The sequence below is a fragment of the Vicia villosa genome, linkage group LG1, assembly GCF_029867415.1.
Source record: "Vicia villosa cultivar HV-30 ecotype Madison, WI linkage group LG1, Vvil1.0, whole genome shotgun sequence".
Lineage (NCBI taxonomy): Eukaryota > Viridiplantae > Streptophyta > Magnoliopsida > Fabales > Fabaceae > Vicia > Vicia villosa.
Window position 1 is genome coordinate 87,669,123 of NC_081180.1, and position 72,089 is coordinate 87,741,211.

Here is a 72,089-nt window from a genome sequence, read left to right on the forward strand (position 1 = left end):
CGCAATCATTATTAGGGTGAGGCAACTTACACGACAATGCATGTTCTTAACCTCACTCCTACTGTTTCTTTGAACAGTGAAATTCCAAACAAAATTTGGTTTGGAAAAAATGTCATGTATAATCATTTTAGAGTCTTTGGTTGTAAGGATTTTGTGCATATTCCAAAGGATGAAAGATTCAAGTTGGATGCAAAGTAAAAATAATGTATCTTCATAGGCTATGGGTGAGATGGATGTGGTTAAAAGTTGTATGATCCTATAGAGAAAAAGCTTATCAGAAGTCGCGATGTGGTGTTCATGAAAGACTAAACTATTGAATACATTGATAAGGTGGATAAGAATACACCAAAGAAAGATATCAATTTGTCTAATATTGATCTAGTTCGATTACCTATTCATAATCTGGATACTGTTGGTGGTGATGATCATAATGGTGAGCCACATGATTATGTTGATGATCAGCAACTTGGATATGAGGTAAATACATCAACTTATGATGATGAATGAGATAATGATATGTCACATGATGATAATCTTGGTGAAGCTCCAAAATCATCTCAAGTTCTACTTATGAGGTCTAACAGGAAGAGACAACCTTCTATAAGGTATAATTTTGATGAGTATATGACCTTGACTAATGAGGGTGAACCTGAGTGTTTTCAAGAGGCCATGGAAAGTGATGGAAATCAAAAGTGGTTGGATTCAATGCATGGTGAAATAAAATTATTGTATGATAATCACACTTATGATTTAGCAAAGTTTCCTAAAAGAAAAAAAGCATTGGAAAACAGGTGGATTTATAAAGTTAAACATTATAGGAACTCTAATTCTCCAAGGTATAAATTCAGATTAGCGGTGAAAGGTTTCTGTCAAAGAAATGGTGTTGATTTTAATGAGTTTTTCTCACATGTTGTAAAGATGTTATCAATCAGAACCGCGTTGAGTTTAACTGCTACTTTTGATTTAGAGGTTGAACAAATGGATGTGAAAACGGATTTTCTTCATGGTGATTTGGAGGAAGAGATTTACATAAAACAACTCGATGATTTTCAAGTTAAAGGCCAAAAATATCACGTGTAGATTGAGAAAGAGTCTATACGGGTTGAAACAAGCTCCAAGACAGTGGTACAAGAAGTTTGAATGTGTTATATGTGATCAAGGTCATCAGAAGAAAACTTCAAATCATTGTGTATTCGTTAGAAAATTTTCAAATGATGACTTCATTATCTTGTTGTTATATGTTGAGATATGCTTATTGTTGAAAGAGTATTGTGGTGTACTTTTCGTTATTATCGTATCCACAGGGATTATTGCGATATCACCGCCGTTCTATAGCCTATTTTGTCTTGAGTTAATGTTACTTTAGTTTTAGGTTTGTAAAAGATCATTCAATTCTTTTAGTAGCAAAGAGTAAATTAATGAAAGTTCTAAGTTAAAGAAAATGTATCAAGATTCGATTTCATCGACCTAAATTTATATGTCTCCTTATAAATATAAGTATATGAACATGGTAACGATCAACATAATTACGTATCGACGCCTATATCATCCGTGTCCGCAATGATATAGTTAGATTTACCGTATTGTTTAACCGACGATTTCTCCATCCTTTAAACAATACAAATAACGTTTTAAAACCGATACTAAGTAAACATCAAACGCTAAATCCATGTCTGCAATTTATAGTTTGATAGATGATAAAGTTAGATCTAGATACAAATATTGATGTCTCAAACACTTATACCAAAGAAAAAGCTTTAATAAACATACTAAACCATCTATATTGATCATCACTTGTTCATACATAATATATTCACAAGAACACATACAAAAAGCTAGGAAGATTACATCTTATCTTGATACAAAAGAGATTTAGCTATCCATGAGAATGGTAGCTTGCTCAAGAAGTAAAGGATGAAGATCAACAAGCATCAAAGGCGATTAATCGACGATCAAAGCTTCCAATATTCAACTATTAGTTTGCTACAGTGATTAGGGTTTTTGAGCTCTTAAGGAAAATATGAATGAATCCAAAAATCAGAATTACTCTTTATATAGTAAAACCATTTTCTGTCCAGGGCGCGTCGCGCCCTCCAGCGCGCTTCGCGCTAAGAAAGTTAAACCGCCCATGCGCGTGACGCGCGCAACTCTCTGCTTTGAAGCTCCAAAATATCTTGCCCAGGGCGCGACGCGCCCACATCTCCGCGCGACGCGCGCTTACTTCTGCCAGGCACTCTCTTGCAATGCTCAAAACAAGCTCCAAACTTCCCCAAAATTGGCTAAAACCTACAAAATCATAACTAAAACACATATTAACATAAAATGAAAGCTTAATATTATAAACTATAAATAATTATCTAAAACTTCAGGGAATTGTACGAATACCCGATAAAAACGGTCGAAAGGTGCCATTAATTAAACTAAATATAAACACAATTTGGCACCTAACACTTATTGTAGCACAAAATATTTTTAACATTATTATGTTAAAGAGACAGTTGGGTGAGTCATTTTTCATGAAAGACATGATAAAAGCTAAATAAATTCTTGGCATTAGAATTATGTGTTACTGAAAGGAGAAGAAACTTTAGATGTCACAAGAATATTATATCTAAATAGTTCTACAAAGATTCTCAAGGATGTATCATCTCTCATTTTCCGCACATAACCGGGTGGGAAGCAGCGCCATAATACAATGAGGATTGGCCTCGTGAAACTGCTTTTATCCTGTACAAAGGGAATGATGTTGTTGATGTGGAGTAAATAGAAAGTATACGAATCACGTCAGAGTAATACAAAAGATTATCGTTCCCACAGAGACCAAATGTCAATCTATCGATTTCTATTGTTAAGGTGTTTATCTAAGGCGGATCAAATTAATAATTGAGAACATATAATGAAAGAAAATAAAGAGATATGTAAATTCAGATAAAAAGACAGGCTTGAATGTAATTCACATCAGTTGGATAATACTCCAATAGTTTCTAAGTAGAACTACATATGGGGTAATATTTTCTACTCTTGAAAAGAATCAACTTAACGGGAACTTGTCGCTTTCGCGTACTAAGAATCAAACTTACCCTCTAATTAATGCCTTTTATTGTCACTTATAAAAGGTGCTTATTGCGTTAAAGTAGTAAGTCTATTTTTAAGAAATTAATTTCTTAGCTTAGTATACATTTTTTTTAACTTGGAATATTTAACTTAAAAGAGGTCCATGGCTTTCACTCAGTGAACCATATTTCAAATCTACAAACGCGTCTGAAAATAGTTTCAAAATAGTTTTCTAAAAACGTTAAGATTCCTTATTAACTAGCCAAAATGCTTTCTCCCTTTTTGAACAGTTAAAAACTAACCAAGTTTAACTTTGAAGATTGGACAACTTTCGATCTTATCCAAAATAGTTTAGTACAGAAAACTTGTGTTAACAATCAAAACAGCCCCTAAAGTATTTTTAGAGATACAATGTGCAGAGTACTATCATGACTATGATCCTTACATTCTATCCTTTAAAAATTTAGCTAGACATGGAAACAAAAACGAACATGTTAGAGTAGATAATGTTAAAAATAGCAATAAAGGCAAGTAAGATAGTAAATATACTAAAACTTAGAACAAGACAAATAATAAGTAAAATTCGAACATTTTAAATATGGAACCTGCTATAAATCGGAGGCTTTAATTTGGTACAATTGAAAGTAAACTTGACTTGAACGAAAATGGCGTCAAGATTAAAAATAAAGTGCTCTAACCTAATAACACTAATTTGCAATAATCCCTCGATGTAACGAATTAATATTTTTACAGATGATAAGTATAGGCTTAGTGTTGTGAACTAAGTTGGATGATTACAAAATGAAACGAAAACTCATATTTATAGAGGAACTTCAAGGCATTGTTTTACAAGAGTGCCCTCCAACTCCTTTTGGACGGGACAAGCTTTTATACAAACGGCGCCCGCCACCCATGCTTGGCGCCCGCCACCTTTGAAAAAGAGGGGGAACGTGGCAGTTATCTCCTGGGTGAAGGCAGACACGTCATGGTGTCTCCTTGAGCGGCCGACATGCTGAACGTCATGACTCATGAGTACAATTTTGCTAAAAAAAACACGATTTTTTTGGCCTTTAAGCTTTGCTTCTTCAAGGAGAGGTCCAAATGAGTATAGCGCCTGAAAGTAAGACAAAAAAAACATAACACAAGAAAACAACACTAAAACTACAAGAAACATGTGCAATTTGAGTTGAATATGTAGTGTGTTTCAATGTTATCAATTGTCGAGCCATTCAGAGTTTCTCTTAACCGTATTGTACTTGATGACGTTGGCTTTTGCTCGTACAAGGGTCACCGCCAGATGTGGCCGTTTGACGTCATCTATTTATTCTCTGTATGACTGGCATATGGGTCATCTCTTATGCATCCATATCTTCCAAATTGAGTGATGCGCCAATTTGGCTATATGCAGATCATTCCGAGTCCTCCTTATGTGGCAGTTCCTCCCGCCATCCGCCGTAGAGACCTACAGGCGATACTAGATGATTTCTAGAGTTACCTGGTACGAAATGAATATCACCAGAAGCCATCTGATAGACACTGGGCTTCTGCTAAGGGATACTTGATATGGCTCTATAAGGTGGCGCATCCTATCATGATTTCATACGCTCCTGAAGAACCACCTAGGCCAACTAACTTGGAGGTACTTGAGGTTAGGGATGAGTATGCAGAGAATTTGACAACAGTATGTCGACATGTTACGGAGAAGGGTAGAGGAGCCATAGTAGCATGACTCTTTGAGAAAGGTTCTCTCAAGTTTCCCTAGTGCAGGCCTTGGTTGTCGAGTTACGGAATGCTGTGTAGTACAGGTGGTGAAGGAGGCAGACGGTTAGACATACTTGATAGTTTATATTTGGATGTATTGCTTTTTTAAAAATATTTTTGGATGTATTTTCAGACTCCTGTTATGTATGAATTATCTTAACTTTTTTATTTATTAATGTGTGTCTTTTTACCCTTAACTTTAATTTTACGTTAATTTAAGTTAATGTATGAATTTTGGTCTCACAAAAATTGAATATTTGAACACTAGTGTTGTTCTAATGTGAATCAAGGAGCGTTCCAGAGATTAATCTTCGAAATAGTTTTCTTTTGTATTTACCACGCTTTATGAAACAGTGACATTTCGGAGATGCATATTCGAATACACCCAAATTCCATACAAAAATGCATTTTTGAACCACATTAATTTGTTTAAAATTGTGGTGGATCCCATAACAGCGCTTTTTGGTTGTATTTTGGATGCGTCCGGAGATTCATCTCTGAACGCACGGACGATATTTTTGAATTTTCAAAATTGTTGGAGGCACAACTAAGAATGGAAAAACATTTCCTAAATAAAATATGCATGCATTAAAGTATTTAAATTATTTTTTTCTTCTTTTAATAGTTTAATGATAAAAAATTTGTCCTGCATTTATACGTTCGGATGTTTTTTTTTTTGTGTTAACGTCGGTATCCGCAGGGGAAAGGGGCCCCACGTGACTAATCCGGACCCGGGTTCGGAGGCGACGGCACCATGACCCCAGGGTGTTTTTGACTCCAGCCGGGATCGAACCCGGGTATTAACCGGTTCCGTCCCTTTTTTTGGAGAAAGCTCATTTGCCAACTGAGCCAACCCTTTGAGGTTTCGTTCGGATGTTTTAACTGAGACGCCATTTTAACATATTTAACTAGATAAAAATGGATTAAGAGACTATATTTAACTTCAAGAGGTGCCCTAATGAGTATTTTTTGTATTTTCTTTCTAACAAACTAGTAACAAACCCGTGCGTTCGCACGGGTTCAGGTACGGGACGCGCATTTGTTTTAAATATATATTTGTTTAATAAAAAATATTTGGTTATTTGTGAAAAAATAATAATTGAAGGTATAATTGATAAAAAAATATTTTAATAATCAATATTTTGATCAATAACTTCATGTCCCGTGTTTCAGATATAAATTTATTTTATTTTATTTTTAATAGTAGATGTACATTTTTTAATATAATTTTTTATAATTAAAATTAATAATTATTATTTGGGAAATAAATAATCAACATTAAGTAATTTCATGTCCCGTTAAAAAAATATTTTGATCAGTAACTTCATGTCCCGTTAATAATCAATATTTTGATCAATAATTTCATGTCGTGTTTCAAATGTACATTTTTTTCAATATAATTTTTTTTAATTAAAATTAATAATCATTATTTAAAAAATAAATAATAAATTTTTTTTTCCAATGAGGTTCCACACACTGTTGACAAAATTTTTGTTTTCTAATGAGGTCCCAAAACGGTGACTTATCGGAGAGATCTAGTTTTATAATTAAATACTTCTTAATCATCAACACTGTCATGTTTTCATTCCTTTTTTAATAAAAAAATAACAACAATTAATTAAAAAACAAAAAAGTTTTAAAAAGTAAGAGTTAGCTTTTTCTCTCATTTCATTGTGCATCGTCATTAACAAAATTGAAAAAATATGGTAAATGATGGATCCATCACCATGCATGCTAACTTGCACTACTTAGGATACTTTTAATTGATTAAGATAATAAAGGTAAACATAACATACTATAGATATATTTAGTAATTCACAACATCAAAATGTCTTTCATTAATTTGTCTGGCATGTAGAGTATTGGTAATTACAATTAGCAACTTTGCTACATAAACAGGTTCTTCTATGATCCATATGGAGCAGTGTTGAAATACACCTATAAATATCTAATCTATTAAATAACGTAAAGGATAAAACGAAATATTAGCAGAAAAGACAAAAGCTCAAAGCTCATCTATAATATAGAATAAACCTCTAGTGCGCAGCATAGCCATGATTTATAAATATCTATCTCACTATCTGGGCTTCGAAATATATAAGCTTCCACCAAATAGAAAAAATCCAGTTCCAATCAACAATATTAGCAACCAAAGTAGAAAAATATATAAAAAGGAATTTTTTTTATTTATTAGTAACCAAAGTAGAAAAATTCAGTTAATCCACAGCCACCATGTTAAGTTTCAAGGAATACATAGATGTAATAAAATTATAAACACATTCAGCCACAATGGCAGCCGAGGTGGATGTATCTGCTTCCGCAATGGCTCGATGCTCCACCGTAGCAGGCACATCAGATACAACGAGACAGTGAACTGTAGCTGGGCACTCCATTCTATAAGTATCAGCAAATCTCAGTGTCCTTGAATATTTATCAAACCACATCTCAGTTAAGCAAACTAATATGATTACATAGATTAGAGATTCATATTATCATATGATTGTAACAGATGCCTCATTTATCCTATGATTGGAACGCACACAAGAAACACACAATCAAAATGTGAAAACAACTGCTTCTCAGGTAAAATGTCACTCAGGACAAGTTTTTCTAAAAGCTAAAAACATAAATTACCATAATCATTTAAACACTAACCTTCTAAAATTAAGAATTGATAGCTAGATTATAATAGGAATAGAAACATCAAGTAAGAAAACCTTGCTTATTTCATGACAGCTCCACCAACATCTTGGATTTGTCTTTTAACCTTTTCATATTTAGCGTCTTTTAACCCTTTCGTATTCGGTGTCTTTTTAACCGTTATGTATTAAGTGTCTTCGATTTCCCGAGTTATTTCCGACTCATGGCATGTAGTAATAATGTCCTCGGTTAGATCGGAATTCCTTTTCATTGCTTCACGGACCATCAAACCGTTATCAAAGCAATATGTTTTTGTCGAAGCTCCAGCATTACACGGGTATCCATAACCTTGCAAGTATCATACTTGCTAAGAATTCTCTAACTAATACTTTGTCAAACAAAGCTATGCAACAAAAGTCTCAATCCACTGCTTAGTTAATGAAATCAAATAAAATGAGATTTTCATTCAGCAAACTAAATGATATAAACTTAGAAATGATAACCAAAATACCTTTTCCTTTTGAAACAGCCTTGTCATGTCCACAATATCCACAACTGATATAAATGGATTACACCTTCACATGTCCTTAATTGTGTCAAACCAAATTAAGCAGCCACTACTATGATAAGAACAATTTTTCAAACACACAGTCTTGCATTCCTCAATGCTCAGGCTCTTGTCAAACCAGGATGTGTTTGAATGTGTTTTCCTTACAGTCCCATAAAACCAAATTGATGACTCCCACTTTGGTTGAAATTTGGCATGAAACCTTCCAAGCATTCACATGAGCAACTTTGGCCTGTACAGAGAGGCTAACGTATGAGCCAAAAATAACAAATATAAATTGTTACTGCAGTGCATCTTAGTCCTTGTACCTTATGCATCTTAGTTCTTAGAAACAATGTTGTTTTCATAATTGAAAAGTGGCATACAATTCTAAAGAATAACTTACTCATATCTAAGAAAAAGTGACACAGTAGGAAACAGTAAAAAAACAAAAAATTAAAACCATAAGATTACAATTTGAAAGCGAAGTGCAGAAGATACTTTCAATTCAAATCTGAAAAGCCTCCAATAAGAAGGCATCACATACCATAGTCTTTCCTAACATACTCATGAGGATCTTCGTCCCAAAGCTTTTGTTCTATAATTTGACATTCCAGTAGCACTATATCATAATGGTTATTCAAAGGGCTAAAAGACGATGTATCTCTCGCAATAGGTGAGATATTCCGCACTACATCATGAGTATAATAATACAAGACGACATAACATCCTAGAAGCATCATTGTATGAAAATGGTGCAATTGTTGATTCTGCTAGGCAGAATGACAGTACTATGGTGCTATACAGAGGCGTCGACGAAACAAATTGACATTGCCGATAAAGCTACCAATCTCAAGGTAGGTGGAAGAGTTTTACAATCGCATAAAGGCTCATTCAAATTGGAAAAAGAATTGGATCACAATACCATTAATGTAGATCTCAAGATGTATATATTGATTGTGAATTAATGAATACCAACATGCATCAGATAATCCAGTTTCAATGGTTTTATCTACGTACCAATATCAACAAATCAATCGCATTTCATCGATTCCTGCAAATTCAAGACATAAGAAGAGAGTAATAAATGACATTGTTCTACATAATTTTAACCGTCTTTTACATAGCAATTTTGTATAAATCACTTCTCAGATGCCAAAAATGACAAATAAATGAACAATGATATTTACCTGGTTCACCGCCATTGAGCACATTACTTACAGATGGCTCTACTCCATATATTTAATAAGATTGAAAACATTTCAAAGGACTCATAATATTATGAGTATGTAACTTTACAACACAGTTTTGAACCAAAATAGTAACTTAAGATTGGTTCATATATGGTAGTACCTACACAAACAACCTGCATTAATTTGGCATCGAAATAGTATACATAAGTACTTATCCAAACAGACCCTGAGTTGGTCTTGAAAACCAACAATTCCATAATATGATTTTGCAAGTAGAGAAAGACCAGATTTGGCATCGAAAACATGGACGGTCCAATTTGGTGTACCTGTCGAACACGGAATCACTTCAGCTCATTGATGGAGTTGTCGAACACAGAATCACTTAACCTCTTTGATATGTAGTCTACTGATACTGCATAATCAGTTTTAAATAATGGATCAGTATTTCAGTTTTGCCATTCACCAATCTTATATCAACATGCTGCTCTATTGCAATACAGAACATAATTTGAAGGGTCCAATCTCAAACCTTTACGATCTCGGAAGGAGGAGCAGCACCACCCGTTGTTGGCCTAATAAAGAGAACAACATGTTAATAGGCACGTCCTGATGTAGAACATTAAATGTATGAAATAGAACATAAAGACATGCATGCACCAACCAATTCCACTTCTATCTCTAATCCCTATACACATTACATAAAGGAAATTATGCAGCAGCATGTACATATTGACAAACACCATATATACATGTAATAAACACAGAAAGGTAGTGAAGAAGCATACTCACAGGCTTGAAATCAAAGGTAAGGCAGAAGACACCATAGCAATCAGGCTTAACCTTGGGATCATGAGTTTGTGCAGCTGGAACCTGCAATTGAATGAAAATCAAAACCACAAAAATCATATGTTAACACCAGAAAGTGTTGTCAACGCTCCATCGGAAGTAACAAATGAACCTTTATTATACTTGATAGTCTGCTCATACTACTTTGCACCAAATCCAAACAAATTGCATTTGTAAAGAACATCTGTAAAGAACTGTGTTTAAATAACAATATCTGAGTTCAAATTGCATCTGATATGCAACATGCTTAAAACACTCCAGCAGCAGTCGTAAGCCATAATTGAGTAGTAGTGATAAGACTTAGTCCAAGACCCTGACAGCGCTGCTGATCCACAGAGAAAACATGCATATTCCCTTTAACAAATTGTGGCCTCTATAAAGCAAAAAAAATATGAAGAACCAAACCAAATATATTAGGCTAGCAAAAATCACAGTTGAAACTTGAAAGATCAAACTTGAAAAATGACAGTTGAAACTTGAAAGATCAAAAATCACCCTTTATTTGCTTAATCCTTTCTACCCTCTCAGATTGAAGCCTTTGTGTATGTTTTCGCATTAAAGTTTGTCGTGAAGAAACGATCAGCTTCTAGCCTCCTAAACACCATAATCACCACATAAAACCATAAGATTCCAAATCTTATTTTAGTTTCGTACTATATAGAGATGAAAACTTACCTTGAAGCCATGATTTCCCTTTCTGTAGATTGAGCATTTCCCGAACCAGATTTCTGAGATTCCATAACATTCACGTCTCAGCGAGTGTAAGAACCATCAGCTGCTTAAGAAAATTTTGCTTATGTCATGACAGTTCCATTAATATCTTCAATTTGTCTTTTAACCATTTCGTATTCAGTATCTTTTAACCGTTTCGTATTCAGTGTCTCTGATTTCTCGAGTTATTGTCTGTTTCGTATTCAAAACATTAAATAAAACAAAGTAACCAAAAACCCCAAATTGAAATGAGCATTATCGCATAGCAAACACACCTCAGTCATCAACCACATCAAGCGAGCAATGGACGAAGTTCTGTATGTACAATGGATTGTTCTGCAACAGTTGCTCCAACCATTCATCTCTGACCATTCCAAAAAGAACTATCAAAGTTGAGAAATATTAAATCATAAAGATCGACAAAATCAATATACCATAAAGGCCGATAATAATTTCAAATCTATAATAATAATAATTTTAGATCAATAATAATTAGTTCAGATCTTGCACTTTCTACAATAGAATGAGTTAATGACGAAACATAAGTTGAAAATGTCATAGATAAACCTTTCTGATTCCGGCCACCACCACACTCGTTGGCGGAAACCCGTTTCCACCACCACCACCACCATACTAATCGTCGGTAACCTATTGTTGCCACCACAAATCTGAATGTTAAAAGCAACTGGTGAAAACATTATTCATATTTTTGTTAGAAAGATGAAAAGAACAACATACCTCCATTTGGCCAATAATAGCATAAAAACCCTAACCACAAAATCATGATATCAACCACAATCACAAAAACCTATCCACAAAATCATCATATAAACCACAAAATCATCATATAAACCACAAAAACACTAACCACAATATCTAAACAGTAACTTTAAACAGAAATCCAAAAAAACCTGATAACTGTGTCGGTTTCGTTTTGGAAAATGAAGAAGATGATGAAGAAAAAGGGAAATGAAGAGGAAGAAAGCAGAAAGTAGAAGATGTCGCTCTGAGAGAGAAAGAAGACTCGGAGAGAGAAAGAAGAAGAAAGAGACAAAGAGGGGATGGTTGAGGGAGAGGAAGAAGACAGACAAATTGAAAGAGAAGAGAGAGAGAAAGAAAAATTGAAAGCTTGTCACATGTAGCAGGAAGTAGTAAAGGAAATGAAAAGGAAGTAAGTAAAGGGAAGCAAATAAGACAGCCACGTGGCTCATTAAAAAAGCAAAGGGACAATTCGGTCTTTTCCAGAGCATTGAACTTTCTTATATTGTAGATGACTGGTGAGTGTCATTATAAATAGCAACCACCATTCATTGTTTCCATTTGATTATCACATTGCTTTGCACGTGAGACAAGCATTAATCAAGCATACATAACTACTCACTTTATAGTTTATACAACCTCCAATCCAATCTAAAGCCACACAGTGTAGCAAAATCAGGTGGTAAGCCTTTAGCAAATAGTAGTACTATATAAATCTACGTTAAACTTTGTTTTCCTTTCAATATCAGAATAAAATAAAACAGATTGATTTTATGGGCAAATAATATAGAAAGGATGTTTAATGTGAGAGTCAGAGATAACCCAATTTTGACCGCATAATCATGCACAAACTGTTGCACTTTTTAATGGTTACGTTAAATCACAACAAAACTAAAAAAAAAAACCAGATTTGACTCCTCTATATTTTGAAGCGTCCCTTTAAAGAATTAATCAATCAATATTTAATATTACTAAAAAAGTAAAGTGTTGAAAATTCATTTTAATTTTTGAGAAAAATAATGCAATCTAATTTAGTTAATTTTGGTAAGAGATAACAGTTTAAACCTTGAAAAAACAATTTAATTTAAATATATAAACTCTGCGCTCGGTCTCCTTTGTCCTTATGAGATCGTCCTTCATGCATGAGGTGGTTTACGACCGGCGCACAACTCATTTTCTCGGCGGCGATGAGTAAAGGGATGGGGGAATTCAACTCATTTTGCATGGGATATGAGATTTTTGGAGAATTGTAACGATTAAAGAAAGATTATTGAAAATCGATAAATATATTATTAATAAATTGAAGTTGGTTTATGCTTGTATTTTGATCACTATAAAATTGGTGGGAAAATAAATGAGGTAGAGAATTTTTGGGTTGCCACGAAGACATATCCTATTAGATTTGTGGAGGATCTAGAGTTTGGGTTAAACAATGATGTAACACTCCAAAAAATTTATTTTGGATTGTGTTTAATTATTTATTTTTTAAAAAAATATTTATTAATTATTTAAAAATATTATAAATAATAGATAATTTAAATAATTACGATTATTTAGAAGTTTTGGGTGAATATCCAAATTTTAATAAAATAGAATTATATAAAATTAATTAAAAATAAAGAGATATAGTGAAAATAAAATAAATAGAATAAAATAGGATTTTTTTTTTACATAGGCATAAAGGGATTTAGAGTAAGTCCAGTTTTAAAAAAAAGAAAAAAAAGAAGTGGAGACAAACTCTAGCAGAGAAGAATTACAAGAGTAGGATCTACAATCACGAAAGAAAACTCAAGTATTTCGGCTTAATCAAGGTAAAGGATGAGATTATTCCATGATGGGTCTTAGCCCCTTTTCTCTATTATGAAGTTGTTGATTGATTTATAAGAGGTTTGTGCAAAATCTCTATGATATATTGTATTGATTGTGAATTTTGTTTCGTGTTATTGATGTTGATTTTATTATTATTGATGTGAAATTCGTGTGAATCTATACTGTATAAATTAATTGTTGATGTTCATAAACTACACAATGAGTTGATGAAGAAAACATGAATATTTGATGTGATATGTGTTGGATTGATGTTCCTTGAGGTGGAAGCTGTTGTTTATATGTGTAAATCGAATTCTAGAGCTGTTACATTAGGGAATAAGTCAAAGAAGTCAAAATAATTCAAATAATTTGCAATAATTCACAATAAGTTGAAATAAGCCAAATAAATCGCTGAAAACACAAGAGAGTATTGGTCATATTGTTTCACCCATAACTTGAGTTTTGTAAGTTTGTTTGAAGTGCGTTTGAAAGCAAAGACATAGATCTTTCTTAGGGTAATACAACATTTAATTAAATGTGTAGATGAGGTTGTGACTATGATAATTCCTCATGATGTTTATGCGTGTGAATGATGTTGGGAATATGATATATTTTTTATGAGGTTAATATCAACAACATTGTGGAAAATAGTAACTGTCTACATGACGTGAACTTAGTGTTGAAATTGAACATAAGTGTACTTAATTTGAGAAATTAGATGTCGAACCAATGATATGGGATGATTATCCATCATAATAGATGGTTAAATATTATTGTTACCATATGCCAATTAATTTCTACAACTTGCGGTTAGTATACTCGGCTAGTCATTTGCTTATAACTTTAGTTACCAAAATCTTTTAAGAATGAAACTAAGACCATTAGTAACTAGACAAGATTTCACTTCATCCTCTAGTTCATTGGCTAATAGTATGTTGTCTATCATTTATCTTCCTTCAAGGAAATCACTTTGTGGCAGGAAGATTATCTTGTGGATAACTTGTTTCATTCTATTAGCCAAAATCTTAGACAAAAACTTTATTAAGCAAACTATTAGAGAGATCGATAGAAAATCATTCATTTTAACCAAATTATCGTGTTATGGAACTAACACAATGAAAACGTTGCTGGCACCACAAACATTTTTTTTTCATTTGCATGGAATTTCGCCATAAATCTGTGAAAGTCACCTTTGATTGTTTCCCAAAATTGTTTAATGAAGCCAAAATTCACATCGTCCTGGCCTAGACTCTTCGAACTCTTGCAATCATAAAACGCTTTTTTGATCTCTTCCTCTATAAACTCTACAATAAGCCTTTTTTGTTATCTTTTTCTCCAAATGTTTGTAATGAGATATGGACAAAGGTATGGGTGTCTTTGGCTCCTCAAAGGCATCCAAGCTCAACCCTGCATCAACACTATACTGTCTTGCCATAGAAAAAACACTGCCTCAATCATTTCAACTTCTATTTGATATGTGTTATCTTTGATTTGATTCATTCTAAACTTTTTAGATTAAAGAAGGATGAATCCTAGATTAATACAACCATGGAGGAATTGTTAGACAAGATAATTTGTTAGTTGGTTTTGGTGGTGTGAGTATGTCTAATACTCTAATCATAAGGATGACCATATTGTCTTGTTTAGACCGCTGATCCAAAACCACATCTTCATTGGACTCAAGACCTTCATGAACGATTTGTTGATGTTGTCACTCTGTTTGGAGGTCCTTGTAGTGAATTCTTTATTTATTTAGCCATATTTTATGAATTTATAGTTTTTGGTTTTAAATCAGATTCTTGATGAGTCGTTTATTAGAGCTTAAATGTTTGTTGAGTTGTGAAGAAAAAGAAAGTGAAAGTGAAGATGAAGGGAAGGAGAAAAAGATTAAGGTGAAGAAAATGACATATTTTTTATTTAAATCTTTTCTAGGTTAAATGAGTTATGATGACTCACTCTGTCCAATTTTATCAACTAAATTGCCACGTAAATAAATACAAGTTAAATGTTTTTAGACAAAATTTAATATAAATATCAAATTAGCTAACGGAGTAGTTTTGAAAGATTAAAAGGTAAAGTTTATTAAATAACAGAGTAAAGTGAAATTTTAGGTTAAATTAAGTGACCCAGACTAATTAAGTCTTATTATTATATATAAAACATGTCTTATACAATTATTTGTTATTGAATTGATTCCAATTAACTCACATTACCTATAGAAGTTAAAAATTTGTGGTATTCTAAAGATGACAATGAATTTCTACTTTGAAGGAGTGATATCAAATATAATATTGGCATTTTTATGGTTGTAAAAGGTAAGAAACCCCATAGAAAATGTGTTACAAAACCAATTTAAACATAACACAATACATATCATAGGAATAAGCTTCTTTAGTCTTATGTAAACAATTCAACTCAAGAAGTGAGGAAATATAAAAACTTAGTAACATAACTTAGACAAATTACAATGTTACATATCTTTAGTGACAATACACTCTTAGAGACACAAACTTCTTTAACATAATGAGAATGATAACTTATGGCTAGCTATAATAACCAAATCTAACCACATACTTCCTTAGAGTCCAAAATATTTATTTGACAAAAACAACTTATTACCATAAATTCCTCTAAGTTTACAACTAAGGAACCATAATGCTAGGTCCATTTCCATCACTTACTTTATCATCTTCAACAAAATCAACTTCAACAAACCTCTTCCAAAACCAATGTTTCTTCCACACTCTCTGTGTCATCTCTTCAATAGGAACATTCTTCGTCTCAGGGACAAGAAAAAACACGAAAATCGACATGATCAAGATCCATCCAGAGAAGAAAAAGAAGATACCATACTTGAAATAACAAAGCATAGATAGAAAAGCTTGTGCAATAACAGAAGTGAAGAGAAAGTTGACACAAACTGTCACACTTTGTCCTGCAGAACGTGTCTCTAATGGAAATATCTCACTTGGAATAAGCCAGCCAAGTGGACCCCATGACCATGCAAACGCAGACACAAAGATACAAACCATAACTACCACAAGAGTTGCATAACCTTTTGAGAGTTCCTCAGAATTATCCTTCACCTTGATTCCTAGTACAACTGCTATCACCATTTGTGACAAAAACATTTGTACACCAGCTTCCAATAAAAGCTTTCGGCGTCCGAGTTTATCCACCGAATATATCGAGACTATAGTCGAGATAACATTTATAGCACCGGTTATCACAGCAGAATAAAGTGCAGCATCATTCTTAAACCCTAATGTATTAAACAAAACCGGAGCATAGAACATTATCGCATTGATGCCAGTGAATTGTTGAAAAACCTGTTTGTTAATTATCACCATATTTAAAAACATGAATAAAAAAACATACCAACTAAAAATCTATAATATATCTATGATATGTATAGGAATATGTGACAAATAATATCTACCATTAAGGCAATGGAAATGACGAGCTGAGGTCGATTATTGCGCTTCAGGATGTTTCTGAAAGGATGTTTCACTTGTTTAGCAACATGACTCGCCTCAACAAGCTCTAAGAACTCAGGATCGATGTTGTCTGTGCCGCGAATCTTTCTTAGGACGATTTTTCCTTGTTCTAAGTGACCACGTTCAATGAGACTATTTGGAGTGTCCACTACTAAGTAAGCTCCTAGAGTGAGGAGTAATGCTGGGATGCCTCCTAGTCCTAGAGATACCCTCCAACCCCATTCACCTTTGATTCTGTTGTTGCAAGATGGTTCACAAAAAAAATTATATATCCTTAAATTTTTTGACAATATTTTTATAAAGTTTATAAGTTTTGAATCAAATTTAAAATTTTAAAAATACGAATTAATTTATAATTGTTTTGTAATATGTGAAAGAAAATGATGCAGTGGAATTAAGAAAGTTACTTGTTGGTGAAGTAATTGACAAGGTTAGCAAATAGAATCCCAAGTGTAATATCAAGCTGAAACAGTATATTCAATGCTCCACGTATTCTTGAAGGTGCAATCTCTGAAAGGAATACTGGCACTGCCTGTGTCACCATAAAAAAATATATTAGTGACGTCCAAAAGCCAATTAGTGTTAATTAATTAACACAACAATGAACTTTCCTCCTTAATCCTCACACTATTAAATTATCATTTGTTAAATAGTTGGTTAATTGAATTAGACCAGAATCGTGCATCGTTTGTATTACATAAAGTATTGCTTAAGGAATCAAAGCTATAAAGTCCAAATAATAATGACTAAAACAAGATAGAGATAGGTACAAAAAAAAATATGAATGGAACTTGTCGACAAGATATTTTAATCATTAATTAATTAAACATATTATATTGTTTTTTGATTAATTAAATGAGATCATGCCTAAAGTGGTCACCAGCAAGTGTCATGACTCAACAATGTTAAATATAGTAAGAATATGTCACTAAAAGGTTTTATAAACTTGTTTTACATTGAAGCATCATTTCATAAATTATTATATATGTATACCATTGATTGAAATTATTTTAGGATAAAGTAATATAATTATATAAAAATAATAATAGAACTTTAATTTGTAGAGAATTACTATTTTTGCTTTTATCTTCTATTTGGTTGTTTGTTTTTTCTTCCTTATTTTAATTTGGACTCTTCTTGGAATGGTTTGAGTATCCTTCTAAAAAAAATCTTTTGATTGGTTGTTGTGTGCATATGGATGTGTTCATACAAGAACCACTCATTTACTAAAAAGTTGTGTTCTCTATTTTTCTTTTAGAGTGACTACTTTTGGTCCTACTATGCTTAAAATAAACCTTTTAAAATTTAAAATTGATTTAAAAGTGAACTTTTATTATTTTTAATAAAAAAATTTATAATAATAAAAAGAAAAACAAACATAATATTTTGTAAATTTAAAAAAATAGTTTTGTTCATTATTTAAAATATAATAGAAATAACTAAATTTATAAAAAGATACAATAAACTTAATATTATATCATTAGTTAAATGAATATAATAATTTTATTTAATTTAAAAAAAAATCTCTTGTCATTTATGAATGCTTTTAAATGCATAATTAATATAAAAGTATATAAATAGATCCTCCCAAGTGTAATGTTTACATAAAAGGATAAGTTCATCATTCAAAATGTGAGCAAAAATTTTAAGAATTTTAGATGGTACGATGCTTTTTCAATATAAACAGTGAGAAAAAATATTTAAAAATTTAGATTCTTTTTTTTCCTTCAATTTTAACAATGAGAGATTACACATTGTCTCCTCGTGTGTTTGGATGCGTTCATGTGGGTTTTATGGGGAACCATGTCATCCTAGTTAACACAATCACACTAAAAAATATAATATTCAAGAGGGGTGGCAAACCGGCATGCCTGCCCTGTTTAGGCCCGCCCCAAAAAAGACCTGCGAAAAAATAGAGTCAGACGGAGATATTTGAGAGTGCAAGTCTAAAATCTTATTCTGCACCACAGAAAAGTGAGAGCGGGGCGGAGAAAGTCCGCGAGTATTGAACTATTTTAGGTCTAAAAATAATAAAATTGTATGAAAAATCTCATGTCCGCAAAAGTCCGTAAAAAATGGGGCGGAACGGGGTGGACACATTAAAGAGAGCGGATCTAAAACCTCGCCCCATCCCGCGAAAAAGTGCGGGTAAAACGGACTTACCCCGCGGGCCGGGTCTTTTTTGCCGCCCCTAATTCAGAGGGATCATAAATAAGAGATCATCTTGCACATTTTCTATTCTTTATATTGGTAGAAGGTTTTCTACATTGCAATCTCTAGAGAGTATCTCAAGTACTAACCTGGTTTGCAAAACCAATTCCACAACCAAGTAAGATCCTACCACATATAAGCATGGCAAGGTTTTGAGCAGCTGCATTAAAACCAACTCCAGCAATGAAGAAGAAACCAGCAATCAACATTGTGAGCCTTCTCCCTAGTACTCGAGTTGTGTAAGACGCGAAGAATGTTACCATTAAACCAGCCAGATACAATGAAGAAGTGAATAGTTGCAACCCTTGGTTGTCATATTTGCAGTAGTTACTTTCTGATCCTTCTTCTGCAATTTGTCTATACACTTTTGGAAAGAATTTCTCCAAGAATGGTGGCATCGATGCCACACCACCTTAAAATATGACTTCATTGTATTACACTAGTAAGAACTAAATTCTATGAAATAAGTATTCATAGTCGTTTTTAGAACGTCCAAGACATGTTAGCGCAGAGAGTCTAAAACTTGACACGTTTTAACTGTGACTAAAAAATATTCATAAAATGATAATTGTCGCAACTCACAATTAAACCATAATTAACTTACACAGTATTTCTAAAAACTTAAGTGTAAGTGATTAATTACGTACCTGAAACTCCAACGTCGTAACCAAACATAAGACCTCCAGTGGCAGCCATCATGCATGAAATGATAATGATGGGAGTTATCTTTGCCTCAAACTCTTTAGTATTGTCTCCGGTGAAGCCTCCTCCGGTCATGGTTTCTAATTTTTCTGTCAAGATTAACTACTCTTATCTTCAACAAAGGTTTGGTACGTGATCCACACTGGCACAACTGAATCGTGAGTGATAATAGATTCAATATAGATGAATTGAGTGACTAGATTGAGAGGGATATTTTTCTTTGGTTATGGAAATGGTTCATAAGGTTGGGCTTATTTATTTAGCCTTTATTTTTGGATTTATCGATGATAATACAATAGAGTAGGAATGAAATTACATCATATACTAGTAAATCTTTGGTGCCTTGCCTTGTATGATGAGTTAATAAAATTTAAGAGTAAATTAGTTTCGAGTCCCTTAATTTAATTTTATTTTAGGTTTTAGTTTGATTTTTTAATCTAATAAACACTACTTTTTAATTTTTAAAAAATTATTTTATTATTTTAATTAGTTATTTTTGTTAAATTTTGTCAAAAGAAATTAATTTGTATTTAGGTGATCTCGTTGGACAAAGTGAAATTAAAGAGACAGCAAATGTGATATAATCAAAGTGCATTTTTGGTCGGTCTAAACTTTAATGCATGTCCTAAGCAAAGAGTGTATTGCATTTTATAGGATTCTCGATTCATCTTCTTTGTTCTTTATCATTCATCTTATTCAACTTCAACTAAAAATGTAAAAGATTTTCAATAGTGCTTCAATATCAAACGACATAAGTTTTGAGACATTTGGATCTATACAAGATGAGAGAATGTTTTTGTCAAAAGGAATGTGTTCTTTGTATAGTGAATGACATGAATAATTTGAACTTAGAAAAAAAATTGGGTTGTAGAAATTATAGAAATCACATGAATAAGGTTGTAATTTTTTCAAGTAGTTAGATAATGAAATTGTTGATGAAAGGAATCTCAAAATTGAAAGATAAAAGGAAAAAAAAAATCAAATTGAAGAATGAAAATGATGGTTGAGAAATTAATTGTTATGTTTGAGATTTTTTAGAAGATGAAATGACAAAGTATAATAAATTAATGATATTTAAATAATTTTTATAATTTTTTAACAGATACGGATATCCGCAGACACGGATACCATTAAACCCGTATATGTATCCGTTAATAAACGCGTATTTAAATATCTATTTATTTTATCTAAAGATATCTATTAAGCTAGTCACCCCGTATTTGTGACGGATTTTATCCAAAAAAACCCTACTTTTGAGTAATTTAAGAAATTCACTAGCGCCTCATTCCTCACAGATATTTCGGCCCGCCGAAATATATCAAACAAGACATCTCTAATAAAGTGATGTCGGGGAATACGAGATTCATTGTAGGTAAAGAAGTCACCCTAAGGTTCTCGAAGAAAGGACTTTCACCAACCACAATGGCTTCAACCACTCTTTGGAACTCTTTATCGAACCAAATAATTGCTTCTTCCTTATCATTAGGTTTACACGATTTTAGGGCAAAAAAGAGTTTGGAGATACCCATGCAAGATCGAAGTGGAAGAAGCTCACTTTAAATATCCCTTAGTTGTGGCAAAAGATGCATTAACCCAGTAACCTCAACCACTCTCTTTATGGACAACCTCTTGATAAAACCTCCATTTCGACTAATAGCCCCTCCAAGCAACTCCATCCCCGACATCGACCTCCCAATGTCCAAAGGGGTACTCCCCACAAAGTTTACTACCATCACACAAAAAATCAAAAGATCTCATTCTTACGAATATTTAATTCGAGATCTAATCTCGGACTCGTCTTCCAAATGAAGTCAAGGGTTTTAGTCATCTCCTTTTAATCTCATATGATGGTTTCTTCATCAAGATATTAGACATGGAGGAGAAGCTTACAATTATCTATGATCTAATGAGTAAGTGAATGTAACATAAGAGCAAAAAGAAGTGACCCTAATAGATCACCTTGCTGCACTTCAATGACTGGCATAATATGTCCATCTGCAAGACCATAAAGAAACTCAACTCGGAAGGATATACATGGCTATACCTAATTTACACAGTGCAAAATGGCATAAGCCCCACCCAATTCCCAACTCCAAACTAAAAGTACTTAAATATCATGTGTGACCTATTTCATAACAATCTTGAATACATACCACCTCAAAATAGAACCTACGACAATCTATGTAGCACCGACACCTCTGAAAAAGTGTGTCAGTGTTGGACATCAGCACAAACACTTGTGATTACGTTTAATTAATTAATTTTTTAAATTATTATTGGTGTTACTCCGTCTGTGTTAGTATCGTGTTCGGAGTGTTCGTGTTTTATAAATCTCAACTGAGCCTAGAACGGTTCTAACCTATATAGCACTGATACTTTTGAAAAGGTGTGTCAATGTACGAAACTGACACCGACACTTGTGATTAAGATTAATTGATTATTTTTTTCAAATTATTACTAGCGTCGACGTGTCAGTGTCGTATTCCAGTATTCATGTTTCATAGAAGACAATTACCTATATCCCACCAACACTTTTAAATCCCTGATGAAGTAGCCATAAGCCATCTCCAACGTTACAAATACTATAAAATAATGTCTTCTTTGCTTATTTTCCGTTCATTCTAAAAGACTATACAATTAACACTCGCATAAAACATTTTTTAAAATAAAAATTTTACATTGCTTTTTATTTTAATATTAATTTTAAGATAGAAAACAAAATGAGATCCTAATTTAAGTAATGGTAGATTGAAAACTACAATTCGTTGGGCGCCCGCCTGTCTCTGCGTCTAACAATGTCGATTTTGTATTTATTTATTTCATACTATACTTCAAAGCTCTATATATTTACCGTAAAGAATATCGATGTTACTACTTTTACTAGCACGACACTTATTTATTGTGAGAAATCGTTACATGTTCCTGAAAAATGACAGACTATATATACAATTATTAAGAAGAATTTTAGTATAGATTTCAATGTAACCATGTGTTTGGGTTTTGGTGAGGTGTCTTACTCACCAGAAAAGGGTGATTAGATAAATAGTACATTTTCTAATACCATGGGAAGGAGAAAGATTCTAATGAAACTGTGTCTGTAAATTAGGTAGCCCATGGAAAATAAATTTTTAAGACCTTAATATTTTCCTTATAAATAATAATTAGCTAGACGATGAGGCATCAGTTTATATTTGAAAATGTATTAATAGTTGGTTAGGCCTGAACTAAATTAAATCGATGAAAATGAATTGGTTTGATTTGATTTTATAAATATTTAAAAATTTAAGACGTTAATTTAAAAACTTGAAGAAATTTATTTATTTTGTCAAACACTTAAACTATAATTGAAAAATGTACATGTAAAAACAATTAAAAAGTTGAGTAATTTGACTTTCAAGATAAAAGTGATTTAGAGAGAGGGGTGTATTCATTGAATGAGAAAATACAAATTACATAGAGTGTGTCTATATTGTAGAAAAGACCATAATCAACTTACTAACTATAATAATCCGGTAGTGACATTTTACTTGTGTTGCAAGTTTGTAATGCTTCAAAACCATCACTAAGACCAAAATATAAATTTTTTATACCTTTTAGAATTCAGATTTCGTAAGCTTTTTATTCCCATTAGTCTTGAGTCGGATTTCGTAAGCTTCTTATTCCCATTAGTCTTGAGTCCTTCAAACCATGCTTGCTTTAAGGGGTTGGTTATAATTTCTACAAGTTTTAACTTAGTCTTATAATATTCAGTTTTCAACATTTTTTTGCCAATTTGATCTCTTAGAAAATAGTATTATCTCTACATGTTCTTACTCCTTCTATGATTCATCGAATGATTTGTTAAATTAATTGTTGATTTATTATCCCCTAACAACTTTCATAATGTCACTTACATTCAACTCCTCCAATAGCATTTCAAGAATTTTTTTTTGCCAACCTCCCTACCTTCTAGTCCACCTCTGGTGAAAACCCCATACTACCCCTGACTTCGAAAATGCATTTCCGAAAATGCAAGAAAAAGGTGTTTTCGGAGATGCATCTCCGAAAACGCCTTTTTTCTTGAAAAAATTGTCTTATTTCGGAAGTTCATTTCCGAAAACAGTATTTCGGAAGTTCATTTCCGAAATGCTGCGCGTTATGCAGATTTATCAAAACACTCCCCCTCCCCCATTCATTTACCCTAACTCAAATCAAAAACAAGCAAAGGCGAAAATTTGTGCAAACACACTTCCAAGGCTGCATCAAGGCTCCAATCACATTGCTATACAACATTCAAAAGCCCACAAATCACTCAATTTGTAAGTTTTAAATTTGTTAGATTCATTATTCAAATGCATGTTATTTAGGGTTTCAATTGCATAAATGATATATGGACTGGTTGTTAGTAGTATTTAGGTTGTTTAGAAGCTTTTCGAATTGGTTTTATGTTTGATTTTGGGGTCTGCCATGGAAGTTGCAGAAAACTCCATCGCAGGGATGTTTCGGAAGTTCATTTCCGAAAACACCTCCATCCCAGTTTTCGGAAATGAACTTCCGAATTGTATCAGAAGTTCAAATTTTTTAGTTTTTTATTTTGTCTCGCATATTAATCGATTTCAATTGTTTACAGGAACATGTCAGACAACCAACCAGCACGCATCAGACAGGGTAGGGAGACCCAGACTGCGTCGGCTAGAGAGGGTAGGGAGTGTCCGTTTTAATTTGCAAGTACTTTATTTTTAACGCCTTTGTTTATTGTGTCTGTTTCTTTGAAGTTTGTGTGCATGCGTTCTGACTTCTTTGACGGCGTGTCGCTGGTTTCCAACGTCTTTGTTCTTTAATGACTTGTCTGTTTCCCAAGCGTTTTTGTCCCCTTTCTTCTTTTATAATAGGAGGTCTCATGGACCTTTCTTTCTTCATTTTTACGCAGGAATGGGTGGCGCTAAGGGAAGAAAGGGTTCTTCAACCTCGTGCTCTCGCGGAGTGAAGGAGGTGAAGGAGGTGAAGGAGAAGAAGAAGGTTTTGACTGGTTCTGCTTCTCGTCCCCTGGGGGTCCATGGCTCGGACGTGCAGGCTCAGTCTTCAGGCATGAGAGTCATGATCAACGCTGATGGTTCTGAGACTGAGTGGGATGAGGATTGGTATAATTATCTTCATTCGGAGGAGTTCGCTCATCGGGCAGAATAACGTGTTTTTGTTTTGTTTGATGTGTATTTTGTAACGCTCGTCGGGCAGAATAACGTGTTATTGTTTTGTTTGACGTGTTTTGTTTTGTTTTGTTTTGATTTCGGATTGTATCTTTCGCACAGTGTTTTTGGATTGGATTTATCATCTTAGTATTTTCAGTTTATCTGTTGCTTATTTTTATTTGGCGTTTGCGTTTAATTAAAATGCGAGACAGTTTAAGAAAAAACATAAAAAAAACACAATTTCTGCATAATTCGGAAGTTCATTTCCGAATTCACCCCCATGAGGTGTTTTCGGAAGTTCATCTCCGAAGACACCCCCATGAGGTGTTTTCGGAGATGCACTTCCGAATTATGGAAATTTTTTTAAAAAAAAAGCGCTTCGGAAGTTCATTTCCGAAGCAGGGGTATTTTGGGATTTTCGCTGGGGGTCACCCCCATAGGGAGGTGGCTAAAGAAATTTTCCATTTCAATCCACAATGCTTGACATTCAACATAAGAGATTGCAACATACTCGGTCTCACATGATGATAAGGACACAATTTCTTGATTCTTTGAGCTTCATAAAATTAGAGTTGTTTCGATCATGAATTAGTACTCTGCTATACTCTTCCTATTATCTTGATCTTAACTCTAATCTGAGTTAGAATAACCATAGACTTTGGCCTCCATTTTGGTGCTCTGTTGGTGAGGCATGAACATTCCATGATTTGCAATGCCTCTAACGTACCTCGGGATTCTATTGGCTATAAGCAAATGACATGACCTTGGTTCCTCCGTCGACTTGCTTACTAGAACAACACTATTACAAATATTAGGTTTTGTAGTACAAAAATACCTTAATGAGCCAATTATTTGTTTGTATAAGGTCTCATATACAATTTCATCATATGGTTCTGTTTACGGTGATTTCCGGTAAACAACCGCTAGTCTTCCAAACTATAATAAATATGATTTGGTTACTCGCAGGATCGACTAGATTGATCCTAGGACACATAGTCAAGAAGATTGTCATCAACGTTCATTCGAACCATATTCATTATTTGTCTTCTTCAATAAGCGTTGTTCGATTAAAGAACAAATAGTCTTGACAATCACTTTGTTACATATAAATGTGACTTCAACGAAAAGATAAGTAACATAACATAGAACATTAAAAGGACTATTGAAACGTAAAGAATCTTAAACTGCAGAAATGTAAAAGACTTTGAAAGTAAATAACATGAAAGTAATTCGAAAGTAAATGACATTAAAGTAAAGATACAGAAATGTAAATGGCAAGAAGTAAACGAAATGCAGTAATTCTGGAAGATATTTAAAAACAAAGGATAATACACATGTATTAAAATGGTGGTGTCATACGTACATTTTCTCAGCGAACTCTTTCTCTTAACGCTTGATACTTGAGTAAATATGTGAGTGATTTGTACAAAATAAACACACAGAATCCTAACATTAAGACTCCTATTTATACTAGTTTCGACCTTAACGGTCCTATACTAATCTGCTGCCACGTTTCTCATAAGAACTTCTAGCGATGCCATATGTTACTTGGACAGTTACGAAACCGTCTTCGAATTTCAAATCTTCCCGCCTGAGTCTGTCTTCGACGCGTGGCAGTGTATTAAACAAACACTACGAAAAAACACGCTAAGTAGTAATACTTGAATATATTTACAAATTTGTCTAAGTCCCCGAAGACACATACTTTTCACTAGCTTTCAGTATTCATTATCTTCATAGTGAACTTAGAAATCTTTACTCTCGAAGCATGACCATCAGTAGCCATTCTTTTATTTTTAAGGGATGGCCATCAGTAACCATCTTTCCTTCGATTTTCTACTTCTTCGAAGGATAAATAATATAAAACGAAATCTTCAGCTAACAAATTGCCCCCAATAAATGCCTGTTTCGAGAGTCAACAGAAATAGGCGTTTCTTGTCATTATAAGATTTCGTTCTTTATTGATCTTTGAGAGTTCCAAGACTGCTGACTAACGTCATAATCATTGATGACCCTGTTTCCGAAACGTCTTGTCATTTTCAAAGATGTCTTCTCATAACTTACATTCCCACGTTTTAACCTTACTTCTTGATCATTACTCCTACATACTAGGAGTGGAGCTAACTTTATTCGACCGCCGTTGGATTAAATCACCAGCCGCCACGTGTTCTTTGGATTTTACCCAAAAGATTTAAAAAGGGTTTCCGTTAAACCTTTAAATACTTGGTTTTGCACTTCTACACAACCTTTCATTCCTATTTCTTCATCTTCTTCAAAAAACCAAACATCTTCAATCTCTTCAAAATCTCGTTCTCTTAATCAGAAATTTCTCTATGGCTTCATCTTCAAATGTTCTTCAACCTGCTCTGAAGCTCCAATCAACGATACGGTCTGGGGAACAAGAGCACGTTCAAAACCCTAACACCGAAGAAATACGCGCTATTTACGCTTCCCAGGTAAGCATTCCCTTTGAACTTTCTGGAAAATTTCTCGCTTTTATGGGTCCATTACCAGGTGAAAATATCCCATCTCTGAATAAATTCTTCCCTGCTTATTACAAGACTAGACCATTAGTTAGCAAAATTAAGATAGATGAAGATGGCTGTTCTCCCTCAGGAAAATCTGCTAACATGGAAGAAACTCCAACTGTAACTCCTTTAGCTTTAGCGAAAATTAGGGTAAACTATATGACCAACTCTGTAAAAGTGTTTAGGTCAATTCCTTTGGCCAAGGATCCTGATTTGTACTATGCCTGGTTAGAAAAAGTAGAGAAACAGAAAGAATCCTTCTGGAAATCGTTAGGAATATACGATTTGATTCAACTGTCAAAGACAGGTTTAGAATACAACCAACCCATGTTAGTAGCAGCGGTTCACTTTTGGGATGCTTCTCACAACACTTTCCATCTCCCCTGTGGAATGGTTACCCCTACTCTTTTTGATGTGGCTGCGATTACAGGACTTCGACCAACTGGCGAAACCTTCGATCCTAACGAAATGGATAATGATAATATTGGTTTTAATGACTCACAAGTCACTTATACTGCATTCATCCAGAAGCATCATATTACCACCGAAACGGCAGTATCCGATGAAGAACATATTGCTTTTCTGGCGCTATGGCTTTCACGATGTGCCTTCTGCTCAAGATCTATTCAAGTTGCAAAGAGATACCTTTGCATGGCTAATCAGTTGCATGCTGGAAAAAAGCTCAACCTCAGCCAACTGCTTTTAGGGTCTCTTTATGAAAACCTCAGCGAAGCTGCAACCCTCACCAAGAATTTTAAATCTGGTAGTTTACTTTATGCTGGCCCTTTCTGGCTATTACAACTGTGGCTTAATGCTACATTCGAAACTCATCTTCCCTTTCGAGGAAATGTCAATGAGGAGGATAGCAAAATCAAGAATCGAACTATAGAAGGGACCAGGTTAGCTTACCTAACTCCAAAAGAAGAAATTGGAAAGCTTCGTGAACACTTCTTGGCGTATTCAATGATGTTTGCCCGGCGTAACCAGTTCGATCCTTATATGGCCCCCTTTGTACACAGAACAATAGGTCCTGAATGGTTTACTCGAAAATTTCCATCAACATCTCAGGATCAACAAACTGAGTCTATGGAAATTTGGGAAGCCTTTCTGACCCCAAGGTTATTTTCCCATCGCCTTCGACCATCAAAAGGTCAATGTATTCTCATGTGCTACCAACCAAATTTGGTCTCGAGACAGTTTGGGTTGGTTCAAATAAAACCCAAGTGTTTATATGAGAAAAGAAACCATATGTGTTTCCATACCTTGTACTTGACTGAAGAAGAATGTAAAACAAAAATCAACAAATACGTTGGCACCACCAAACTTCCTCCTGTCTCTTTCGAACCTGCTTTTTATTCTACACCAGACTTTCATCAATGGTGGACGGATTATTATAGCTCCCAAATCTTTGATGCTGATAGCCTTGCTCAAGAACTAACTGCAGCTTTTACTGATGTGCAGGAGAATTTTCAAAAAGGTACTTCAACTCATATTAAATAAATCCAAGCTTTTCAAAAATTCTTTGAAACTATCTACAGGCCTGATGATCTTAGTCGGACCGTTCGTGAGGCTGCAGTCATTTTGCGCGAAAAGTTTTCCGCCAAACTGGATAAGTTGAAGTTGCCCTCGTATGTTCGACCAGAACTACGTTATGAAGTGGCTTTCAAACTTAATCCTCCAAAATTCCCTCCACTACCAAGTGCTGATTTTGGTGTGGCTCTAAGTCCTCCTTTCCCAGACTGGTTCGTGTGTGGGAATGCTCTCAAAATTCTTCGAGAGAGTACCAAAAAACGCGCTGAACGAGTGGTTCCGACTAAGCATACCTTGGATACTTTCAAAGGACATCTTCATATAGATCTTAAACATGTTTGTGTCCTGACCCCAATACCTGAAGGTTTGGATTAAGACCGTCTTTTCGACTGACTTTTCTTTTCTTTGCTGATATACTTATTTCAGTTTCAACTACAGCTGTTGCACGAAGGAGGAAGATCAAGGAAGCTTCTGCCCAAAAAGATTCTGGGACATCTAAGAGCAACAAACCAAGTGAAAGTGATTCCATCGTTACTGGCAAGAAGCCCACGGTACATACTCATCTCATATTCTCGATTTTGTACAATCTGTGAGTAGTATCCATCTTACTTATCGTCTATTTGCCAGAGCTCGAAACCCCCAACAGGTTCGAAGCGGAAAGCTTCCCCGACAACTGCCTCAGATGGCGAAGATAAATCCCCTCCCTAAACTAGACAAGGACACAAGAAGAGACAAAAAGTTGTTACCCCTTCAAGAAAAGGGAAAAGGATAAGCCCCTCTAAAACTGTTTCTCCTGGTGATAAGGCGTCCTCTGAAGAGTCTCCTTTGAAAACTGCTAGTAATGCTTTCGTTGTGGAAAGTCATAATTCAAGTCCAGACAATATCCCAACCAAGGTATTTGGGTTCCACCCCACATATTATCTTATGATCTTAACCAAATAATTAAACTGACATTTACCTTGTTATTGCAGGAAGACGCTGGCACTGCCACTTCAGGTTTCAAGGACCATGGCTTTACCATTAATGTTGACAAACTTTACAGTAATTGTCAAACTTTAACTTTCGTTAACTAAACCCCTCAAAGGCTTATCTTTGTGACTAACTTTGCTCTGTTTAACATAGGTACCTCTCAAAATCAAACTCATGTTCTCTCGCCAGTCTTTGAAGACGTTAGGCCAATTGCTACCATATTGCCTAATGAACCAGTCGAAGAAAGTCACTCCACTGACGAATCCCCACCTACTCATCAAGACAAAAATTTGGAAGAAGATCACCCATTCTCAGGCAGCGACAATGTGAACCCCCAAACACATGACAGTGAAGATACTGCATCGGAGCAAGAAGCTATGGAGGAAATTTCTCAACCAGAAAAACAAGATCCTCAAGGGACTTCGACTCTTGAGACGAAAACCATTCCTGAGACAACTTCGACGCTTGCCCCCGTGAAGCCCACTCCTTTGGAGCTGGAACAACTTAAGCAAACTGATCCTCTTAGTTTCTTAAAGGCCATCATGGATGCGAATACTTCTTCGTCTTCGGAACTTAATGTCTCTCCAGCTGCAACTGTAGAATCTAGTGATAAAGAGGATATTCCTAGCCTCCTCCGACAAATAAAAGAGAGATTCTTTGGAGTCAATCTTGTAGACGTCCTCAACCGGGAACCTATTAAGAGTCACAACTTAAATCAACTTCTAAAGAAGGTAGATTTGCTCCAAGTTTCCACAGAAGTTTCAGAGGTAATTGTTCTGTTAGGCTCTCTACTCGAGCAACTCCAGGCCAACATTCTTCGAAGGCAAAATGTCGAAAAAGAGCTATCTGAGACAAAGGCCTCTCATGACTCTTCATGGAATTCTGCTGTAGACGCAACGAAACAAGGTGAGGCCCTCAAGCTTAAACATTCAGAAAATCAGAAGGCCTTTGATGATTATGAGAAGAACATCAACTCCTGGAAACAAGAGATAAAGGCACTCGAGGACAAGATAAAAGAAGCTGAACGTTGTCAGGCAGCCATACAAAAATCTAACCAACAAGATTTGCTCGAAGTGGTGCAGTCGGGAATTAGACATTTCGAGACCGCTGTCATACCCCAAAATTTTCCCATGATATTTTCATACTCAAGCTCATTTGAATCTTAGAAGCTTAAGATTCGACTGAGTATACACTCTCCTAAACTACAGTCTCCAAACTAGGGTTTAGTGTCTCTTCAAGAAAAGTCAACTTATGATACCTCAAGTGGATTCCATGATCTCTCATATGCCTCACAGTACCCTCATGCCAAGTTTCAAGTCCTGATTCAAAAGATTGCTCATTCAATGGCCCGAACGATCAATAAACGTCTAGTTGACCTAAAAAGTCAAAACTATGGTCAAATCACAGTCAAAACTTATGATTGTTGGTCAACATCCTCATTATGATGTCCCATTCATCATTTGATCAAGTATTGATCATGATTCATCAAGGAAAGTTCAGGAATCAACAAAACCTAAAGTTTCTAAATTAGGGTTTTGCATAGGAAAAGTCAACTGAACTTTGACCAGCCATAACTCTCACAGGGAACATCAGAAATTTCCCATCCAAAGCTCAACTTGAAGGAAATTGAATTCTCTACAACTTTGTCTCTCACATGCCAGGTCCAAAAGTTCTTCATTTGGAATATATGAGCCAATACGTTACAAGTCCTCCGAAAAGGTCAAACGAAAACACCTTTTGGGTCTAAGCTCATAACTTAAGCATGGAATATTTAATTGAGATGAAACCAAAAGCATCATTTAGAAGACATCTTGGGCTTCCCGAAAAGTCCTAGAATATCTTTATATGACAAGTATTGAAGGAGTCATGACTTGTTAAAGTTAAGCGATTTTGAAGAAATGCACATAAAGCAAAATGAAGGATTTAGGGTTTTCAAACCAATGGGCCTAAGATATGGATTTCAAACTTGACTATGGGCCTTATAATAGCTCCTAAAATAATTATTTGATTTTTATAATATTTATTTTTATTTATTTGAATTTTATTCATTTAAGTATTGATAAATTCTATAAAATTGGAATAATTGGTTTTAAATCTATGATTTGATTGTTCAATCAGAATCAATTATCCAATATCATATATTTGACAAAAAACGTGATTGGAAAGAGATGGAGGAAGATTGAATCAATTTTGGAAAAATTGAAGATTAAATTTCAATCAATTTGCAATTTCCTGATTCAAGAAGATTCGGTACAATTTTGTTGCCCTAACATACTCTACTATAAGTATGTAATTCGTGCAGAGGCTAAGAGGACAAGGGTTGACCGTAAGAGCACTCTGTAAAAAACTCAAGAAACCGTGAATGCAAGTGCTATGGCAAACATATTTTTAGGCCAATTCAAGCTCTCTCACGTATTCAAAACGCTTCCTGGTGGCTCTCTGAAACTAACCATATCACTCCCATTGATCAAAGTGTCCAGAATCATTCACAATTGGTCACGGTTTGTCAAGAACGATTTACTTTCGGATAGGCCAAATTATATGTTATAATTGATTTTTGGTTATGTGTTTGAGTTTATATGACCATAAGGAATGTTTCTGGATCAGAAATTTAGAGTTTCGTCGCAAAACCTTCAATCCGCCATGGATAGGGTTCCGAGTTTGGAATTGGGGTTTTTCTAAATAGACAAAATTAAGCAAAACGAAGGGCACCATCGTATTCGGAGGTTCAATTCTAGTCGATCTATGGTCTTGATGTAAATTTATGTGGCCTGTTTATGACTTTGATGGTCACCGAGAGCCCCTTCGTCGCGAGGAAGAAGACCAGCTGCAACCAGTCGCGCGCGAGGTTTGAATTGCTGATGAACCTCCGTTTTGTATATTGTGTTTCACGATGCTCAGGTTAACAGTGAAAAGATCGTGGCCAAGCGGTAGCGGTGCGCTGGATAAGGCTTTGGTACGTAGGGGAGCTAGTTCGATTCCCAGCAGCGACAATGTTTTTTTTTAAAACAAATCTGAATGTTGATTCCATGCGTCTCAATTGCTCATATGCATGGTGAGTCTGTTCCCAGCGGCCGTTAGATTCAGACAAAGCCAGATTCAACGCCTAATAACACGCTAGTCCACCATACATCCCCATGTTGTGTCCACACTGGATCAAAGCTAAGTAATTTTTAATTAATTATTTATCCTTTTATTGCATATCTTTTTTTTATTTATTTTCTTTTCTTTTCCTTTATACCTTATTTATATTAATAAAATTATCTTTTAATTAAATATTTTATTTATTAAAATGACTATTTAACTTATTTAATTGAACGTTCGATTATTTTTTATGATATATATTAATTTAGTCACTTTACATGTTTAACCCATGACTTTAAACCCTGATTTTATTTTAACATGGTAACTGATCACTGTATCAACTGTTGAACCCTAAATAAGGGTTTACGAAGAAAATGCCCTACACTAAAAACCTTTTCTTTTCGCATTCCTTTTCAGGATTAATCAAAATCTTCCGACTACGCGCCATGCCGATCAAGAAGCTAAGTTTCTAAACTTTTTCTTTTATTTCTATTTATTTATGTCAATTAAATATTATTTTTGTTATTTTGCCTTGAATTAGCCATACACTCATTGCCTTCTTTTTCTGTTCTCAAATGGTCAGGGTCCATGCTTCAAGGCGAACCTCTGCCCGTCAAACTTCATCCATCGAAGCTAAAGGTTGTCAAGTTGCCAAAGCTACGAATGTTGGTAACCCTAAACCCTATTTTTATTACTTATGTCAAACCCTATTTAGGGATCCGCTGGTTTCTTATTCCCTTCCCCCACTATTATGTAACTGTTTACTGGTTGTATTGTTTGGCCTTGAAGGCACTTAATCTGTTATATTATTATAAATATATTACTGCGTGGTTAGTAATTTAGGGAGTGCAAACCATGAACTGAACATAGATCACCTAATTACAAGATAAATGTAATCGAAGTTAACCACGTGATTGTTGCACCCACACACCTTTAGGGTAACCTCTCTGTTGCCTTGTTGCCTGTTGCCTGTTGCCTTGTTGCCTTTAAGTATACTAAATAGTCAAAGTCCCTCGATCCCGAGGATACCTAAAGCAAAACAAAATGTTGCCCTAAGTTCATTATCATGAATTCTGCCCCTCGAAGCTGCCTCGGTAAAAACATGATGATTGTCCCAATTGCTAAGGTATCCTCGCATGATGCCTAAAAAGATTAATGACTATTATATCCTTCCCTTAGACTACATGCCCTCTTTATGGCAAGGGACAGTCTTATGGCGAACGATTACTCGATGACCCTTCAAAATCCAATTGAAAGACTTCCTGCCCTCACATGGTATGGACAGATCCTTTCGCCCGAAAGACTTAATGAACAAGAAAGACAACGTAGGGTAAGTAGCTATTAATTGCTTGCTCACTTCAAACAAATTCAAAATACTTTTCACACCTCCTATTTCAAAACAATTTCAAACAAGGCTACGCTTATTTACAAGCTAAAGTCCTTAACAAAATCTTTTTACTATTCGCACACTGCTTTTCAAACAATTCAAACAAATCAAATATTTTCAAAGTGAGCTAAGCAATTAAGAGCCCATGGATAACCATGGATGCAAAGGGTGCCTTACACCTTCCCTTTGTATAACTTACCCCCCGAACTCAAAATCTTTTAAAAGGTCTTTTCCTGTTCTTTTAGCCTTTCCTAATTGGATAAAATAAAAGTCGGTGGCGACTCATGCTTCACCGCAACATTTTCAATTATAAAAAGTCAGTTCACCGTATTACAGAACTGGCGACTCTGCTGGGGACGCTTTCGATTAAAAAGAGGGGTTACCTTAGAGTTTAGGATTCACTTTAATTGTTTGATTTGTTTGCTTTATATTCTAAAGGGTGTTTTGGGTATTCTGCTGTGTGAAAGATCCTACACCCGGATCTAGTGTACCTTAGGTATGTGGCATGAGACCAGGGAGGCTGTACGACATGTATCGTTATGGTTGAACTGGTGGCCACCGTTAGTGCGATGCTTTGGTTTGTCCTGATGGCCCTTGAATATGATCGAGGAGACATTTGGCTACCGCGTGGTGTCACAAACACTAATTCGCCCTTAGAACCTTAGTTGAACTTGACTTTGGCCTATAGGAAGTAGCGAGATAGCTGGCTTTGGATTCCTGACTGAAGCTGGTTGATACTCGATGCTACACTCATTGAGATTGGACTCAAGGGATGCTTTTGGCTGGCCGATTGTGCGCTATGTTGAGACAAGGCCCACGGGAAAGATCAGGGATATGAGCACCATAGAACCCGGTTACTATTCTAGGACAGGGTGAACCAACTTAACTTCAGTGGGGAGGGTACTTACCTACGAACTTCACGCAAGCCTTTAAACCTAAGGGCACTTGTGTGACTTGTTTGTGCTGGCTACTAACCCTTTGGTTTTCTTGCAGGTTTTGTTAAAGACTTGTTTGCCCTCACTATTCCATGTTGTTCCTAATAAGTTGCATAACATACTAACCTTTGTTTCCTTGCAGGATTCGCTTGTAGGACATTTCATCCTCATTACCTTATGCTCTAACCCTTTTATTTCCTTGCAGGGATTGTCTGTAGGACACCTAGTCCTTATGACCTTATGCTTTACTTAATGCATTGCATCTACATCACATCATGACATCATAACATAGCATGTTAGCTAACCCTTTCAAGGATCTTAGGGATTTAGGACACACAATTTCAAGTACTCTTATCAAGGACTAAATTCCTTTCAAGGGGCAAGAGGATTTATTTTCCTCTAGCCACATACCTTCCGATTCAAAGGTTTAGCACCTGACAAGGGGCAAGAGGATTTACTTTCCTCTGGCCATGTATCTTCAAATTCAGAAGTATCCCGAATCAGAGGCGATGACCCACTCGATATGGTGAGCTCGATTCTCAAAGAAGGATGTTCAAAAACGGAATTCAGAATTCTTCAGACGAAAATGCAACCAATCTAAATTTCCTATAGATCCTTGAAAACATTACATTTGCATTCATAACATCGCATAACAGGTCTCTCGTCCTTCCTCGCTGTTTATTTCAGCACAAATGGATCTCGAGCAATCAGTCATAAATCTTCAGGCTCAGAATAACCAGTCCCGAGGGATGATCCTTAACCCGGCCAAGGGGAAAGAAGAATTAAAGGCGCCCCTATTCTTAGGGTACGATTACAAGGCGAGATGTGCTTACTATTCGAACAATCCTGAGCATGATGTAAAGGATGGTAAACCGTTGAATTGTGCCATTAAAGACTTAACCATGACACTCAAATCAGAAAAGACCACGACAACCGAGTCACGACAACCGAGTCACGACAACCGAGTCACGACAACTGAGTCACGACAATCGAGTCACGACAACTGAGTCACGACAACTGAGCCACGATAATGGAATCACGACAATTGAGTCACGATAATGGAATCATGACAATTGAGTCACGATAATGGAATCATGACAATTGGGTCACGACAAACAATTCACTCATATGATCCATACGCTCAGGGCAATCGAGCCAACAAATTCTACTCCTACTATAAATCTCAATACAAGGTGCGCGTACCATTCCAACATTCCTGGACATTACACAAACAATTGCTGGACATTAAAGAATAAGATTTAAGATCTGATCAATAACGGAGAAATCAAGTTCAACCCTCCTGGAACTCTAGTGGTGATCACCGCTCTTATGCCTAGTCATGACAAGACTGATTGACGTCTAGACGGACGAACTTTGGATCATTAGATCTACTCTCATTTGCATGTTTCTTTTCTGTTTGTTTAAACATTCGAATTATGATAGACATTATCTGTTCTAATAATCATCATCAGTGCATTGTATATGTTTGTCTTGAATAAATTACTTCGCTATCACTCATCTAAACTGCATCTTTACTTTACATATGTTTTGTGATATTCAACTCCTGCCAAACTGTAAACCTTTTGAGGGAGGATGACGAAAGCGATACCGCAACCTCATACAGTATGCTTTTGAGCGGACTACGCTGACGATGTACAGGCATTGTTTCAATTCCCAAACAGTGGAGATATAAGGATGTTAATCCCTCGTCAACCCCCTTGAGCCAAAGAAGTAGAAGTTTCTTTTTCTTACTAAAATCCTTGATCATAACCTGGGGCAGGATAGTTCTCAGTTAATTTGGCTGTGCATTCTATTTTAAGAGAATCACTCAGTACACCTTTCAACAAAGGTTTTAATCACAAGCGTTCATCCGCACACTTCAAAGAAGTGTTGAAGATGTCAATCAAAAGCCAATGATGGTTCATCAATCATTAAGCAAGGCAGTCAATATCTTTAAAAAAAAATGAAAAACGTATATACAAAGAAAAGCCTGCTAAGTCCAAAATCAAAAGACGACTTAAGCGAAAAAAAATCAAGGCATCCCGCTGACTGTAAGCTCAAAATAGACAGTTCAGGCAAAAGTTAGGGATATCAAAAGATGAAAAAAAGAGTCAATAAATTCTTGAACAACTCAAAGTTGTGACTACCAAAAGGAAGAAGTGACTGCCATCTCAAAAGTTCTCTTTGCTTGTGAACCATCGTTATTATCAAAAGTGCAAATCCAAAAGTCTCTTGGAACCTGAATGCACAAGTTGAATTAACTGGGCCTAGGACTGAAGATCATCACGAAGAGGGGTGGGTATAAATAAACTTTGAGCCTTTATCCTTTGTTTCTTAAACCGCGAACCAAGCCACGTTACAACCCTTGAAAGTCCTAACTGAAGCATGGTTAGTTCGAAAGCATACTGTCACAACAAAGGTATCCCGACTCCTTAAGGTTTACTACAAATGTTAAGTTGATATCCTGTTTTTACAAACATCACGTTGTTACAAATATCATGTTTTTTTACGAACATCACACTTTTACATCTCTTGTCTTAATACTTTTTCAAAAACTCAAGACAGACGTATGCATTGCATCTCATGAATTCATTATTAAACATATTCTGCTACATAATTTCAAATGTTAGCATCAGAAAGAACTTGCACAGGGTATAACTAATGACTGGAAGTCATCCCGATAGACAAGATTACTCCGAGAAGCAACGTCTCCTACGTATACAAGGGGAATGGTACGTTCGCTCAATCAATCAGGGGCAATCAAGTCAAGATTCGAAGAATCTCTCAAATGCCAAAAAGCCAAAGGCATACATCCCAAACGGATTTCAAACTATTTCCCGATCAATCTGGGGCAATCAAGTCAAGATTCCGAGAATCTCTCAAGGATGCCAAAAATAATCAGGAGCATGCATCCAAGTAAATCTGAATCTATTTCCAATCAACATGGGGCATTGTCACGGGCCTATGATTACGAGGGGCATGACGCCCATAGTGCACATCTCATAAAGTCCTCGCGAGGCGAATCTTTCCAAGCTCCTACTAGCAGGGGCAAACCTATGCAAGTCCAGTTTGACACTTCGATCAGTATTTATTGGGGGTGTCCTGATCGATACAAATCCAGGAATGGTAGACACTATAATACTGGGGGCAACTTTCGCCCACATCTTCCCACAAAGCTGATTTCACAATATCATATCCCCACAGAGTAATCATTAAGAAGACATCTTCAAATACTCGTGTCCCGACAAAGACATGGCTCCCCAACAGAGTTTACATCTTCAACACAGTCGTTTCTCCAACACTCCGCTCCTCCTCAACAAAGTTTACTAATATCTTTTATTCCCAATCAAGGCACATCAAGTCACCGATCATCTCCAAGCAGAAATCACAAATCCCCAGCTGAGCATATTCAAAACAAGATTAGACATCAAAATCACAAAGGCGTAGAGATTTATTTTCTCAATCAAAGCAACATAAATCATATTCACATATCATATGGCATAAACATATTCATACATTGCATACATCGCCTCATAACGAATTCATACATAACACACAAGTTTCTCATTTATTTTGAGAAACTCATCATACATACATCATAACATTGCATAAAAATTAACCTTACCTTTTTCAGAATACAGGTACAGACAAATGAACGAAATTCCCAACTTTCTAAGATCTAATTCATTTACCACGAACGGTAATGACACGGTCATTTTCTAAGATCTAATTCATTTACCACGAACGGTAATGACACGATCATTTTCAAGATCTAATTCAGTTACTACGAACGGTACTGACACGATCAACGCTCAGAGATCTAATTCTATCATCACGAACGGTGTAGACACGATCAATGACCAACCAAGTCTAATTTAGTTACTACGAACGATACTGACACGATCAAATCTCAGAGATCTAATTCCATCATCACGAACGGTGTGGACCCGATCAATTGCTTCTACAGTCTAATTCAGTTACTACGAACGGTGCTGAAACGACAAGAGAATCTAATTCTATCATCACGAACGATGTAGACACGATTATCTCTCCAAAGATCTAATTCATTTACTACGAACAGTAATGACACGATCAACACTCAAACAATTACTTCTCAAACACTTCAGTCTCGACATCTGGATGGCATCTTCAAGCCCATCTCCAAACACCTGGATGGCATCTTCAAGCCCATCTCCGACAAAAGTCCCTGCTTCAACTGGGGCAAATTTCTTGGTATTCTAGTGTTCAATCATCTTCCACCTTCAGATACCGACTGGCATACAAACCACTCTACATCTTCAGGTTTAAGATAATTGAACAGGGGCAGCTGTCATACCCCAAAATTTGCCCATCATATTTTCATACTCAAGCTCATTTGAATCTTAGAAGCTTAAGATTCGACTGAGTATACACTCTCCTAAACTACAGTCTCCAAACTAGGGTTTAGTGTCTCTTCAAGAAAAGTCAACTTATGATACCTCAAGTGGATTCCATGATCTCTCATATGCCTCACAGTACCCTCATGCCAAGTTTCAAGTCCTGATTCAAAAGATTGCTCATTCAATGGCCCGAACGATCAATAAACGTCTAGTTGACCTAAAAAGTCAAAACTATGGTCAAATCACAGTCAAAACTTATGATTGTTGGTCAACATCCTCATTATGATGTCCCATTCATCATTTGATCAAGTATTGATCATGATTCATCAAGGAAAGTTCAGGAATCAACAAAACCTAAAGTTTCTAAATTAGGGTTTTGCATAGGAAAAGTCAACTGAACTTTGACCAGCCATAACTCTCACAGGGAACATCAGAAATTTCCCATCCAAAGCTCAACTTGAAGGAAATTGAATTCTCTACAACTTTGTCTCTCACATGCCAGGTCCAAAAGTTCTTCATTTGGAATATATGAGCCAATACGTTACAAGTCCTCCGAAAAGGTCAAACGAAAACACCTTTTGGGTCTAAGCTCATAACTTAAGCATGGAATATTTAATTGAGATGAAACCAAAAGCATCATTTAGAAGACATCTTGGGCTTCCCGAAAAGTCCTAGAATATCTTTATATGACAAGTATTGAAGGAGTCATGACTTGTTAAAGTTAAGCGATTTTGAAGAAATGCACATAAAGCAAAATGAAGGATTTAGGGTTTTCAAACCAATGGGCCTAAGATATGGATTTCAAACTTGACTATGGGCCTTATAATAGCTCCTAAAATAATTATTTGATTTTTATAATATTTATTTTTATTTATTTGAATTTTATTCATTTAAGTATTGATAAATTCTATAAAATTGGAATAATTGGTTTTAAATCTATGATTTGATTGTTCAATCAGAATCAATTATCCAATATCATATATTTGACAAAAAACGTGATTGGAAAGAGATGGAGGAAGATTGAATCAATTTTGGAAAAATTGAAGATTAAATTTCAATCAATTTGCAATTTCCTGATTCAAGAAGATTCGGTACAATTTTGTTGCCCTAACATACTCTACTATAAGTATGTAATTCGTGCAGAGGCTAAGAGGACAAGGGTTGACCGTAAGAGCACTCTGTAAAAAACTCAAGAAACCGTGAATGCAAGTGCTATGGCAAACATATTTTTAGGCCAATTCAAGCTCTCTCACGTATTCAAAACGCTTCCTGGTGGCTCTCTGAAACTAACCATATCACTCCCATTGATCAAAGTGTCCAGAATCATTCACAATTGGTCACGGTTTGTCAAGAACGATTTACTTTCGGATAGGCCAAATTATATGTTATAATTGATTTTTGGTTATGTGTTTGAGTTTATATGACCATAAGGAATGTTTCTGGATCAGAAATTTAGAGTTTCGTCGCAAAACCTTCAATCCGCCATGGATAGGGTTCCGAGTTTGGAATTGGGGTTTTTCTAAATAGACAAAATTAAGCAAAACGAAGGGCACCATCGTATTCGGAGGTTCAATTCTATTCGATCTATGGTCTTGATGTAAATTTATGTGGCCTGTTTATGACTTTGATGGTCACCGAGAGCCCCTTCGTCGCGAGGAAGAAGACCAGCTGCAACCAGTCGCGCGCGAGGTTTGAATTGCTGATGAACCTCCGTTTTGTATATTGTGTTTCACGATGCTCAGGTTAACAGTGAAAAGATCGTGGCCAAGCGGTAGCGGTGCGCTGGATAAGGCTTTGGTACGTAGGGGAGCTAGTTCGATTCCCAGCAGCGACAATGTTTTTTTTTTAAACAAATCTGAATGTTGATTCCATGCGTCTCAATTGCTCATATGCATGGTGAGTCTGTTCCCAGCGGCCGTTAGATTCAGACAAAGCCAGATTCAACGCCTAATAACACGCTAGTCCACCATACATCCCCATGTTGTGTCCACACTGGATCAAAGCTAAGTAATTTTTAATTAATTATTTATCCTTTTATTGCATATCTTTTTTTTATTTATTTTCTTTTCTTTTCCTTTATACCTTATTTATATTAATAAAATTATCTTTTAATTAAATATTTTATTTATTAAAGTGACTATTTAACTTATTTAATTGAACGTTCGATTATTTTTTATGATATATATTAATTTAGTCACTTTACATGTTTAACCCATGACTTTAAACCCTGATTTTATTTTAACATGGTAACTGATCACTGTATCAACTGTTGAACCCTAAATAAGGGTTTACGAAGAAAATGCCCTACACTAAAAACCTTTTCTTTTCGCATTCCTTTTCAGGATTAATCAAAATCTTCCGACTACGCGCCATGCCGATCAAGAAGCTAAGTTTCTAAACTTTTTCTTTTATTTCTATTTATTTATGTCAATTAAATATTATTTTTGTTATTTTGCCTTGAATTAGCCATACACTCATTGCCTTCTTTTTCTGTTCTCAAATGGTCAGGGTCCATGCTTCAAGGCGAACCTCTGCCCGTCAAACTTCATCCATCGAAGCTAAAGGTTGTCAAGTTGCCAAAGCTACGAATGTTGGTAACCCTAAACCCTATTTTTATTACTTATGTCAAACCCTATTTAGGGATCCGCTGGTTTCTTATTCCCTTCCCCCACTATTATGTAACTGTTTACTGGTTGTATTGTTTGGCCTTGAAGGCACTTAATCTGTTATATTATTATAAATATATTACTGCGTGGTTAGTAATTTAGGGAGTGCAAACCATGAACTGAACATAGATCACCTAATTACAAGATAAATGTAATCGAAGTTAACCACGTGATTGTTGCACCCACACACCTTTAGGGTAACCTCTCTGTTGCCTTGTTGCCTGTTGCCTGTTGCCTTGTTGCCTTTAAGTATACTAAATAGTCAAAGTCCCTCGATCCCGAGGATACCTAAAGCAAAACAAAATGTTGCCCTAAGTTCATTATCATCAATTCTGCCCCTCGAAGCTGCCTCGGTAAAAACATGATGATTGTCCCAATTGCTAAGGTATCCTCGCATGATGCCTAAAAAGATTAATGACTATTATATCCTTCCCTTAGACTACATGCCCTCTTTATGGCAAGGGACAGTCTTATGGCGAACGATTACTCGATGACCCTTCAAAATCCAATTGAAAGACTTCCTGCCCTCACATGGTATGGACAGATCCTTTCGCCCGAAAGACTTAATGAACAAGAAAGACAACGTAGGGTAAGTAGCTATTAATTGCTTGCTCACTTCAAACAAATTCAAAATACTTTTCACACCTCCTATTTCAAAACAATTTCAAACAAGGCTACGCTTATTTACAAGCTAAAGTCCTTAACAAAATCTTTTTACTATTCGCACACTGCTTTTCAAACAATTCAAACAAATCAAATATTTTCAAAGTGAGCTAAGCAATTAAGAGCCCATGGATAACCATGGATGCAAAGGGTGCCTAACTTACCCCCCGAACTCAAAATCTTTTAAAAGGTCTTTTCCTGTTCTTTTAGCCTTTCCTAATTGGATAAAATAAAAGTCGGTGGCGACTCATGCTTCACCGCAACATCTTCAATTATAAAAAGTCAGTTCACCGTATTACAACCGCGCAGAAATTAGTGCCAAAAATCGAAAGTTTGAAGAAACAACGGGCACTAATCGAGCTTCGTATGTCTTCATGGGAGACTCAATACTTGAAGATCAAAACGGATCTCCCTGAGGATTTTAACTAGATGTTTTCAGTCCTGTTACCTGTTGCACCTTTGTTTTGTAATCGAAACTATTGTAGACTCATAATATTTGTATGCTTGACTCCTATTTATATCTATAATGTTTGCCAGCATTACTTTTAGCGAATCTAAACATTTCTGCCAAAATATATCTTTAGATTCTCTACAGTGCTTTTTATTTAATGCAACGTGTAGAATCCTGAACATCTTTCGCAGCATCCTTGCCTCTAGACTTGACGTTTCCCCTTCTCTAGCCATAATCATTATTAAACAGTGACGTCACTTTCTCCAAAACGTCGGTTTAAGACGTGCGTGCATCAGTTTCATGATTACTTTTCAACTTCCAAGGGCGGGAAACGGCGGAAGCCATAACTTCTTTCTTTGGAAAACCAACCGCAGTCCAATCACTCATTAACAATTAAAAACCACCCTTCAGTATTCCCAGTCTATATAAAGGGTCAAATATTGTCTTCATTTCTTCATTCATGCGCTTTCTCTCCAAACCAAACACAGAAAAAGAAAACACACAACTTCTCTCTCAGAACACCTTTCTTATCTTGCAATGGCTGAACCTCTCTTCTTTAACGACATCAAAGCCCTCATCAGAGGCGAGTTCAGACTCTCTGAGGATGAACTTGTTCGTCATTTTATCAACATCGAAACCCTCTTTGTCAACCAAGAACTGGACTTCTATTTTGAAGAAGTCTTGGAGGGTGCTATTTACCCCAACATGGTGGCAGAATTCTGGATGAATGCGTCTTTACGCATAGATCCTGAAGGTAGGACCACCATTGATTCTGAAATTCGACACGCTCGTCTCAGCATCACTCCCACCACTATTGCCAACCTAATAAGATGCAATAACTCTGGTGAAACTTTTGATGACAACAGTTTCAGCATGACTACTCATCTCATGTTGAGAACTCTTATGGACAATGATCGCTTCAGTGCCAAAGTCATCAGGATCTGGCACCAGATGCTCGTGGGGAACTTCCAACCTCGGCGGATCGATGAAAACAACATCATGGTTGAAGACTTGGAGTTCATCCTCTGTGGTCTTCGAGGGAGGAAAATTAACATTCCTTTAATGATCTTTAAAGGACTTGTTAAAGCTGTCTCTATCGGTGTTGACCGTCGAGGGAGTGTGACTTGTCTTCCCTACGGGAGACTCCTCAGTTACATTTTCCTGAAGAAAGGTGTAGTGAGGCGGATGCGTGGCTCTGGAGCCAGGGATATGTTCGAAGCTGAACCTTCGCCTGTGCTGTCCTTGGAAGGCTTGGACCAAAGGATCAACTAGCTAGTTTTTTCCTTAGGTTTTTTTTTTCTTTATTTATATGCCCTTTTTTTTTTTTTTTTTTTTTGTAATCTTGGATCCTGTTCTTTGGATCCCTTGTAATGCATGTACTTCCATGCTTTTAAATGAAAAACACTTTTGGTGTCTCCTTAGACTCTTTTCCTTCCATTTAAAATTTATTCTGATCGCAAAGCCATTTTGATCAACGTAGCGTATATGTTTTGACACATGCCTGACCATTTTGGCTTTTCGTAGTACCCTGAGTATCTACGTTTTTGCAATCCTTACTTCGTACATACTTGGTTTATATCTCTTCAAATATTTCCCGTTTACTCTTAAGATCCTACGATCTTCTGCTAATTCTTCAATTTCGTAAGCATTGTTCGAGAATACTTTCAAGATTCGAAAGGGTCCTTCCCAATGTGGGGACCATTTACCAAGTGCCTGATTCTTTCGATCTATAGGTAAAATAACTTTCCAAACTAAGTCATTATTAACAAAAGTTTTACCTTTCACCTTTTTATTATATGCTCTGGACACTCTTTCCTTTTGCCTTTTTATCATTTCCAGTGCCCGAAGTCTGTCTTCGTCCAAATCTACTAACTCATTCATCATTAACTCCCAGTATACGTTGGGAGGAATGTCTGCTTGTCTTTGTATTCTTACCGATTGCAAACATATCTCAATTGGGAGTACTGCATCATGTCCAAACGTCAACTGGAAAGGAGTTGTATTTGTGGCTTCTTTTGGAGATGTCCGACAAGCCCAGAGCGCTTGATCTAAAGTCTTATGCCAATTCTTAGGTTTCTTTCCCACATGTTTCTTAATAAGGCCAATTATTATTTTGTTTGCTGCTTCAACCTGTCCATTTGCTTGGGCGTAATAAGGTGTAGAAGTAAATAACTTGAAACCTATTTCTCTGGCAAAGTCTTGCATTTTTCGTCCAGTAAAGACTGATCCCTGATCAGTTGTTATACTTTCTGGGATTCCAAACCTATATATAATGTGTTTCTGAATAAACTCAATCACAGCCTCTTGATCCACATTTGCCAGTGGTATTGCTTCGACCCATTTTGTGAAATAGTCTATTCCTACCAAAATGTACCTTTGACCTTTAGATGACTTGGGGTGAATTTCTCCAATCAAATCTAATGCCCATCCCCTGAAAGGCCATGGTTTTACTATCGTACTTAATTCGTTTGCTGGAGCGTGTTGGATACCTGCATGTTCTTGGCACTCTTGGCACCCTTTCGCAAACTCTATGCAATCCTTTAACATCGAAGGCCAATACATCCCATAACGAAACAAGAGCCATTTCATTTTGTGCCCTGCTTGATGTGCACCACATGCCCCACTATGTACGTTCGACAGAGCCAAATATGCTTCTGCTTCACCCAAGCATTTCAACAATACCCCTTCAGGAGTTTTCTTGAATAATTCATTTCCCATCAAAAAATATGACAATGCTCTATACTTGATTCTCCTGTCTGTATCCGTCGAAGGGTTTTTTAGGTAGCTAATAATTGGACTCCTCCAATCTGTGTCTGCCAACGAGTCTATATTTAGTACTTCGAATTGTTCTTTGTTGGCATAACCCAATTGTGAGTTCTCTAGATCACTTGGCGAAAGTTTAGTAAACATTGCTCTTCCTCTTACTTCAATCAATTCCTCCAACTTTTCTTTTGATACTTTATATCCTGAAGCTAATTGTGCCAAGTCGTTTGCTTCCTGGTTATTCACCCTTGATACGTGTTTTAATTCCACATATTCGAATTTCTTGAGTAGCCTATTTGCGATGACAAAATACATGATCAAATTCTCTTTGATACACTTGTACTCCTTTGTCAATTGTTTGATGACCAATTCGGAGTCTCCTTTAATTTCGACTCTGGTTGCCCCCAATTCTAACAAAGCCTCAAGTCCAGCAATTAATGCTTCGTATTCAGCTTCATTGTTGGAGCATAATGGACCTTCGATTTTAAACTTGAGCTTTGTTGGAATTCCATCAGGAGAAATTATCAATATTCCAACCCCAGTACCCTCTCTATGCGTTGAACCATCGAAGTATAACTTCCAAGGTTTTAAGTCCACATAATGCTGATGATTCTCAACCACCGCATGGTCGACAATGAAGTCTGACACAATCTGACCTTTCATTGCCTTGAGAGGCTGAAATATTAATGAATATTCAGTAAGGGCCAAAGCCCATTTGCCAATTCGACTATGTAGTATTGGCTTAGATAACATATGTTTAATAACATCACAATGAGATGAAACGTAAACATCAACTGGCTTTATATAATACTTAAGTTTGATACAGGAGAAATACAAACAAAGGCAGAGTTTTTCTATATCAGTATATCTAGTCTCTGCATCATTGAGTACTCTACTTAAGTAATAAATGGCTCTCTCGATGCCATTCTCATCCTCCTGGGCAAGCATGCTGCCTATTGTTTTATCTGATGCTGAAATGTATAGGCGCATGTGCTTCTTCCCATTTGGGGGAGACAGAATTGGTGGACAAGTCAAGTATTGCTTTATCTGATCGAAAGCTTCTTGATGTTCAGCACGCCATTCGAATTTTCCTTGCTTAAGCCGAAGTAGAGGTGAGAAAGCTTGCGTGCGTCCACTCAAGTTAGAGATAAATCTCCTTAAGAAATTTATCTTGCCCAATAATGATTGTAGTTCTTTCTTCGTGGATGGGGACTTGGTTTCCCTAATGGCTTTCGTCTTGTTCTGGTTAATTTCTATGCCTTTTTTGTGGACTACGAACCCCAAGAAATCACCTGCCTGCACAAAGAAAGCACATTTAAGGGGGTTCATCTTCAAGCCATATTTCCTCATTCTTTCGAATGATTGGCTCAGATGATCGAGATGACTCATACCCGAGGTAGATTTTACCACAATGTCATCTATATACACTTGCATGAATGTTTCTATAAAGTCATGAAATATAGAATTCATTGCTCTTTGATAAGTTGCCCCAGCGTTTTTCAAACCAAAAGGCATCACAACCCATTCGTAAGTGCCTATTGCCCCTGGGCAACGAAATGCTGTCTTGGATACATCATCTTCTGCTATAAAAATTTGATTGTATCCCGAATATCCATCCAACATGCTCAAATACTCAAAACCTGCGGCTGAGTCTACTAGCATTTCTGCTATAGGCATGGGATACTCGTCTTTAGGAGTAGCTGCATTAAGGTCACGAAAGTCTATGCATACTCTTAATGAGCCATTCTTTTTAATTACAGGTACTATATTAGCAATCCACTCAACATACCTTGTAGTTTGGATAAATTTGCACCGTAAGAGTCTTTCGACCTCTGCTTTAATCTTCGAGTGAATCTCTGGCGCGAATCTTCTGGGAGTTTGCTTTATGGGCTTCTTCCCTTCTTTTATTGGTAATTTTAGTTCGACTAAATCCCTTCCTAGACCAGGCATCTCATCATAGTCCCAAGCAAAACAATCTCTGTTTTCTTTCAGCATTTTGATGACCGTTGCTTTCAATTCTGGTTCTAGTTTCGCGCTGATATATGTTATCCTTTTTTGATCATTGTCTCCAAGATTTACTTCTTCAAGTGGATCTTGGGCCAACATCTTTATATTCGGCGCCATTGGGTCTTTTTCGAACCCCAAAGGTTCCTCGTCGTATATTGCATCCAACCTTTGGTTTGGTTCTTCTCTTATGATCTCTTCGTCTGGAGCCGTGTGTTCAGGGAGTTCGAAACTCGCACGTATCTCCAATTCTGTTATTCCTTCTTTGGTTAAAACTGCATCTATCTTTGTATCTGATAGTTCGGCTTCGAGAGCCGCCTTCCTTTTGTTCTCGGCCACATAGGCCGAAATCTTTTCGAAGAACGAAGACTCAGACATGATTAATGTCATCGTCCCAGCCTGTTGGCCGTACTGTCGGATAATTCTCCAATGGTGCTGTATCTGGTGGACCATCCATGATCTCTCTATCCCATTGGAATCCATTTGGGTGTAAAGTTAAATAGTACAATGCATTTTTATTTGGGGTATACATCTCTTCTGCAGCATGACAAGGGCCTATGTTTGCCAGGTTCCTGTCGAAGTTGGTTTTGTTCACCTGGTTGACCTCAGCCATGTAGTAACTCTGATCACCTTCGATATTCTCCACTATACCATCTTCTCTCCAAATTGTCACCCTCTGATGCATTGTTGAGGGCACAGCTGCTACCCCATGAATCCATTCCCTACCAAGCAAAAGGTTGTAGTTTGCCTTTGCTGGTATAACCATGAACATGGTTGGCCTGGTAACTGAGCCTACTGTCAAATTGACTTGAACAACTCCCAGTGTTTGTCCTATTTTGCCTTCGTAGTTAGATAAAACCATGTTATGTGGCCTTATATCCGTATCGAACATACCAATTCTTTTTAGCATGTATTGAGGCATTAGGTTCACTGCTGCTCCCCCATCAACTAGGACTTTATTAATGCCAACGTTCTCAATCTTAGCCCTGATATAGAGTGGCTTCAAATGATTTCGCATACCCTCATCAGGCCTTTCGAAGAAAGCATTCTGTTCTTCTACTGCACCATTATTCAGCACATAGTAACACACAGGTTTGTGTTTTGTCATTTCTTCGATATCAGCCTCTTCACAGTCTTCTACTTCAGTTTCCTGATTAAACTCGTGAGGGAGTACGGAAACAACATTGCAATTCAAGTTTATAGATGACACTCCATCAGAATCAAAATCATTTGTCATTCTATCCTCTTCTTTCCAAGAATTTGAACGCATCTTTTCTTCTTCATCCAAGAGTTTTTCAGCTTCGAATAATCTGCGTTCCACCGGAGGTTTGTTTGACTTTGCCCCCTGGTATGGGACTTGGTTGCTACTAGATTCTCCAGCTTCTCTTGGCCTGTATTCCTTCTGAGCCTTTTTTATTCTCTGATGCCTTCTCCACTGGGACCGAGACATAGGATTTTTTCCTTTATAATTCTCCAATCGATACGCCTCTCGATTTGGTCTTTGAAATTGTTTCCTATATGCCATTGCAGTTCTACCACCTTGGTCCCAACTTCGCCATTTGTTGGTTCTTGCATCAGCTTGCACCCACCTATCCCTTGGCGCATCTGCAGGGATTCTGAAAGTTACCCTTCGAGTTCTGGGGTGTGGGCTATCAGGCCTCTTTGTTGGAGTCCATATGTCGAAACCGTACAGGTTAGGACGCAACCCCTGAGTTTCTTGACTCATGTAGCAATACACACGTTCGAATGATCGTGCTAGCATTTCGTCATAGACTGCCCCACATCTTGGGCAGAGAGCAACTTCAGTGTTTTCTTTGTGGCATCTGACCAAAAATCCTACCAAGCTTTCCTCCATCTTTGGGTACAGTTGTAGTAGGGGATTTGGCTCTCTTCCTGGGTGTTCCCACCTTTCGCGTCGAACCCTTTCGAAGTTGGCTTCGACCCTTCGATTCAGCATGATCGAACACCTTGGACACATCCATTGCTTACCACCATTTCTCTCGTGGCAATTCCAGAGATATTCTTTGAGGCTTTCGGTTCTTGGAGGAACTTCGATGCCCCCATTTTGCCTCGTCAGCCATGTCTCTAGTTCGCCAAATTCAGACACTGGTCGTCTGGCGCTGACCATGTTAACCGCTGCTGGAGGAACTTCAGAGATCTGGATTTTCTGGAGTTTCATCCTGAGGTCTTCAGTGGCCTCACTGTTTTCTTCCTTCGATGCTTCAGTTATTTCTGTCTTGGAAGATTCTTCAACAACAGTGTTGAAGACTATTTCACCTTTTAGGCTTTCAGTAGCCTGCTTTCCATTGAACATTGCTTTAGTCTCCACAACTTCAACTTCAGAGGCCTCCACCATGTTGATATCTTCTACCTCGCAGAGGCTAGCGTCAGCAATGTTTAGGGGATTGGTATCGACCCTCATATGACTCTTGGTCTTGTCAGCAAACTTCAACCTTCCATCATTGAGAGCATTTTGAATTAGATCCCTGAAAAGAAAACATTGAGAAGTTTTATGGCCTAAAAACCCATGATATTTACAAAAACCTCTTTTCTTCCGTTGTTCCAACGGAGGAATTTTTGAATTTGGAGGTAGTATCATTTGGCCATCTTTTACCAATAAATCAAATATTTCATCACACTTGGTAATGTCGAATGTATAAGTTTTCTTAGGGAACCTATCATTCTTATCGTTTTCTACTGGGTTTTTTCCATTGGCAGGATTTAGCAATTTGCAGGCGTAAGGTGGCGCTTCTTTCAATTCAGCTAAGTCTATTTCGACTTCTTCAGGGCTATACGAGTCATTGAAAGACTCATCATCAGCGTCCTCGGCTTCGACGTACGCTACTCTCTCTTTCTTATAACTTTTATTCGCCCTAACTTTTTCTGCCTTCAGTCGTTCGACTTGTCGAACCCTGTCTGCTAATTGGGCCATGTCCCTAAGGTATTGGGTATCTAGTTTCTTTCTTATTGAATAATCTAGACCACCTGCAGCCATTTCAACAAGTTCATGCTCTGGGACTGTTGTAAAACACCTTGATTTCAACAAACGGAACCTATTTAAATAATCATCAATTGTTTCTGTGAATTTTCTTTTAACACTGGCCAATTCTTTCAAACTTATCTTAGTTTGACCCATGTAGAATTGCTCATGGAAAAGCCTTTCCAAGTATGCCCATGCATCTATCGAATTTGGTGGCAAAGTAGTAAACCAAATGAAGGCATTTTTTGTCAGCGAACTAGGGAAATATTTGATCCTTAAATCCTCGTTTCCCGCTAAGTCTCCTGCTTCTGTCAAATATCTAGCAATATGTTCCACCGTTGACTCATTAGTTTCGCCTGAAAATTTTGTAAATTTGGGTACCTTAGTGCCCCTAGGCAATTCTGTCTGCATGATATAATCTGATATAGGGGATGTATAGTTTGGACGTCTAAGTCCAGTACTAAGGCCATTATTGGCCATAACCCTTTCTATCATGGCAGTTAAGTTATTTTCTGTAGCCAGATTTTCTCTTCTGACTCTTTGAACAACCTCATCTGGGTGTTCGTTCCTACCCACAATCCTTAATCTGGGTCGCTCCTCCTCCGTTTCTTGTCGAACGGGGACGGTTCTTTGATTTGAAGCTTCTAAGTTAATTATTGGAGTTCCTTCGAACATCTCTGTTCTTCGTGAGGGGCCTACATCCCTAGTGGCTGTCCTAGATGACGGAACTATGTCTTGTACACGTTCTAAAATGGGCCTCTCTTCTTGATTCGAAGGCTGTTTGTCTTTCCTTTTAGGTGGTGTTATTCCCATGAATTCTGCCATTCGATTCATTTGAGATGATATCTTTTGGAAAGTCTCCATGTTTTCTCTATTTGTAGTAGTAACATTTGCCATTAGTGGGCTTAAAACTGAAGTCAATTCTCTGGCCAAAACCCCTACCATATCATGGTTGCTTGCATCCATTTCTTGTCGAAATGCTGCTTGGTTATTTGTGGTAAAGTGAGGCACCTGGGTAGAAAAACCAGTGTTATGTGCACTTCGACCCACTGAACTAACATTCGGTGAAAATGTCGCATTGTTAGTTGGGGCATATATAGATCCTGCCCCTCGTACGCCTGTTCCATATGGGTATGGCATTCCATATGAACTATTTGGTCTCCATTCGAAAGCAGAATTCGTGCCTTGACCAGGCAAATTATTTGCAGCATTTGTCGAGGCAAACAATACGTCCTCTGCGCTTGTGGATGAGGGTGCGGTTGTCGACACTGAAACTGGAATAGTCCCTGAAAGCCCTGTATTATTTTCAGGCAAAGCCTGGGAATTATCTGCAGGTCTCGATCCATTTGGACCCGTTGCATCTCGTGTTCCTTGAGTAGAAGTCGAATTTGCCGCTCCTGATCCTGAACCTTGTGGGGGATCTCGATCACCCCCTGTACTGGCCGTAACGACCATTTTCCTGTTGTACCTTCGTTTGGGAATCGGTTGTGCACTGTTCTTTAATTTACCGTTCCTAAGGTTCATACAAGATCTTGATATTGTCTAGACAAAAATAAAGCAATTGATTAAAACAATCTGCTTGACACTGTCCCACTGGGCGTGCCAATTTGTTTACGGTGATTTCCGGTAAACAACCGCTAGTCTTCCAAACTATAATAAATATGATTTGGTTACTCGCAGGATCGACTAGATTGATCCTAGGACACATAGTCAAGAAGATTGTCATCAACGTTCATTCGAACCATATTCATTATTTGTCTTCTTCAATAAGCGTTGTTCGATTAAAGAACAAATAGTCTTGACAATCACTTTGTTACATATAAATGTGACTTCAAAGAAAAGATAAGTAACATAACATAGAACATTAAAAGGACTATTGAAACGTAAAGAATCTTAAACTGCAGAAATGTAAAAGACTTTGAAAGTAAATAACATGAAAGTAATTCGAAAGTAAATGACATTAAAGTAAAGATACAGAAATGTAAATGGCAAGAAGTAAACGAAATGCAGTAATTCTGGAAGATATTTAAAAACAAAGGATAATACACATGTATTAAAATGGTGGTGTCATACGTACATTTTCTCAGCGAACTCTTTCTCTTAACGCTTGATACTTGAGTAAATATGTGAGTGATTTGTACAAAATGAACACACAGAATCCTAACATTAAGACTCCTATTTATACTAGTTTCGACCTTAACGGTCCTATACTAATCTGCTGCCACGTTTCTCATAAGAACTTCTAGCGATGTCATCTGTTACTTGGACAGTTACGAAACCGTCTTCGAATTTCAAATCTTCCTGCCTGAGTCTGTCTTCGACGCGTGGCAGTGTATTAAACAAACACTACGAAAAAACACGCTAAGTAGTAATACTTGAATATATTTACAAATTTGTCTAAGTCCCCGAAGACACATACTTTTCACTAGCTTTCAGTATTCATTATCTTCATAGTGAACTTAGAAATCTCTACTCTCGAAGCATGACCATCAGTAGCCATTCTTTTATTTTTAAGGGATGGCCATCAGTAACCATCTTTCCTTCGATTTTCTACTTCTTCGAAGGATAAATAATATAAAACGAAATCTTCAGCTAACAGGTTCCTTCTTCAGTTTTATGTTGGCTTCCATTAATGTATCAGCAAGATTATAACTACTCAATTTGAACTTCTTTAAAATATGTTATGCATAATTCTTCTAATGCAAGAAAACTCCATGATGTGTCCATAATTTTAATTCTTGGGAATTATGTTAAATTTTTTAAGTCTAACATTTCAAAATCATTCTTCATGTTGGCCTTCAACTTTTCCAGTTCAATCTTATTAAAAACTATCATCGATAGATCATCCACATAGAGACATGAAATAACTTAGTTTTTCTCATTTGATCATTTCATATACACTCCATGTTCATATTGGCACTCATTGAAACCTAGCTTTAGAAAGAAGCCATCAATCACTTTGTTCCATGCTCCAAGTGCTTGCTTCAATCCATACAGTGCCTTTATCCACCTGTATACTATTTCTTCTTTACCATTTATCTCAAAACACGGTGGTTGCTGGACATAGACATTTTCTTCTAATGGTCTATTGAGAAAGGATAACTTCACATCCATTTGACACATTTTCCTACCGTTATATGCTACAATGGCCACCACATGTTTTATTATTTCAAGCATGTTTACTTGTGCATAGAGTTCATTTAAATATATTCCAACCTTTTGAAGAAATACTTTTTCCACCAATCTTGTCCTATACTTGACAATTTCATCATTTGGTCTTAACTTTAGCTTGTAAACCCACCTTACATCAATACCTTTCTTGATTGAGTCCTTGACCAATTCCCAGGTTTTATTATTATAATTGACTTGAGCTCTTGCTTCATGTAACCTTTCCAATTCTCATCCTTCATGGCTTTACTTTGATCAATTGGTTCGGACTCAACCATCATGATTTCTTCAATCATGTCACCGTTATCACTTATGTCTTAATTACATAATCTTTCATAATAAGTCAATCTTACTTATTAAGACCTGGACCTTGTTGATCTTCTGACTTCTTGAGTTTGTGCAACCTTAGTTTCTTGGTCATCTTGTAAAGTGGTGTTTATGTGGCCTGGACTTTCACTTTCTTGCATTGGGTTACTTGGTTCTTTTAACCAATTCCATCCTTTGGTTTCATCAAATTGTACATTTCTATTTATTAACATCTTATTCTTATTTGGTGAGAATAATTTTCAGGCACATATGGAGTGATAGCCAGTCAAGATCATGGCTTGAACTCTATCATCTAGCTTCTTTGTGACCTACTCAGTTACATGTCTGTAACACAATTATCAAGATATTTTAAAGTTTTTAACATTTGGTTTCTGACCTGACAAAGCTTCCTAGGGTTTCTTGTTGCTTAACTTCTTTGTTATACATTTATTGATGATGTGGACTATATGGGTAGCTTGCCCCCATAAATGTTTTGAAATTTGCTTTACATTGAGCATATGTCTCGCCATGTTGAAAATGATACTATTCTTTCTTTCAACAATGTCAGTATAATGAAGTGTGTATAGTGCCATATATTCATGCTCAATTCCCTCCTTTTCACAAAACTGAGCAAATTCACTTGGGGTGTACTCGCCACCACCATCAATTCTAAGATTCTTGATGGCACATTAAGACTATTTTTCAATTAACAATAGAATCTTTTTGAAGATGGTGAACATTTCAATTTTCTTCTCCATTAAATAAATCCACATATATTTTTGTGAATTCATCTATGTAGGTTAAGAAGTGACATCTACATCTTAGTGATTTTACTTCAAACAGGCCACACACATTTGAGTGCATAATTTATAAATTCTACATTGACTTCATAGGAAAGTCATGTTTGAATTTTTCCCTGTATGGCAAGCAACACTCCTCACAGATCTGCTTTGGTATATTGAATTTGGGAAGTCTATAGATCATCTTCTTCATATGCATCAAGCTAAGACTCCTAAAATTGAGATGGTCATACTTCTTATTCGAAATCCAAATCTTGTCTTCAATAGTGGCTAATACAAGACTTTGAAGTTCATATTCGGATTCTTCTTGAACTTCTAGTCATGAGATGCACCATTCTTGCTTGCCTCTCCTTGTCACTTTGGGTTCTTTCCAGCACCATTTTCATGTCACTCATTCTACCTTTCTTTCCCTTTGCTAATCTTTGAAGAATCTTCTTTCATTTTTTGAAGAACTTGGCCTACAATGATTGCTCTACATTTCCCCCTAAATTTCATTGTTTCAACCTTAATTCTTATGCCTCAATAGATGCTTGAAATTATTCAAGCTTCATATCAAATAAGTCTTTCAATGGTCGTGACTATGTGATCGAATTTGGGAGTTAAGATCTAAGAACCTTTTTAGTTTTCTACATTTCAATTATCTTCTCTCCACGTGATTTAATTTTATTGGTCATCACTGATCTTAAGATGAAATATGCAATTGTTTTACCTTCATTTATTTGTGTGTTTTCATACTATTTCCTCAAATATTTTAGCTTGACCTTCTTCAAATTCTCATCACCTCCATACAACTTCTTGAGTGTATCCCGCACTAGGGGTGGCAAAACGGGTCGGGGCCCGCCGAGCCGCCCGCGCACCCGTCAAAAATTGGCGGGTTGGGTTGGGATTTTAGGCTCGCCGCTCGCCAAAGCCCGCCCCGTCAAAACCCGCCGCCCGCCATACCCGCCCCGCCAAAGCCCGCCGCTCGCCAAAACCCGCTCCTCCTCCAAAACTCACTCTTTTTTTAGTTAATTCTAGTAATTGGAATTATTGATGGTTTATTTTATACATTTATTTATGAATATATGTAATATTTTTTAGAGTAAATTTGTTAAAAAATTACTTTTATAAAAAATTGTTTTAAAAAATAAGTGAAATGTTTAATTAAAAGGTAAAAAAACATATTAATCTATTAAAAAAATATAAATAAAAATAGGCGGGTAAGCCCGCCGCCCGCCAACCCGCCATCTTGGCGGGGCGGGCATGATTTTGATGCCCATTTTACTTGGCGGGCATGCCCGCCCCGCTCGTTTTTTGGCGGGCATAAGGCGGAGCGGGCGGCGGGCGGGGCGGGCGGCCCGTTTTGCCACCCCTATCCCGCACTGCCTTATTCATTTTTTGCTCAATTATTTTCTCAACGATGTTTGAATACATACATTGATGGATCAATAAGAGACATTTCCCATTAATCTTACCATTTCACGATGTGTAGTTTTTTGCAACTTGGTAGCATTTTCCTCTAGTGGCAAGAAATCATCATTCACAATTTCAACCACCTCCGCACATCATCTATCATAGTGTTTTCTTTGAATACAGATAGATTGGAGGTAAATTGATTAGAGTTTGTACTCCCATTTTGTTATAGATGGAAACTATAAATCGAATTGATGCTCTTTATACCAATTTGTTGGGTAACTTGACTTTCAAGTTATTTCACAAATTGAAGAATCAGAGAAAGATAAAGGTGATTTTGATAGAGTGTATTGATTGAATGAGGAACACAAATTACATAGATATTGAGGTGTTTATATAGTTGAAAAAACCATAATCAACTAACTAATTATAACAGTTACATTGTGACATTTTGCTTGGGTTGCAAAGTAACACATGTAACATTTTGAAATTGCCACTAAAGCCAAAATAAAAAAATAAGAGTTACATTTCTAATAAATACAATATATTTCTGTAAAAAATAAAACTATTAATATTGTATAGAATTACAAAATATAATTGTTTTAAGAATTAATTTTCAAAAAATAATTTACATATAGAGCCGTATGCTATTTATTTTTATGATTTCACACTACACCATACTAAATTATGAACCTACAAATTCTTTCATCAATTTTTTTCAACAAATACTATAATAAAAAATAAATAAATAAAATAAAAAAGTATATATTACTAATTAATTAAAAAATTGATAAAAAAAACTAGTCACCAATGACTCGTGTTCTCATTACCTCTTTAACCTCATTATCTCATTAACCAAACCTCACAATTCTATCTATTAATTGATTAATAATTAAATAAAAATAATATTTTTATTAGTTATTTAATTAACTCTACATATTTTGATTAATAAAAAAACCACTCACCCCTTTAATTCATTTTTCCATTAAATAACCCTCACCATTCTTTTTATGAAACCTCACAATTCCATCACAATTTTTACTTCACACTAATAAAAAAGTAGTTATTAGCGTCAGCTATTAACAGTTTCTAAAACCCTAAAAAATGACGCTAAATAGCTTCTAGAGTCAACTTTAGTGTCAGTGTCGGGCCTTGGATAAAACCCTGAAGTTGTTTTAACGTCGGTTGTAAAGCAACCGTGGCTAAATAGCCTCCGCTTAGCCGAAGCTAAATAGACGCTAACAGAGATCGACGCTACAATATTTATAAAACAAAGTCAACAATGAAGTCTTCTATTATATTGTTTTTTATTAATTTCATAACACGTTATCAGTAGGGCTCTTGAATAAATGATGAATCTCAACTTACACATCAAAACCCTATTCTTGATATACAATCAATGCACAACCACAGTTAAATGATGAACATAGGGAGAAACTGTAATCTTGAATGAGAGCACATGACTTGAGCCTCATGAAGAAAACCACTTCAATTTCTTCCAACACCAATTATGAATTATCTTCTAACTTCTAATTCAAAATAAATGCTTCCCCATACACCAAATCATAGCTTCAAATTCTTTCTGAGGAAACTTTGACAATAACTTGTAAAACAAGCAAACAACAATTAACTATCCTCCATGATCAATGAAGTGTCTTGGTCAACTCACAATCTTGGCCATGAAACCCTAATTGCTTGATTCAAACCATCATGCTCATTCTCTGATCCATACTTGAAATCTAGCAAAGAAAACACCCTCTCGGGAAAGGACATTAGCAAAAGTCACATACAAACGAATGTCAATGAATGAAAATATTGATGAATGATAGGTGGTATCTTAAAGGTAAAAATTGGGGTATGACTGATTGGTGTAGTAACAAGATTGGCAGAAGAAACACAACCAACTACCTTTTCAAAATTCTAGGAGCCCCTGTATCATGGTGCTCAAAGAAGCAATAAGTGGTTGCCTTGTTTAGTTGTGAGACTAGGTATGTTGCATGTGTTGCTGCAGCGTGTCAAGCCAATTAATTAGCTTTAATCCTTATTGAATGACTTGATGATCAAGCTAAAAAAGCCAATCAAGATATTGTTAGACAACAAATCGACCATCATTCTTACCAAAAATCTCATTGTACATGGGAAGAGTGAACATATAAAGACCCTGTTCAATTTTCTTAGAGAACAAGTCACAAAGGGCTAGTTTGAAGTGATGTATTGTCCAACAAAAAAATTAGTGGTTGATGTGTTCACCAAACCATTAAAAGAGTGCAATTGACAAAGTTGAGAAGGAAACTTGGAATCATAGCATTTGATAGCTTGATTTAGGAAGGAATGATGAAATTAATTCAAGCCATGTTAGTTAGAGTTAGTTATAATCAATTTGTATAACTAATTGAGGTAGTTAGAGGCAGTGTTAGCTTGTTGAGTGAAGCAATTATATGTTGAACAAGTAACAACTAGCTAGTGTATATATAGCTCCTATTTTGATCCATGCAAATAACAATCTTTGTATATATAGCTCCTATATATAGCTCCTAAAAAGAACTAAATTGTATATTTACTAAGCAACTTCAAAATTAAAAAATAAAATAACTAGGAACATAATCATACAAATTAAATTATGGATCAAAATTAAATTTCTTTATTGCCAATTATATTAACATAGATCAAATATATTTAACTTTTATTTTTATTTTTATTTTCGCGCCGCGACACAGTAATTCAATGTGGTATGTTTTACTTATTTATTTTGGTAGCTTGTTGCATTTATTTTTATGATCATATAAATTAAATTATAGATCAAAGTCAAATTTCTCTATTATTAATTAAGTATTTGAATCATGACATTTTTTAGCCTGCATTTGCATGACAGACTAACATGTAAGTTCAATTTTTATATTTCATTGCAATAGAAACCAGAAGAGATAACCATGAGTTCATAACCAAGCAGGCTACTATTACCAACAGTTCAATAAAAAATATATGAATGACATTGAATTAATAAAATCTGAATTTTCAAGTATAAAAGTGATGTCATTGATTGATTTATACATTTTGTCCTCATCATGCTTGAGAACATATTGTAAAAGAAAATTAAAAAACAAAAACATGAAGAAAAAAATAGATTAGAGGAATGGAAAAAGAAAAGAAAAAGATGTAGATAAAAAATACTATATAGGTCTACTCCATCATTGTAATAATTGCTCCATAAGGTTTTTGCCTTTATATTTCTAATTGATAATTAAACATGTCCCCATTAACAACACATATAATATTTAAAAAAAAATTAAATCATAACTCGCCTTTGAATTCATAGATTGATGTAATTTTTTTTCTTCAAATCATAATTCATAATTTCTCATTTTGTAATTTGTAATGCAACTCATGTGAAATTTATCACTAAAATTATCGATTTATTATTGTATTCTAAAGAAACAATTAGAGTGATATTTGTAAATTTTACCAACTCCTATGAATTTTATCACTGAAACTCAATATTTTGATGGGTCACTATCACGACAATACCTTTTTTACTTTAATAAACAAAATATTTGTTTAATTTATTTTGTTGAAAATAAATTTTGTTCAATTTTGAGTTTTTTATATTCATATTTGGATTGTTTCTTAATTATTCTTAGTGTGATTGCTACATTGATTGCCCTATTTATTTTATCAGAGTAATAAGGTTGAGACATATATTTAGTAATTATTATTTTATTTATGTTGGAAGCAATATTTTTTTAATATAATTAATTTCTATACATCTATAAAAAATAGTAATTATTTCATAATATTATCATTATTATTAATTCATGTAAATATGTCATAAAATATATATATATATATATATATATATATATATATATATATATATATATATATATATATATATATATATATATATATATATAATTTTAATTTGATTTAAAATTACATTTCCATCGAATGACTAGATAACTTTATGTATGTATCAACTTACCCATGCGGACGCACGGGTCTTCGACTAGTTAATATTTACATAGATCAAACATATTTAAACCTTTATATCTTTTATTCATTATTTATCCTTTGATATATATTTTTTTTCTTCCCAATAATATATATAGGGTAAATATAAAACAACAGGAATATAAAAAAAAAAAAAAAAAAATGATCAAACAAAACTCAAACTCAAGTAAGATGAATCACATCGAATATTATTTGATTACCATTAATGAATACATGGAAGATTATTTGACACCATCAGTACATGGATGATTATTTTACAGCATTATTGGACATCTCTAACAAAAAAGCTAGAGCAAATATAAAGTGGAGAAAACTCCATTTTATTGGCTTGAACTTGAAATCAAACTTGGACTTTATTCGATGTGACATTGATTTCCTTTGAATTCATCACATATATTTACTCCAGAACCAATGCTGTCTCCAGACCTTCTCAGCCATGTCTTCAATCGGCACATTCTTTGTTTCCGGAATCAAGAACACTGTGAAGAAGGCCATAATAAGAATCCAACCAGAGAAGAACAGGAAGATCCCGAACTTCATGTAACACAACATGGACAAGAAACCTTGTGCAACAATAAAGGTAAACAACATGTTTGTGAACACTGTCACACTTTGTCCAGCTGACCTTGTCTCTAGAGGAAATGTCTCACTGGGAATCAACCATCCGAGTGGACCCCATGACCATGCGAAAGATGCGACGAATGTGCATACCATGACCACAACCAGCATTGCGAAGCCTTTGCCTAAACTATCGGAGTGGTCCTGGAGTTTTACCCCGAGGACTGCTCCAATTATTACTTGTGAGATAAGCATCTGGACACATGCTTCTAGTAGAAGCACTCTTCTTCCAACTTTGTCGACGAAATAGACAGACACTAAGGTTGAGAGCACGTTCACAGCTCCTGTGATCACAGATGAGTATAGAGATGCGTCGCTGTGGAATCCTAAGGTGCTGAACAATACTGGCGCGTAGAACATGATTGCGTTGATACCGGTGAGTTGTTGGAACACCTTTACCAAAATCAGACAAAATCATCAATTAGGCCAAATACTAGTACTAGCTATAGATTGATTGACAAATTTTATAAGCATGTTTTAAAAATCAGACCAAACTGGTTTGGTTTGGTCCTGGTTGACTCGACCAAATCAAACCAAACCAAATCATGTTCGAGTCTGTCTTTGAGGCCGTGCATGATGGACTAAAACCTTAAAAGATGTCACTGGTTCTTAGAACAGTTTTGAGTAATGACCTGCATACAGATGGCAATGATCAATGGAGGACGATTGTGGGACTTCATTAGGTCCTTGAAGGGACTCTTGACCTCTTTAGCCACTTTACAGGCTCTAAGAATATCTTCATACTCAGGTCCAATATTTTCGACACCGCGAATCTTTCTTAGCACGGTCTTCCCTTCTTCTTCAAAACCCCTTTCAATGAGACTGTTAGGAGTATCATCCACTATGAGTGAACCTACTGTTAGCATAAGTGCAGGAATACCAGCTCCAGCCAATGATATTCTCCATCCATATCCACCTGGTATTCTGTTTTCCACACAAACATTCATCACATTCTATTCAAAAATATTCAATTCATTATTAGAATGTTAATATCAAGATCATGAATCCGATTAAACTTACTGTGCTGTTCTCCAGTTCACAAGGTTTGCAATGAAAATTCCAATGGTGATGTTCAACTGAAACAAAATGTTAAGCGCTCCACGAATTCTCGTTGGCGCTATCTCAGATAGAAACACGGGCACTGCCTGATTGGCGAAACCAACGCCGCAACCAAGTAAGATTCTTCCCAAAATGAGGAGAATAAGGTTTCCTGCTAAGGCACTTAAGGCAGTGCCTACAATGAAAACAACTCCAGCTAGCAACATAGTTTGTTTCCTTCCCAGCTGTCTTGTTACAGGAGAAGCAACCATGGAAGCTACCAAAGCCGCAAGGTAAAGCGACGATGTGAACAATTGAAGCTTCTGGTTATCATATTTGCAGTAATTGCTTTCAACAGCAGGTTGTTGTACTCTTTTGTATATGTCTGGAAAAAACTCTGCCAAGAAGCTAGGCATTGCTGTCACACCACCTGCATTAATATATTCACGTGTCAGATACCAGACACAGATACAGACACGCAGATACCAGACTCATATACTAGACATAAGAATAATACCTGAAATACCAATGTCATAACCAAACATAAGACCACCAGTAGCGGCCATTATGCAAGAGAGAATGACAGCGCCTGTGATTCTAGCCTCAAAAACGGTTTCATTTGAACTTGAAGTAAATCCTCCACCAGCCATGATTATTGACTCAAATGATCAACTTTATGGAAATGATTTGATGTGATTTCTATATGAATTAATGAAAGAATAAACCTGGATTAACCATTCATAGTTAAGACATTCAAGCCTTGTATGTAACAACAAGGATATTGAATGAAATAATAGATTAATGGATGATCACAAGAGGCTTGAATTTTCTGTTGTCACAATGAAGATATATATACATATCTAATGCAAGAATGTCGGAAGAGATAAGACAAGGTTGACGAAACACAAAACACAGATCCATATCTTTAGATAATTGGATGGATAGATTGAAAAATAAAAGTCAATTGTGATAGCTATTAATAGCTAACATTTTCACTCGGTGCCTTGTTAAAGTAATCATTGGCAATAAAGCTATGACAATTATTCAACAAAAGACTAAAACAAACCACAATAACAACCAAGTTTGAGCAAGTCTGGCATGGTCACATAACCAAGCATATACTGTTTATAGCACACATAAAATTAATAGTAATAAAAAGAAAAATATGACTTCACTTTTTTTTATGTTTTTTTATTTTGTGAGTGCCCCTGAATAAAATAGATTTGGTATTGTGACTAGTGACTATATTTGTAAGTTTTATTTTAGTAAGTGGGATCTCATATATAGATTAAATTATTTCAAATGTTTTAAGTTTGAAGTATGGTATTTCTAAAATGGTGAAGTATATGTAGTTAATAGACATTTGTATCGGGTACACCTATTGTATATGTGGTATTTGTCGTGACCTAAAAATTTAAAAATTGATCGAAAATAATGAAATTGTTATCAAAATTTATTAAAATTTGAAAAATCTTCATAAAGCCCATTAAAACTTAAAAATGTTTGTTATAATCAGATTTTAAATTCGAAAATGAATTATGCATAGAAAATGTATTAGCATCATACAATATCTAATCAAAAATGGTTACATATATCGATAATTTTTTTAACTTTTGAAGATTTGTTTTCTCTTTATAATTAAATACAAATTTAAAATAAAAATGTTTGGCATCATCCCGAAGGACAAAAAATAACGGTCCAGAGAGCAGAATGCTCCATCACATCTTATGTGGAACAATTGCACGTGCACCAAAATCGACTATGAGGATATGCATCCAGACCCACTGCACAAGACCCCTCAAATATTTGTAAATAGATCGTCTTCAACTTTTTGTCTTCAACCCATTATTCTGCTGCAAATCTAATGGTTGGCATGCACTAAAGAATAATTTTATAGCATATTAATATGTATGGAATATAATCCAATGGTTAGAATTAAGGTCGGACATAGGGTGGCAGGAAAAACACTGCAGAGGTTCTGGATCCCAAATATTTGGAAACCTCACTAAAATAGAATTTAATTATATTTGGAGACCTCCATTTTATTAAGTAGTGTAGCAAATATGTGTTCCTTTTGTAACAAAAGGATCATGGTTTCGATCTAACATGCATGAGTTTTTTATTTTAATTATCTTATTTATAGAAAAATGGCATTTTAAAGACTTGAACCAACAACTATTACTTTAAAATTATCTTAAAAAGCTTTATCCAGCCACTTCATCATGAAACAATTATTTAAAAACACTTAAAACACTTGATAAATATTCAATTTCTTTTTATTAGGGGCTTTTTTAATAATAGGGGCCTCATTTTAATCTTATTTTTAAAATGAGAACACGGCCCCTAAAATGTTTGGGACGATTTTGAGATGCATTATTTTAAGCAAGAAAGCAAGAGATCTCATTCCAGGATCAACTAGACAGATATATGCACCTCACGCTAATAAACCAACGAGTTGTTATATCCATCCTACTATGTAAGAAAGAGAACACACCATTTTCGAGACAATTTGAATTCAAATATCATTCACCTAATCTTAAACTTACATTGTCTTGGGGATTGGAGTGTTAACCTTGCAAGTCAGTCTCTCATCCACCGTACCGAAAGCTCGAGTCCATCGTTGTGATCCACATCCATCGTTCAACGATCAATTTTGGTTCCCGCGCGGAACAGTGGCACCGTCTATAGGAATCGACATTTGATTCCCATATTTTTCACATTCCAACATTCATCTCTAAATTCACTGAGTTAAGGCTTCCTCGACCTAGAGATTCATATCTCTTGAATCTAAGCCTTAGGTCTTTGTTCTTGATCCTTTTCGATTGAAGATTAAAACTACTTCTCATATCTTCATCCAGATCCATCAGCAATGAGAGGTTCTAGAGATATTTGTTCTGCTACACGGCATGAGGTAATCGTAGGCGCTCGAGCTGCCAGAGATCCACCACTAGTCCACTACTTCCTCAAAATAGTAGTGATCAAGTCCTCGTGAATAATCCATGTGTTTTGTGGCATCAAGATCCTTTTCATCCTAGAACATCTCAAGGAGTATTTCAGCCTCTCCCATTCTTAGGACCCTCCCCACTGTTCTAACAAGGAGAACCATTGCTCAGGCCTTCAGTATCGCATATGGTACCTAGATTGGAAGCATTGTCTGGTTTACAACTATTGCAAGCTAACATCGGCGTGCAAGGTGCTAACGAGCTACTGAATAGTGTTTATAATATGGTTTGGCAGTAAAACTCACAAGCAGTAGAACAATTTCCCCTCGAAGAAAGCTTGCACCATGCAAACCTGAAGAGCAACATAGTGCAAGAGGCCATGTCCCGAAGAAGCAAATGCAATATCTCACTGGAAGGTGATCTGAGATCTCTGAGTCACCAAAGAAGCCAAAAACACCATACTCCTTCCCCATGACTTGAAGGAGGAAAGGACAGTCACACTTCTTCCGACTTTTTTCACCCTCACAAGGAGGAAGAACCGGAGGAACGACCTCCGGTCAAGGAGCACAAAAAGCATCCTCTTTATGCTTGTATTCTAGATAACCGGATAACAAAATCAATGGAGAAGCCTTTAAAGCTTCAGATTTACGACAGAAAGGGAGATCCATATGAGCATGTGAAACATGTGAATGACTGTTTAGACTATTATCATGTTTTTGATGTTGTGAAGTACAAGATCATTGCATTAAATATAACCGATTCAACCATGATTTGGTTCAAATCTCGGTCTAACTGTAGCATAGATTCTTGGACCTACTTATGCAAGAATTTCACTGCTTGCTTCACTGCATGAAAGAGGCAACCTAAGACAAAATTTGCACTCAGTAGGATCACCCAGGGCAAGAAGGAGACTTTGTGGGCATATATCAGTCGTTTTATGGAAGTATTCGTATAGGTGGAAGGCTCTGACGGAAATCGGAATTGTTGGATTTTCATAAACGCTTAATAGGAGATGATGTGTAAGGAGGCTCATAACTCAAAAGAAATGATAAATAGGGATTAACCCTTTATTAACTCTTAGGAGAAGCTCATTTCCCTTGGGTACAATCATGCACCAACAGACACAGGTTCTAGTCGATCACCAGGGAAGGGGTCTATCAAGTGCAAAGTGGAAGGCAATTGTGGAACCTGCAGCTGAGTTGACATATAAAGTCTCCTCGGCACTTCCCATGAGAAAATCTTGGAAGAATGTGCCAACACATACTTCAGGAAAGCAGGAATAAAGAATCCCTTCTCAGTTGGGGAATCTTCTATGATTGACAAGTCAAAGTGCTATTGTTTTTCCATAAAAGCCACGACCACAACATCAATGGTTGCATCCAGTTGATGGATGCAATCAAAGTGTTGACCAAGAAAGGTTATCTGTCCGAGAACACTACAAAATATCGGAGGGACTGGGATGATTCCTCGAATAGCAAGCAATCCCGGACCAAGACAGTTGATGTTGTGACCGAGGGTAAGGAAGGAAGCAACGAAGAAGGTGAGGGGCATAAGGTGAAATGACACCACATTCCATCCATCATGGGAGGCGCCCCATGAGTAAACACCTCGTCCAAAGGGACAGTGAAACAAAAAAATTGTTAAATTAATGGTCGTCAGTAATAAAAGAAGGAGCACATCAACCAAGGGAACAAAAAGGTATATGCTTGGCTTCCGAGATAATGAAAAGGTCGGGAGAATCCATAACAAAATATTTTTGTTGGTCATAATTGCCACGATCGACCACTTTCACATTTTTTGAGTACCGGATAATAGTGACAACTCTTGTGACGTTATGTACTTGGAACTTTTCTAGAAGATGAACCTAAAGAAAGAGAACTTGTGGCCCTATGACAGATATAATCTGTAGGATTTCAATGGCACAACGACTTTCCCCTAGGGTTACATTGAGGTAATGATTACCATGGGAAAATGTAGAGATCTTAGAATGATTAACTCTCAATTTCTAGTGGTTCCTTGTAAGAGCATTTGCAATTGTACCCTCGGCAGACCCATTGTGGAAGCCTTAGACGTTGTGGCATTCCCGGTTCACCTCATGCTTAAATTTCATAACCTCCACAGTGAACCACGTAAATTAAAGGCTTGTCTTTCAAGAGAAAAGAGAATCTACCAAGCTTTATAACTAGATCAAAACAAAGAGGAGTGCAAAGTCATAGAGATCAATGTAACCTTCCTAATAGGCCATTTGAGAGATATGAATATTTCCCCCTTACATGTAAAACAAGTTACTCCAACCAGACAAGCAAAAATGGTTGATTCAAGAAGACTATAAGCGGTAGGGAAAATAATCAGTGGCTAGCCCACCTGGTTATTTTAATAGTTTTGTATAAGACAAGATTACGCCATCATAATGTTTTACGACCAATTTGATTAAAGAAATAAGAATGTTCTACTGAAATATTTTTTCTTTGTGGCTGTGAAAGGTAACGATGACTCTAGGATACGGCCGAGGAAATCAAAGCCCCGCCATAAAGACTTAGGGGTGTTACTATCACGAACGTTACATGCGCATTACTAAAGCAATCAAAATCCTATGATGCAAAGCACAGGCACAAGTAAACTGGAAAACCCATTCACGCAAATAAAGTGGAAAAACTACATAATCGCAAAAACTAGCTCGCCCTCCTCTTGGTAGCAAGCCACTTAAGAGGTTGTGGTGGGTTTGCCACACGTCAACCTCAGACCAAGTCTTCACTTGGGAGGGGAAAGGGTATAGACCCTTGACCAGGAACAGCCCAAAAGTCATCATAAATTTTGAGAAAAAACCCCGTAAAGTAAAAGTTAAGCTCGAAGCAACACACTCGGGACCTAACACGGGCACCTTTGTCAGTTAACGAAAATATTCAAATATTAAATTCGTGTATACGTGTTCGCTCATGCAGGTTGTTATATTTATACAAATCCAACAAGAACATTAACAAATAATGGAGAATGGCATGGCTAATCTTTTAGCAATACACACTTCTCATCATTAATTGTCTCATCCGGTCGGACCCGCTCCCTTGAAATGCACAAAGAAGGATAAAATGATCCACTTATGATCAATTATTCTCAAAATAATCAGAGATATAGCAAGGTCAGAATTAGTCATTTTATCCATCTCTAGATCCAAATAGATGTTTTCAAGACAATAATTCTCAAGGTCCCTTTGGGTAGTTAGAAGAGAGACTCCACTAATGTACAAAATGGCAGAGGTTTGGTAGGTGTAATATACCAAAATTGAATAATCTTCCTCAAGAGCACCGTCATTCATAATGGCAAGATACGAGAAAACTTCCTCCAATATGGATGTCCAATTCTCTCTTGGAATACAAGGTCCCAACCGAGCCAATAATAAAGAAGTTGGGTTACCCGTAGCCGAGGATAAAATTCCTAGAGAGTGTGACACCCTTTGCATATTCCTAAGAATTTAGAGTAGTTCTTGTTTTAGACTGTGGTAAATCTATCGGAGAAGATCGGGTGAGTTGCATCGTCATTCTGACCGTAACATGGGTGAGGAGTTGTTCGAATAGTTGGCTATCATCGAGATTCCTCGAGCTTCCCTCTTCATTTATTGAATTACTTCCTCGCAGTTTATTGATTCTACGTATGTAAATGAACAAATAATCAAAAAATAACATTATAGACAAAGACGAAAAATAAATAAAAATAAAAATACTAGAAAGCTTATCAAAAAATACCTTCCTCTCCTCCCCGGTATTAGTGTATATTAATAGGTGAGTTTTGATTAGACCCTCTGAATGTTTTCTCAAGGCATCATCTTGCGCGACGACACCTCTAACATAACCCAACTTTTTGAAAAAATTATAAACTGTTTCTTCTAGTAAAATTCCTCCTAGGACAAGTCATCCTCCTTGTAAACGTATGACCTATTTCTTCTTAAAAAGTGTCCCCAAGGACTTTTTATGAAAAAAATCGCACATCGCTATTTCAAATTGGTCCCTATGACGCAGACCTCCGTATGATCCTCTTCATTGACACGAGTAATTAAAAAGAACATATCTTGGAAATGTTTCACGTAATCAAAATACACTTCAAAGTAATGGGTAACCTGTGTCAATGTAATTAAGCCCAGGCCTTATGCACAAGTCGATGTGCTACATCGTACCTTTAAAGGTGAAATAAGAGTGACAAATATGGCCTTCCTCCCATGTAGTCACACCAGTATTGGAAAACTTTGATTAAATCCCAAATCACATGATTTAATTGCAAATAAGAAATTAATAGATAATTCAAAATCTCAACTACGAACTCATTAAAAGGGAATTACAGATCCAAAATCGAGAATGTACGCTCGTAAAAATGGATGACTCTCTCACTATATTCGATGAATATCTTTTTGTCTTCCTCTTGGATCAGCGCACCTTAGTTAGATGAGGAGCCCACTTCCAGTAAAGCCCTTTTGAGATTACCTTTGCAAGACAGAATAGATACGATCACCAAAATTTTAAGATTTACTGAGGAAACTGAAGTATCTTCCTTCAATTTTCGATGCATGGTGTGTGTTACTTTAATTAGTCAAAAGGATGGCATGTTGTAAAGAACGCAGATGACTAAAGAACAAAAAGGTAATGGTCAAATAAATTGTATACCTATTCTAAATGATCGAGTGATGTCTCACAGAAATAAAAGAAATAAGCAATATCAATGGTCTAGTTTTCATCAGTAAGACACTCAAGTACTCTAGTCAGGGCCGGTCCTGACTTTCTAGAGGCCCGGGGCAAATATAAAAAATGGACCCTTAAAAAAGTGAATAATTAATCAAAATATTTAGTTATAAATAATATTAATATTATTAATTTTTTAATATATTATTATAAAATAAATTTAATAATGTATCTTTTTATAAATAAAAAAAGTCGTTTGAATTAAGTTTGTTTGCCGCTTTCTTCTTTTTTTTCAATATTAGAAGAGTGGAAGTTATAAATAGTAATTACATAGAAATATTTTTTTTAGTTGTTTTGTAACACTTTGCTAAACCGTCAAAATTTATTGTAATTGATGTAGTATGAAAAGAGTTGAATTAATTAAAATTTTATAAAACCTTATAAATATTGCATTAGGTTAGACTAACTTAAATCAAGATGTTTTGAACATATTAATTTAATTTATTATCCATATATTCATAAGAATTAATTAAAAATAACACTAATATCCAATTTTTTAAATATATTATTATAAAATAAAATTTAACAAATATATATTTTTATAAACAAAATCAAACCACTAATAATTATAGAGATGAAAGATAGTGCAATGACAGAGTAAAATAATTTTACACTCTCATTCAATTAGGATTCATCAATAAACCATGTTTCATAATTTTTTTTTAAATAACAGTAACTTGCCACTTAACATGGTCGTGATTGGTTGATAATGTAAAATTATTTTACACTGTCAGTGTATATCCTTTTTCTCATAATTATATCATAGTATTTCTTATAATTTAATTATATAATAAAATTTTAAATATTTAATTACGAAAAATAACTATTATCAAAATTTTATATCAAAGAAATAAAATCAAAATTTTTAATATTATATATAATAAAAAGTAGTAGTTTGTTGAATGCAGTATAGGGCAAGCAACAGAAAAGATTTGGAAATATTGATCCGGGAATTATCGTCCACAGAGATGGAGAGATGCCATTCAACAGTTTATATAGTTTCGAGCTTGGGTTTGAATGAGCAAAAAGTAAACAAGGATATAGACAAGAAAAGAATAAACACATTCTTAGAAGAGAAATAACTTATCAGGAATGTAAATATATTCACTCTTCACAAACATACACTTACCAACTCGTTATACTCAACCTACAATACTCATCTATGTCATCACGTATCTCTCACATAAGCGTCCATCTCTGGAGCACAAACGAGATCATCTCACAACTAAGGTTATCTCTAACGCGAAGTTGCGAGAACATCCGTATTCTCGCGTCGGCGATCTCTCGCGCGCCGCTCAAACACGAAAGCATTAAGTACAGATACTCACAGTGAATGCTAGCTCTAAATCTATCTCTAGAGTTCAGAACCAACAGATTATCATCCTAGATAAAGATTCAAGCAGTTTATCTCTAAAGCAACTCAAATCTTCAGCACAGAGCAAAAATCCAGAACAATATCAACACAGATTCGTAAAGCAAGTTAAATATAACATTATAATCGGTAAATATACATAAGATTCGAGTAACTATACAAACAAACCCAACACAAAAGAAATACACAGAGAATAGAGAAGATAAACCAAACATCTCGCAGGTTGTCAGCTCCGGTTGATGAGAAATCCACCTCCGATCTTCCAAGTGCATGACCCAGTGTTGTTTTCTAAGCTAATCCTAATCTAAGAATGAAAATGATGGAGTTGGAACCAAAAACTCTCCAAAACCAATACCCTAAAATGGTTCAAATGAAAGAATATAAACATAATTTCTGCTACGGCCGCTTAGCGGCCAAATCTCGCTTAGCGGACTACACGTATTACAAAAATATCAAGAACAGTAAACAGGCCTCCGCTTAG

The 72,089-nt window shown here is 35.8% G+C and overlaps 2 protein-coding genes and 1 long non-coding RNA gene across 4 annotated transcripts; all 3 read right to left on the reverse strand.

Moving 5' to 3' along the window:
• Positions 1-10,171: 10,171 nt before the first annotated feature.
• Positions 10,172-11,284, reverse strand: LOC131611578 (uncharacterized). Its single transcript, XR_009287024.1, has 4 exons — positions 11,028-11,284; positions 10,717-10,944; positions 10,537-10,635; positions 10,172-10,414 (listed from the first exon to the last, which is right to left on the reverse strand). It is a non-coding gene; the product is annotated as an uncharacterized LOC131611578 (long non-coding RNA).
• A 4,459-nt stretch (positions 11,285-15,743) lies between these two features.
• LOC131643457 (sugar transport protein 13-like) lies at positions 15,744-19,968 on the reverse strand. 2 transcript variants are annotated; one of them, XM_058913674.1, is made up of 5 exons: positions 19,676-19,968; positions 19,118-19,440; positions 17,225-17,349; positions 16,760-17,051; positions 15,744-16,649 (listed from the first exon to the last, which is right to left on the reverse strand). In XM_058913674.1, exons 1-5 carry the CDS (start codon positions 19,803-19,805, stop codon positions 15,963-15,965), a joined length of 1,557 nt encoding a protein of 518 aa, XP_058769657.1. In that variant the 5' UTR covers positions 19,806-19,968; the 3' UTR covers positions 15,744-15,962. The 2 variants fall into 2 exon arrangements, with proteins under 2 accessions (XP_058769657.1, XP_058769658.1); XM_058913675.1 differs by having other exon boundaries at positions 19,118-19,452; positions 19,676-19,813.
• Positions 19,969-61,078: 41,110 nt separating this feature from the next.
• LOC131611586 (sugar transport protein 13-like) lies at positions 61,079-63,392 on the reverse strand. Its single transcript, XM_058883540.1, has 4 exons — positions 63,085-63,392; positions 62,550-62,997; positions 62,162-62,453; positions 61,079-61,922 (listed from the first exon to the last, which is right to left on the reverse strand). Exons 1-4 carry the CDS (start codon positions 63,215-63,217, stop codon positions 61,299-61,301), a joined length of 1,497 nt encoding a protein of 498 aa, XP_058739523.1. The 5' UTR covers positions 63,218-63,392; the 3' UTR covers positions 61,079-61,298.
• Positions 63,393-72,089: the final 8,697 nt, after the last annotated feature.

Excerpts from the sequence above, each read along its gene's own strand:
- LOC131643457 (XM_058913674.1), bottom strand. The coding sequence starts at position 19,805 with ATGACCGGAGGAGGCTTCACCGGAGACAATACTAAAGAGTTTGAGGCA. Across the intron at positions 19,441-19,675 it reads TTACGACGTTGGAGTTTCAG|GTGGTGTGGCATCGATGCCA; the intron begins GTACGTAATTAA and ends TCATATTTTAAG. Across the intron at positions 17,052-17,224 it reads GTCAATTACTTCACCAACAA|AATCAAAGGTGAATGGGGTT; the intron begins GTAACTTTCTTA and ends TTGCAACAACAG.
- LOC131611586 (XM_058883540.1), bottom strand. The coding sequence starts at position 63,217 with ATGGCTGGTGGAGGATTTACTTCAAGTTCAAATGAAACCGTTTTTGAG. Across the intron at positions 62,998-63,084 it reads TTATGACATTGGTATTTCAG|GTGGTGTGACAGCAATGCCT; the intron begins GTATTATTCTTA and ends ATATTAATGCAG. Across the intron at positions 61,923-62,161 it reads TCATTGCCATCTGTATGCAG|GTGTTCCAACAACTCACCGG; the intron begins GTCATTACTCAA and ends ATTTTGGTAAAG.